The 70470-nt window shown below is 44.8% G+C and overlaps 5 protein-coding genes and 1 pseudogene across 7 annotated transcripts; 2 read left to right on the top strand and 4 right to left on the bottom strand.

The window, feature by feature from the left end:
* Window positions 1–13143: 13143 nt before the first annotated feature.
* LOC127757090 (probable receptor-like protein kinase At5g18500) lies at window positions 13144–17716 on the top strand. Of its 2 annotated transcripts, XM_052282514.1 has the most exons (10): window positions 13144–13489; window positions 13616–13683; window positions 13774–13891; window positions 14512–15188; window positions 15301–15405; window positions 15489–15611; window positions 16002–16172; window positions 16313–16442; window positions 16596–16805; window positions 17173–17716. In XM_052282514.1, exons 4-10 carry the CDS (start codon window positions 14530–14532, stop codon window positions 17314–17316), a joined length of 1542 nt encoding a protein of 513 aa, XP_052138474.1. In that variant the 5' UTR covers window positions 13144–13489; window positions 13616–13683; window positions 13774–13891; window positions 14512–14529; the 3' UTR covers window positions 17317–17716. The 2 variants fall into 2 exon arrangements, with proteins under 2 accessions (XP_052138474.1, XP_052138473.1); XM_052282513.1 differs by having other exon boundaries at window positions 13144–13683.
* Window positions 17717–18129: 413 nt separating this feature from the next.
* On the bottom strand, window positions 18130–22752 carry LOC127757089 (laccase-23). The gene is made up of 3 exons (XM_052282512.1): window positions 22497–22752; window positions 21980–22382; window positions 18130–19580 (listed from the first exon to the last, which is right to left on the bottom strand). Exons 1-3 carry the CDS (start codon window positions 22584–22586, stop codon window positions 18370–18372), a joined length of 1704 nt encoding a protein of 567 aa, XP_052138472.1. The 5' UTR covers window positions 22587–22752; the 3' UTR covers window positions 18130–18369.
* A 15123-nt stretch (window positions 22753–37875) lies between these two features.
* On the top strand, window positions 37876–40006 carry LOC127756969 (uncharacterized; annotated as a pseudogene).
* A 1651-nt stretch (window positions 40007–41657) lies between these two features.
* LOC127756434 (probable leucine-rich repeat receptor-like protein kinase IMK3) lies at window positions 41658–45465 on the bottom strand. The gene is made up of 2 exons (XM_052281765.1): window positions 43220–45465; window positions 41658–42621 (listed from the first exon to the last, which is right to left on the bottom strand). Exons 1-2 carry the CDS (start codon window positions 44994–44996, stop codon window positions 41981–41983), a joined length of 2418 nt encoding a protein of 805 aa, XP_052137725.1. The 5' UTR covers window positions 44997–45465; the 3' UTR covers window positions 41658–41980.
* Window positions 45466–47378: 1913 nt separating this feature from the next.
* On the bottom strand, window positions 47379–48428 carry LOC127756312 (PRA1 family protein B2-like). Its single transcript, XM_052281688.1, has one exon. The coding sequence runs from the start codon at window positions 48345–48347 to the stop codon at window positions 47685–47687; it is 663 nt and encodes a 220-aa protein (XP_052137648.1). The 5' UTR covers window positions 48348–48428; the 3' UTR covers window positions 47379–47684.
* Window positions 48429–50087: 1659 nt separating this feature from the next.
* LOC127756313 (uncharacterized) lies at window positions 50088–52070 on the bottom strand. Of its 2 annotated transcripts, none has more exons than XM_052281690.1 (3): window positions 51852–52070; window positions 50820–51020; window positions 50088–50524 (listed from the first exon to the last, which is right to left on the bottom strand). In XM_052281690.1, exons 1-3 carry the CDS (start codon window positions 51960–51962, stop codon window positions 50489–50491), a joined length of 348 nt encoding a protein of 115 aa, XP_052137650.1. In that variant the 5' UTR covers window positions 51963–52070; the 3' UTR covers window positions 50088–50488. The 2 variants fall into 2 exon arrangements, with proteins under 2 accessions (XP_052137650.1, XP_052137649.1); XM_052281689.1 differs by lacking the exon at window positions 50088–50524 and adding an exon at window positions 50535–50728.
* Between the last annotated feature and the right edge of the window lie 18400 nt (window positions 52071–70470).

The following is a 70470-nucleotide window of genomic DNA, read 5'->3' as shown; positions in this document are numbered from 1 at the left end:
CGCATCCGCGCGTGCCCATCGTCTCTCCGGCTCTCCGCCCACCGCTGGCCTGAAGAAGAGGAGAGAAGAGAGAAAAGAGGAGAGGAGAAGAAAAGAGAAGAAAAAATATGTGCAGCTGGCATGTGGGCCTATGTACTTTTTTTAATTTTTTTGCTGACTAGGATGCCACATCAGAGAAACCACCCATATATACTGCCTTGGGACCTTTTATGCACGGTTTGTGTGAGTTTAGGGGTATACATTTCTGGTTTTGTGGTTAAAGGACCTTAAAAATCTCGCTGTTAAGTTGAGGGACCTCTGGTGAACTTATTTCCTTTTTTTGGTCAGATAGTAGTATTTTTCTTGATGGGCTTTGGGCCCAAAACTCCGTTCCATATGCACGTTGGGCTTAGGCCTATAAAACTCACTGTCCCATAAAATTTAAAATTCTAGCTAATTTAAAACAAATTAGGAGGACAGACAAATGACTATGATAACCTTATTTAATCAACACCATACATGCATACATTTCATATATAAAATTGATTAATTAAAAGGAATTTTGAGACAATTAACCCACATTGTTGTCGAATGACAACTGCTTCACGTCGAAGGACGTGCTAACTCAGTGAATAATTGGAATGGTAAAGCAATATATTAATCGGTTAAAAATTTTGGAATCTCCTCATTACATGGCGCCCTTAGGAGGCTATTTATAATCCTAGTACAGGCCCATACCCTCTAGGGTTTGCTTATTACAGGGAATTTACATTGTTACTCTTATGATAGAGACATTATAGTGGGTATACAATGTCTTTTGCATTCATGGGCCCTGAGGTGGTCTTCCCGGGCCGGCCCATTAGGTGACGAAGGGCCTCCATGGGTTTTGCAGGTTTTGTGGGTTTTATACACCCAAGACCAAGACCGAACCGAGCCGCACCAAGCTGAGCCGAACTAGCGGGTTTTGCGGTTTTTATTTTGAGATGCATCGGTTTATGGTTTACAGATCGGTTTTTGTTGGCGTGAACCGAGCTCCCGATAAAACCGAAGACATCGTTCACAGCCGACTGGAGCGAGCACTAGTAGTAGTGCTGCACTACAACTAGGCAACGCTAGCCCAGTCGGATGATCGCAGGCCCAAAGGCCCATTGTGTGGAGCTTGAGGGATCTGATGGCCCAACAGCAACAATACAGCATCAGCACGTACGTCCTCTGCCTTTTTTTGTTTGTAGAGCGCCTGGTCGGTATCTTCGGTACAAACCGACATTGAACCCAAGTATAGATCTTTTTTTTTTTTGAGAAAAGCTACAAAACGGTATCCCGTCATTACGGGACGATTAATAAGAGCGAATCGTTATGTCGCTGATGCCTGCCTCATATGCAAGATGTCGATAGGCTCCCCACGTGATGAACTAGCTTGTTGGGCTTTTGTCGCACTGCCCTGCTGAGTGTGGACGTGACTTCTTCTTCCATTAGTTGTAGGACACGCGCAAGAGGTGCTCACATACTAGCTGGGCCTACAGGAAAGATCCGTGGCCAATTATCTAGATTTATGTTCATCTTTTTCTTAATTATCTTGCTTTATGTTCATCTTTTTCTTAATTATCTTGTTTTAAGTATCATATCTGATATATGTTATAGGTATCATGCCTGATACCAAGGTATATATGATACCCACAGTATCTATAAAATCTGATACCTGGGTATCAAGTTTAAGTATCAAGTATGATACCCAGATACCATATATGATACCTTAGGTATCAAGTATCATACCCAGGTATATGATACCCACAGTATATAAAACCTGATACCTAGTTATCATGTCTAAGTATCAAGTATGATACCCAGGTACCATATATGATACCCTAGGTATCAAGTCTAAGTATCAAGTATGATACCCAGGTACCATATATGATTCCTTCGGTATCAAGTATCATACCCAGGTATATGATACCCACAGTATCTATAAAATATGATACCTAGGTATCATGTCTAAGTATCAAGTATGATACCCAAGTACCATATATGATACCCTAGGTATCAAGTATTATACCCAGGTACCATATATGTTACCCATAGTATTTACAAAATCTAGTACCTAGGTACCAAGTCTAATTATCAAATCTGGTACCCAGATATCATATATGATACCCACGATACCTATAAAATCTGATACCTAGATACTGGCTCTAAGTATAAGTCTAATACCTAGATACCATATATGATACATATGGAGTACCAGGTCTGTTACCTTGGAGGTTCATGACATATAAGGTACTATGTAGTACCAAGTATCATGGGGTTTCATGGATGATAAGTACATGATTTCTCCATACTTTATAATGGACATGTTTGGATTGGTGCCAATTTGTGCCATGCCAATATTTTGGTAGCTCCAAATAGTACTTTGATAGCATTTGGATTATGACCAATTTTTGCCTAGCTAGTAATAAATCTACTCTATCAAATTCGGTAGTGCCAAAACTTGCCCAACATTTTGGTATGGCCTTAAACCAAATCAGCCCAATAACCAGTTGTAGATGTGTGTATCTTTATTGGTCCAACCTAATTAGCACACGACCCAAAAAAAAATATTTATTGTGAATATATGTATCAATTGTCCCAATCTCATCAGCATATGGCCTAACGAGATACTATACTATTATTAGTCCACATCAGAGTGTGTAGACTAATAAGAAAACTCTTTTCTTACTATCAGCCCAGCTGAGTCCCACCTAGGCCAACCAGTCCCGCTTCCTCACAGTGCAACCAAACTAATCCAGATAGGAGACTTGATTAGATGAGCACTACCGCCGCGTCCCTTCGGAGAAGCGGGGGGAGCAGAATGTCGTGCGCGATCAAGATCATAAACTATACTGTCAGAACGGTATTCCGTCCCCTAGCTGTCCTCGTTTTTTTTTACTTTTTCCTGATGAGATCGGTTGATTGCAGAAACCGATCTCTTAAAAAAACCGATATCTTTAAAAAAAACTGTAAAAACCAAACTAAGAAATCCGTATAAATCGGTTGGCTACATATATATACACACTAGATGAAGCATTATTAGTTGTTCCTGCATTGCTCAATAGCAGGGAGGCGAGGCCGTGGTGATATGGCCACCCACGGGTATCCGCGGTATGCACGCACGAATCCCTCCCGTACGTTCTCTGCTGCTTGCTTCAAGCCCTAGCGCGCATGGATCGATCGCCTGCTTGTTTAGATATTTGATTTCTCGCCGACTCGCTTCGATCGATCGCCTACTGCCATGCCTGCCTGCCTTGTTATTTTCTCTCGCGTTGATGCTAGTTCGGTTGTTTTAGTGTGTTTTGCTCGCGTTGCTATTAATTCAATATACTATAATCAATGCATCCACGATCGACCAACTTGCCGCTTGCACAACTAGTTAGTTGGTTGGTGTTTTATTTTGTGAATTAGCGCATTATATTCGTTTTCGTTCGATCGATAATGATCTGATTGCCTGGATAGGTTCGTTTAATGTTTCGCTAGCTCTGATTTGATTTGTTTGCATTGCGCACTGTTGATCAAAACTGCTAGTTATGGAATCTGCCGGGCCGTGCACGCTCTTAAATCACAGTGTTTTTGTTAATTGCAATTTAGTTAATTACTACCTCCATATTTTAATGTATGACGTCGTTGACTTTTTATCCAACGTTTGACCATTCGTCTTATTCAAAAACTTTACGTAATTATCATTTATTTTATTGTGACTTGATTCATCATCAAATGTTCTTTAAGTATGATATAAATATTTTCATATTTACACAAAAATTTTAAATAAAACGAATGGTCAAACATTGGTTAAAAAGTTAACGGCGTCATACATTAAAATACGATGGAGGGAGTAGTAATTACAGTTATATGCTCGCTGCTATAGGCTAAAGCTGACGTCTTTAGTTAAGTGCATTTTAGTTTAATTTGGGCGCTGATGTTTGATTGCTCCTATTCATTCGTGTTGTATACGTGCATGCTCCACCGATAGATTGGCGATCAATATGTTCCCGTCTGCCTAGTTGCAGATCCGATCCTTACGGTGCTTACATTCTTACCAGAAAGGTCTCGCGCGCTACGCCGTGCGGGTGTAATAGACGTGTCTAAAAGAGCCTAAGACACATGTTATTGGAGCTTACTGAAAGTGTTATATTTAGCTGGCAATTTAGCCTGTGTGGGACAACAGAACAAGTAACTCATTTCAAGCTGTAATGAGCTTGATTGGTTTTATGTTTAAATTTGGGCTCTTATAGACGTACTGCTATGATTTAAGGATGTACACCTCCTGTTAGATTCAGGCACTCAGTAAGTAAGCATGTTCTCATGCTTAGATTACATACAGTCTGTTGGAGGTGCATTATATCCTGACAGAGTGATGTGCCATACTGGGATATATGGCATGGAAGAATCAATGCATGTAGTAACTATATCGCAAAACATCTCCGATCACAACAGTTGCAGCTATCGCAAATAACACAAAGGGGCATTTTGTGCCATTTAGTGAAAGTAGCCTGGTTTCAGAAATGGCAAGCACCATTGACTGAATATGCACAATCCTTTGTAGGGATAATTTTTAGAAGCTCAATATTATGAATCGGCGATACGGATCATTTAGTGTTTGCCTATTAGACATGGTGAGCTAGCAATAGCTAGAACATCAGTTGGTCGATCCCCAGTCCAATACAGATGAACATATCCTTGGTCTTATCTTCCCACCACAAAACAAAGAGTGGCCGAAGCGTGAGCATTGCTATATTTGAGACAGCTTCTTGCCATGGTAGGTGGGATAATATTACATGGGAGCCCCAAATCTAAAGTGAATGGGCAGTTAGTACTTGTTTAAACAAATAACCACACAAGTAGAACATAACTGTTTAAAATAATTACTTACATTTGAGCGACTCCAGTGGCAGTGTATCTCAGAATAGCTCGCACAATACTGAAGCTCTGGGATGACCACCTTCATCAGGAGATGAGCTACAAATGCATGTCATTTGGCCCATCTGAAAACATAATTATATTATATATCATATGCAGCTAACGAAGGTTTTGTATGTTACTGCATCCTAAGCACTCTGTAGTATGTCCAATTTTCAAAACCTAAAATATTGTGAATTGCATCTTTGAAGTAACATAAAAGTAATTATGTATAGCTTAGCACCTAAAAAGGTATAGGTTTGTCTTGCCATTCCAAAGATATGACTATAATATCTGAACATAAAATGTCTACTAATTCTCCATGATACAAAGGGCAAAAATAATAATCGTGTTTTTTTTTTGCATTGATTCAATTCAAGAAGCGTCAAGATTGACCTGATAGTCCATATAACATTACTAATGCCACCATGCAAAAATTTAATAAGCACATCTCAGAAATAAATCAAATAAGAAAATTCATAAGGATTACCTCTTGCTTAGAACTCGGAGCAGAGATCAATGCAGTATGAATGTTCACTATTATCTTATCTTGTGTTTGTTCTTCAGTGGAACAATTGACAGCTTCATCCATTATGTTTTCCTGAGCTGAGGATAGTGCATTGGCCCTCTAGACAGGAATAGGTATTTTGCAAGAGGAAATTTGTTCCTTCAAACTGACCAACGATTTTTCACTTGTCTGAAGATCAAGAACAATTGAGAATAATCAGATACCATGGCTGTCCTGGACAAAAGAACAATTTGGTACAATCCTCTTCAGATATTTAAAACCGAACAATAGCTATTGCAATAGGATGTTTCATTTGTATAATTTTGAAATGGGTAATCTGGCACATAATACCAAACTGCAGTTCTCAATAGTTTAATGCCACCATATCACTTATATCGTTATGTATCATACACAGTGAAGAATATAGAGAATGCATGGCAATAATTTGTGTTGGTCCTGCATGAACTCGTGTATAATGAGGTGAAACTAATCTATACAGATAACACTTCAGCGAATAAAGTAGCACATCTAAAATTTCCCATAAGTTTTTTTTTACAACAAAACTGAAAGCCACTTACCTACAAAATTGTTGTGTACCCTTTGATGAATATCTCTTGCTTTGTACTTGTATCTTGGGTGACCTACCGATTATAAGTGTCTGGCAACTATCTCACAGGCTGAGACACATCATATATTAGAGAAATCATAATGAACTGCACATATCACTGAAATTAAATAGAACATGACTCTAGATTCGTTAATGCGACCAAGTGAGGTGCCATGTCAGTTTTCGAAAATCATTGTCATCCAGTAGCTGATATAAAAATATTGAATTGCAATATATACAGAACAAGAAAAACAGGAAACCACAACTCTGTTAATAGAAAAGCTTGATACAATAAGTAAATTAATACGCAAACACTGGATTGAGGATCACATACCTTACAACATTTAGTTATAGAGTGGCAATATTTGACCATATAGACAGGATGAAAACCCTTGCAAGTTGACAACTCGAGTTATGGTTGAACTGCAATACAACAGAGTTCAGATTGTGATAACTTCTATTCTACTTGGTAGATTTCCATGTTCTTTACCTTAATAGAGGGCTTAGGGAACCCTGTACAACTCCATAGTTATTTGCATTCTTTGATTTGGCCTCTAAAGACTGAAAAAGTTAGGTATATCCAAATTGAACAATTTTGTGAAAATAAAAACAAATAACTGAAATTAGGACAAAGCATGAACCTACCTCCTAAATATCAAGCCAATCATATCTGAATCTGAATGTACACCATACGATGAGGGATTGGAATAGGTAGCCTAAAAACGCATTAGCAAATTACTGAGGTATCCCAGTTTCCTCCTCCCTCACATTTTCCCCCTTGTTCCTTGATTCCTCCTGTTGCTGCTTGCTCAGCCTCCCAACTCAGCTCCATCTTGCAGGCTTGCAGCCACTGATGTAGTTGACCAGAGAAGGGTGAAGGAAGGGGATAAAAGAAGGCAAAGAATGCAGCAGACTCACCAGAGAAATCCAGTGAAGATGAACGGAGCAGCCGAGGAGGGAGCTTGAACATAAGAAAACCCCACTCTCGTGTACGGAGAGGAGGCACTGGTTAGTGGCCAATCCGGTCGCCACCGTACGGGGAGACGAATGCCGATGGATGCGGCTACACGGATTGTGCCGACGGAGGAGATCATGCATCCAACATCTGGGCACGGGATAGCAGATGGCAAGCCGTCGTGGGCGACGACCTACGATGGAAGATCTTGGAGGAGGCGAGGAGCATCGATGCCGCCTCTAGACGGAGAAATCAGGGAGGAAGGGGATCGCTCGATGGGGACGACGGGATGCGACGTGGGGAGATGAGCGACGACCGATTCCACGGGTAGGTAAGGACGGAGCCATCTAGATAGGAGACGAACGGTCAGATTGTGTCCACGCGTGGGGTTGAACGGCTCTGATTCAGTGGACTCGACTGGAAATACTGAAATAATGAGGGGATTTCTGCAAAAATCGATGAGTGGATCTGCAGGGCCCGCAGTTAATCTAACGCCTATTAAGGTGGTGTTTGGATCCAGGACTTAACTTTAGTCCCTATACTTAGACACTAATTTAAAGTATTAAATATAGACTATTTACAAAACTAATTACATAAATAAAAGCTAATTCGGGAGACAAATTTTTTAAGCCTAATTAATCCATAATTAAATAATGTTTACTGTAGCATCACGTAGGCTAATTATGGATTAATTAAGCTCAATAGATTCGTCCCGTGAATTAGTCCAAGATTATGGATGGGTTTTATTAATAGTCTACGTTTAATATTTATAATTGGTGTCTAAACATCCGATGTGATAGGGACTTAAAAGTTTTAGTCCCATCTAAACAGGGCCTAAATTTTTTTTTTTGCTTGTTATGACGTGTCGATGTTGCAGTGGGCGCTGGCTTCCCAAATCACTAGGAGGGCAGCTAATCCAGCACCTCTAAGATATCGATGTCGCAGTGGGCGCTGGCTTCCCAAATCGCTAGGAGGGCAGCTAATCCAGCACCTTTAAGATATCTAATATGTTAAACACATTAATTTGATTATTTTTCGATCATGCTTATGTTAGTATGCCTTAGAGGCTTAGACTAGGGACACAATTATAATTATATTAAGACTGTGTTTGTTGGAGCAAGTTGGAAACTTCCCCCATTGACACAGAAAATGAGGTAGCTCGTTAGCGTATGATTAATTATGTATTTGTTAGAAATAACATAAAAATAGATTAATATTATTTTTTAAAGTAACTTTTCTAAAAAATTTTTTTGCGAACATATATCATTTAGCCGCTCTAGAAGCATGCGCGTGAAAAGAGGGAATAAAAGATGAAAAAGTGACTTCCGAACATACTCCGAGTATGGGAGTTATATACCCGATTACTCTATCTTGTAATAGGAGTTATATACCTGAGTACTCTATCTTGCAATATAATAGCTTTACATCCATGCATATTATCTATCTAGCCAATCGAGTTGTTCCATCTATCTGCACCAATAAATTAATATAAATCTTAATTATTTATGCCTTCACCTACTGCTGGTTTAATTTGCTATGTACACCAATTTGCTAGTTAGAAAATTGTGTTCTCATCATTTTGTAACATACATTTACCTTCTTCCGTATTTGTAATGTTAGGCAGTACTTCCTTCCTAGTACCAAAATATAACAGGTTTTGAGATTAGATATAGGATGAAGAAAGTTGGTGAAATTAAATGCAGCAAGGTTGTTATTAGTTGAGAAAAGGAGGTAGTAGAGCCAAACGGAGGAATGTTGTGATTGATGAAGAAGATATAAAGATAGAGAAATTGCTACATTTTAAGATAATTTTTCAAAATTTTGCTTCGGGACAGAGGGAGTACGTAGTGGCAGAAGATTGAACAAAAAAAAATTGACAAAGTTACATATCATCTATACATGCATATCGGTGTTACATAGAGTAAAGTCCATCACCGGTCCCTAAACTTGTACCGCTATATCATCCTGGTCCCTAAACTCGCAAATCGACCGTTCATGTCCTTAAACTTGTTCGACTGTGTCATCCCGATCCCTAAACTTATAGATCACTCGTTTAGGTCCTCCAACTTGTTCAGTTGTGCCACCTCGGTCCCTAAATTTGGATTTGAATATCATCTGGGTCAAATAGGACGGTCTAAAGACTTTATATTTAAAAATAATTCATAACTTTTTCATGTGAACTCTAATGAAGATAAACTTTATATCAAACTTGTAGCCCTCGACGCGATCTACAACTTTGTAGTTGAATTTTTTTTTATTTTAAGTCATTTTTTGTCCCAAAATGTAATTTTAAAATCAAAATTTCAAAATCTATAAATATGCAACAATATTTTGGGACCCTAAACAGTTTTAATTCAAAAACTTTTCAACTACAAAGTTGTAGGTCGCGTCGAGGGCTACAATTTTAATATAAAGTTTGTCTTCATTAGAGTTCACATGAAAAAGTTATGAATTATTTTTTGAAATAAAGTTTTTAGACTGTCCTGTTTAGGGACCGGGGTGACACAACTGAACAACTTGGAGGACCTAAACGAGTGATCTGCAAGTTTAGGGACCGGGATGACACAGTCGAACAAGTTTGAGGACCTGAACGGTCGATTTGCGAGTTTAGGGACCGGGATGACACATCGGTACAAGTTTAGGGACCGGTGATGGACTTTACTCATATACTGTGTATTAGAAGATATATTATTAAGTATACGATACTTCCTACTAGCTAGCTATCTCACACACATGTATATATATACTCCCTCCATCCTAAAATAAACCAAGAATGTGACACAACCTAGTGCAAAAAATCTGAACAACCCTATTTTTAGATTTATTGGCTAATTTGTGTCACATCATTATGAAGGTTGGTTTATTTTGAAATAGGGAGATTATGCTGGACTATACTCCCTTCATCCTAAAATAAATTAAATTAATATAGGATGTGACGTATTTTGGGATGGAGGGAGTATAAATTTTAATTGATGATCGAGTACGCATTATAGGCATATAAATAGCGAGAATTTTGATGCTTGCACCATGTCGTAGGATGCATGCAAACTACACTACTTGGTTAAGAATTCGATCTTAATTATACTAGTTCTTAATTCCCTGTGTATATGATTGATTATAGGTCTCATTTGTGGGGCTTCACCGCCAAAAAGGAAGAGGCATACTCAGGAGAAAACGATGAACGGCAGCAGATCTTACAGTAAGTAATACGTACTCCCTCCATTTTATACCGTAAGACTTTCTAGCATTGTTCATATTTATATTAATGAATCTAGACACACATATGCCTAGATTCATTAACATCTATATGAATATGAACAATGCTAGAAAGTCTTACGTTATAAAACAGAGGAAGTACTAAACTACTGATATACATAAGCAGTTAACTAATTGGAGTATTATATAGTTAGTTGAAAATGCATCAATATGATATTACTTATTTATAGGTTGATAATAGAAGAGATACAACCTGAGACCTCGGAATTGCCCGATGGAAGGATACAAGTGCATCAAGAGATAGACGCTGCAGTTGCAGAGCTGATAGAACAAGAAGCCCTTGATGAATTAGAGCAACTGGTGGGAGCCCAACTAGAAGCCCCTGCAGATCAGCAAAATCCAGTTGAGCAACATCAAGATGAGGATGACAAGTGAGAATACTTAACATGCATGCAAGCAGATTCATTCATATATTTGATATTCTAGCTAGTCAACTGTACGTTGCACTAGCTGACCACAAACTTATATATAACCACTTGGTTTCTACTACATGGTGCAGGCTGAGTTTAGATAATTTGTTGGAACAACATCGTTGGGAGGGAGCTCTGCAGCGGCTGATGCGCATGGTCCGTAATGGCGAAGCCATCAATGGCCCAGTACCTGACGCGCCACCCCAAGACATTTATGTTGCTCATCCCGAGATCGTCATTTTGCTCGTGGCAGAAGAGTACCTAAGGCTTATGCGTTCTGGCAATGCTGCTGCTGCTATGCGCTATTATCATGACAAAATTGAGATCATTTATTCGGGAAATACCGGAAGTGCCTTTGTTAACGGTGGTGTTCTGAAAGAAATCCAGGATTGGGTGAATGCAAAGAGTGATACTCCATCGTAAGTGTCACTTGGCTATTAGCACTCATCTTTTCAGTTGTTGATAATCTTCCATATATAATAATATAATTGTATTACGTGTGTGTTGTGCTCATAATTGATCTGTGCTGCTGCAGGGGAAAAGATGAAGCTACGACCCATATGGAGAATACCTGCCAGGCGATCCATGACTATTTGAAGCTTTATTTTCCAGCATACAGGTAATTCAGCTTAATTTGTTGCATTGAATTAACTAACATGCTCCCCTGCCTATTGCAATATACTAGTAGTGCATGCACACAACAATTGATTGATTAATAATTATTTACTGTAGTGTCCTCACTGTCACTGTTGATCGATTTATAAACTAGTAAATACTGAATTTGCAGGCCACAGATTGGAGGAAAAGTTAGAGGTCACCAAGTAAGCAAGGTTTGGGAGTTCGGGGAGAGGCTTGGAAAAGATGACGGCCGCTGCTTAGCGTGCCACAAGAAAGTGAAGGGATTCAATGTGACCAAACTCCAGAATCACCTGCAAGGATCGGTTAAAAGGCAAGGGACACAATGCCCGGCAATCAATGAACATCCTAAGTAGGCTCGAACAGATTTTGAAAGAAATGAACGAAGATCAATAAGAACAAATTAAATTGAACTTTTATATGTTTGTAGGCTAAATTCAACTTCTACAAGTTACAACCAAAAAAATATATTAAACTGAAAATAGTTAGCATATATTCACAGTTATATTTGTTATTTTTTTATAACTCGTAGAAGTTGAATTTGAACTTGCTTTCATGTTTGTGGAGTGATATCTTTCATATTAATCTATCTTGCCAATTTTCTAAAATTTTAATGGCTATTTAGGTGACATGTAAGAAACGAGGGATGAAAAATACACTTTCTCAAATCCTTCTCCCTTTTCTTCTTCATCTTGGCATGTATATTGACATAGGTTGGACTTAAATGCAAGGCACACATGTAAGGCCACGCACCATGTTTATAGTGTTTTTTAGAGAAAAGACGGTTGCCCACCTAACTTTAACTTGAAAGCATAAGAGTCTTACAAACAAAGAAACAAAAGAAAGAACAAAAACAAAGAACTGGGGTTTCCAGCTTTCGAATTAGCTTTGAGTAAGCACGCAGGCTCTCGCAAACAACTTCTAACAGAGTGCTAAAATAGAGAGTATCAGTGCTGCTGGCACAGCTCAACATGCCAGGGAAAATGGAAGTCCTTTTTCATGAGCACCAGCAGGCAGAGTTCTCCTTCATGTCACTTCAGATTTCGACCCAAAGCAGAGGCAGAAGACTAGGCTGGGTTACAAGCCAGCCACTCCAGCGTCCAGGCCATCAGAAGACACCAGCTCAGCGTTTGCAGGGTCGGGACTCCCCTCTATCTCTTGCATACTGACAAGCAGAAATCCCCTTAATACATCCAACTCTCCCCTCCATTTCGCAGGCGCCAATCTTCTCCAATGTGATAACAGAGAAATTACTTGATGAGGCAGGTTAATCACATTAGAAAGCAGTTTATTATTAAAGACCCAATTATTTCTCACACTCCACATGCTCCAAAAATTGTTAGCAATACTGAATTCTCTCCCCCCTCCTTCAAACGAAGAAGGTGTAAAATCAGATCTACAAGTGGGAAATCCTATCCTAGTGAAAGGCATCCCTCAAGCAACACCATAGAAACTTGGCAGGAGCACACTTAAACAACAAATGATCCACATCTTCCAACTCCCTACATAGTTTACAATTTAGACTCCCCTTCTATTGCATAATTTTCAACTGTTGAGCTGTTTGAATACTTAATACTATTCTCCTTATAAATTGAGAATATCGTATTAAGTTTTCCTTTATTAGTTTGTATTAGAGCCTAATAAAAACACTATAAGCGGGTAGAGTTCTTGGGCAGGTCAAGCGGTCACCCTCACTCCACCATTGTCATCTTTACTATCGGTAATTGTTGATATCTATAAAATTAGTTGATCACGGAAAACATTATTAATCATCTAGGCTTGATAGGGCCGTTCGCTCCTTATAAATCAAGCGAAACTAATCTCACAGCGCGAGTATGTCATCTCAAAATAATAAAAAAGGAAAAAAAAAAGAGGAAACACAGACACAGACAGAGCGACTGCGCGAGCTCCAGCAGGGAAGCCGTCGGCAGAGACTCCAGCAAACGGACGGCGCCGCAGCCTCCGCCAGGCGGCAGTGGGAGCAGGCAGCAGCTGCAAGGTGGCGGCCTCAAGCGGAGGCGAGCAGTCTCAGGGAAACCAAGCTCGCCGCCGTCGTCCCCATTCTTCCGTCGCAGATTTCGCTGTGACTGGTTCCTTGTGATTGAATCCATAGGAACCGAACCCAAATCTTGGAATTGTTTTTGCAGTGCAAGTCTAATCCTCGGGAGGAAAAAAAAAGAAAGCGTAATAAGGTTGGTTTCTTCTCCATCACTCCCATCACCTACCGACCTCACATGATAACTCCTCTCCTCCTGCCGCCGCTGCTGCCACACTCCACCACTATCGTCGTCTTCTTATCACCCCTACCTCACCTGCAGTCCTGCACCAAGCAAGCAATCTCCAAAGTGCAAGCTTTCTCTTCTTCCTGCGTCTGGATCTCGCTCAGGTATGCGTCCACATTTGCTTTCTTCTTCCTCTCATTCCCATTCCCCCCTACCCTCAGATTTGCGTGGATACCCTTTCCTCTGATCTACAGGTTTCCCCTCTGCCTGCCACTCCCCATGGCTCTGGATTCAGGTCGCTCTTCAGCATTCACTACCGTATTCACTTCTTGAAGGCCAATTTCTGGTTCCTCACCATTGTATCCAATAAAGGTTGGTTACTCTTTCTTTCTTTCTTGTCATCCACTCCAAGTTGACTGCCTCTGTAAATATTCTATCTTTCCAACTGTTGCAATGGTAGCCCATATTTACTTGGTAAGATCTAGTGGCCAATTTAACTTACATCTTCAAACGCCTGTAATCATCTATCTTAAGGGCTTGTGTTTATAACTCAATTAATTATGTCAACCTGTAGCTGTTCGATTCTGAACAATAAGTGGGAACGGTAGTTGACAGGTCAGAGCTGCTTCATTGATAATTGATAGTGTCCAAATGGCGATGTGTTGTCTTGAACTCATGGTCATTATCTGGTTGCTACCATGTAGCTTTCTCATGACCACTAGTGTTGCCGACTCAACGAGTTGTAGTGTTCCTGACCATTCTGTTAAATTTCCATGCCTTTGTCTTTGTGGCAATCCTAAGAACATTTGATCGGCTAGCAAGCTTATATGTATGTAACTCTTTTTGATGATTTCTTTCTACTTTACTGTCATGGTCTATCAGAATCATATATTATGTGTTATATGCTCTTGCAGAAATGCACTCTTTTTTTATGTTTGAGGGAAATGGTGATTTGCATTTGTGAGTGACATGTTCTTATCTTCCCCATTTAGGTACTTGATGATCCGAAGATGTCGTCAAACTCCACTCTAACAGATTCTCTTCATGAGAGAACAATTGTTTTTGGCCTGAAACTTTGGGTTGTAATTGGGATATCTGTTGGAGCATCCCTACTTGGTGTTCTTCTCATCCTTATTGTATGCCTCACCATACAAACTTGGATCAAACGGTCACGTAGGACATTCAAGGAAATTCCAATTACCCAAATACCTTCTGCATCCAAAGATATCAAGGAAGTGAGGGCAGTGGAGGAATTTTTGCCCAATGATTTCGTTGTACATGATGGACTTCTACTCGCCATTCAGAATGAACCTGTTGAACCAGTGGATAAAGATGTGAATCAGTTTGCTCAAGAGGACAAGACGATACAAGGAGAAGATAACAGTCCTTCTGTTCCTCTTCATTATGTGGACAACTATGATGGAATTCAATCTGTTTCCACATGTGAACAGTCTTCCTCGCATGCTCCCGCCGACTCTGTTCCCTTGCCAGGCTTACCTGAGTTCTCTTACCTTGGCTGGGGTCATTGGTTCACTCTCAGGGATCTGGAACTTGCAACCAACTGTTTTTCAAAGGATAATGTAATTGGTGAGGGTGGGTATGGTGTTGTCTACCGTGGCAGATTATCAAATGGCACCCCAGTGGCTGTCAAAAAAATCCTTAACAATCTGTGAGTATTTTCCATTTTTTCTTATAACAATTCTTTGGTGATGCAGTGGCAGTGCATGGGTCAGTTTGTTGTCCTTCCTTTTACTTAAGCTATGACTACTTGCCCTGTGCAGAGGACAAGCTGAGAGAGAATTCAGAGTGGAAGTTGAAGCAATTGGTCATGTCCGACACAAGAATTTGGTTCGCCTTTTGGGGTACTGCGTTGAAGGCACTCAAAGGTATGGGTATTATTAGGACTCATTGCTTAGATTATGACCTGTTGTATCTTAACTGAAATTGTTTGTTGTGTGTGGATAATCAGGATGCTTGTGTATGAGTATGTCAACAATGGGAATCTTGAAAGTTGGTTACATGGAGAGTTATCCCAATATAGTTCTCTCACTTGGCTAGCGCGCATGAAAATTCTTTTGGGTACTGCAAAGGCGTGAGTAACTCCTTCACTGAGTCTAAACTATTGCTTCTTGTGGATTCAAATGCCCATTCTAGATCAATTGTTTGCTGTCAACATTGTATTTGTGATTTTGCTTGGTGCGAACTGTGAACTTATTGGGTCTCTATCTATTCCATTAAATGCCTTAGAACTAAAAATGTCGCCTTCTGATTGATTCACACAAGCACATTCAATCTTGATAGCTGCTCTATTAAAAATTGTTGTGCATGTTACAATCTTGACAGCTTTGTGATTTTAGGCTTACTAGTCACTACTATGCACAAGTAGTCGTTGTCTATACTATCATGAATATAAATCAAGTATAGATTGTATCATCTTATTGCTTGGCAAATACTAATTTGGTAAGAACCACCACATTTGCAGCCTTGCTTACTTACATGAGGCAATTGAACCAAAAGTTGTGCATCGTGATATCAAGGCCAGTAATATATTGATTGATGATGAGTTTAACGCCAAAATATCTGACTTTGGTTTGGCAAAGATGCTAGGTGCTGGTAAAAGTCATATTGCTACTCGAGTTATGGGTACTTTTGGGTAAGTTTTTCATGCCTTTGTATAATGAATTGAGGCATGTTCTCTTTGTATTATGTTCAAATCTTAGCCACTGTAATTTCAGAAAATTCTGTTGGTGCTATTCACTAATGGTACTCAACAATTGTGTTATTATTTTGCAGCTATGTTGCGCCCGAGTATGCTAACAGTGGACTTTTGAATGAAAAGAGTGATGTCTACAGTTTTGGGGTGGTTCTGCTGGAAGCTATTACAGGTAGAGATCCCATTGACTATGATCGCCCTCCAGATGAGGTAATACCTGTTGACATCGATTTCCTGTATTGTTCGGTACCAAGTTATTACATAAAAGCATGCAACTACAGTCTACAATCACTTATGAAGCAATCGAGAAGCTATGAACTTATGATTTGACAAGTACTGTAACACACTACTGATCATTTGTAGGTAAACCTAGTTGACTGGCTTAAAATGATGGTTGCCAACAGACGATCAGAAGAAGTTGTTGATCCAAACCTGGAGAGAAGACCATCGACAAAGGAGCTCAAACGTGCCCTTTTGACAGCTCTGAGGTGCATTGATTTGAATTCTGAGAAGAGACCAAGGATGGACCAGGTGGTCCGGATGTTGGACTCTAATGAACCCATTCCTCAAGAGGTTTGATTCGTGACAAAAATATACATATGATAAGTGACATATTCATATAGCTGTGTGCATATCAGATGCAAATGCTGTAGCTGTAAACTCTTCCTTTACCTAAAGAGTACGATTAGTGATTTACCTGGAAATCATGCATATCTGCTATATTGTGTTATAAGTACATCCAAAGTTCATCTCACAGTAAAATTAGTGACATATGGACAACGTGAGCAATCTTATTTGATTATATCATGTATACCTGTCTTATCAGCATTATCAGACATAGAGAGCATTGCATAACGTGGTATTAGTGTTTATCATAATGAAATCATGGATTTATTATATCATTGCCTTATGAATTAAACACTTGTCAACTGATTTGCAGGAAAGAAGACAACAACAGAACCACATCTCTAATAATTCAGAAACCGAGCCATTAAGAGGCAAGAGCAGCAGCGGCAAGAGTGATGCCCCTGAAAATGAGATGAGGCCACCTCGGTATAAGAATCGATCATTTCCCCCCAAGTGAAAAGTGAAAAGCATACTAGAGTGGAAGTTATGGAGTTACCTGCGATGCTCTCAATACATAATGAATTGGTCAATTGTTTTGTTTCTCTTTTATTATTTCTCTTCACCTGATCAATTTTTTTGTTCCCTGGGAGGCTGGGGGAGCGGCCATTGCTGTTACACATATTTGTATATTTCTTGAAACATGTACAGTGCTGGTGTGTGATACATGTACAGTAGTTTGTGTGTGATAGATAGTTGAAGGATGCACATGAGAGCATAAAAGCTATTATTTAGAAGCTAGTGGCTGGTATGGTTGCTGGTGTGAGGAAGTGCATGAAGAAACCAATGAAATAACTTTTTCATATTTTCTGTATACTCTAAGAGTATAAAGAGGCAAATGAAAGAAAAATTGACTTTCAGTTTGTGTTGTGTGCGACAAATGAATGAACTGAATCTCTCAGTGGTCGAGTTCAGTGCTGTATTTATCAGCTCTTCAGACAGGAGATGATCCATTCTCTGAGGTGAATTTGGCAGGTGTGGATTTCTATTGATACTTGCAACCTCAGCAATCTGTGTTAATGAGAATGCCGTTTCTTGATCATGAACAAATATGAAAAATGATGGTACATGCAATTCAATGCCTCCAAATAAATGATTAATCAGTTGCTAATAGCATAAGAGATGCAATTCACAATTCGCATGCAACAGAGTAGTGTTGTGTATGACAAACCGATGAAGTGAATCTGTCATTTATCAAGCTCACTTGTAGTATTGTCCTTAGCAGCTCTTTTCCAGGAGATAATTAACCCAATAATTAATCTTTCAGGTGAATTTCTTTGTCTCTCTCCGAGGTAAGGACTTTTCTTGATACATGCTTGCAACAAACTTCAATCTGTATTGTTGTTATACTTATACATGCAATTGGGCGTTGAAGAGAATGTTGTTATCTTCTTAATGAAACAAATGTGAAAAATGATACATGTAATTAATTCAGTAATGCTGATCTCCAAATGATTAATCAGCTGCTAACAGTAACACAAGAGGTGATTAATTTGATGTGTTGATGGAGGCACTAGCAGAGTGGCAGGTCAGGTGGAGGCGCCTCCAGCGACTGCAGCTCGCCGACGCCGTCGTCGACGAGGAAGGCCATGGCGAGGCCCCAGGTGATGTGCACGTCGAGATGGCAGTGCATCAGCCACACCCCCGGGTTGTCCGCCACGAACCGTATCACCGCCCACCCGTTCACCGGCACGCCCACCGTGTTCCTCATCGGCGGGTCCTCCATGTTGAACTTGGCCGTGTCGGCGCCGGCATCGAAGTTGCCCAACCCCTCGGCGAGGATGTAGAAGTCGTAGCCGTGGAGGTGGATGGGGTGGTTCTCGCCGGCGAAGATGTTGGTGCCCTGGAGCACCACCTGCACGGCGGAGCCGTACTTGAGCTTGTACACCTTGGTGCCCGGCACCGGCTGCCACAGCGCGCGGCTCACGTTCTGCGCCGTGTAGTCGAACTGCACCGGCGGGCTCGCCGGGAAGTCGGCGGTGAACACGCCGCCGGGCGCGCCGTGGTGGTGCGCCTGGAGGATGGAGGTGGAGGAGGGGAGCACGAAGGAGACGTTGTTGATGCTCGCCGCGAACCGCGTCCCGTTGGGCCCGCCGCACTGCTGCGCCGTGGCGTTGGTGCAGTTGAAGAGGCCGACGCCGACGGTGAAGAAGAGGCTCTCGTCCACGCGCGACGGGAGCTCCGCCTTGCGGAGGCCGCGCAGGTTCGTCGTGAAGGCGGTGGCGGCGGTGGTGTCGTTGTACGCCGGGAGGGTGGGCATGGCGATGGCGGCGCTGGAGGCGTTGTTGGCGGCGCCGTAGTCGAAGATGGCGGTGGTGGTGGTGTTGTCGAAGGGGACGCCCTGGGCGCTGGCGTAGGCGCGGGCGGCGAGGTAGTAGCGGCCGGGAGGTTGGTCGAAGGTGACGAGGACGTCGGTGGTCTGGCCGGGGGCGAGGAGGAGGAGGGAGGTGGTGTACGGTTTGGTGTAGGAGGCGTCGGCGGCGACGACGGTCATGTTGTGACCGGCGAGGGAGACGAAGAGCTCCGTGTTGAGCGCGGCGTTGATGAAGCGGAGGAGGTTGGTCTCGCCGGAGGTGACGGGGAAGACGGCCGTGTCGTGGGAGGAGCAGCTGTAGAGGTCGCCGGGCTGGGCGTTTACGGTGAGGGCGTCGGAGATGTTGGGCGCGGCGCCGGTGCGCGTGGCGGCGCGCACCACGTCGACGGGGTTCATGTCCCACCATTCCCCTGTAACCAATTAAACACGTTTCAGGGCTCAACTCCTCAGATTTGATCAAAAATTTAAAATTTCAAACATTAATATTTTTTTAAAAAAAATACTTAAATTTTCTTAAAAAAATATACGTGTATTTGCATTGAAAATTATAATATCTTAAACTAATTATATTTTATAAACTTATTTTAGTATAAATCAGTTTCACTGTATTTTAAAACGTTCGGAGTTGCATTTAGCCGTCATAGAAGTTTTTTCCGCTTCAACTTTTGTTTTGCATTTTCTCCCTTCTCTTGACATAAGCCGGTCTGGCTGATTACGTTGTATAACAAAAACGTTTTTCTTTTAATATATTGACGTGCAATTTTTTTACGCATTTGAAAAAAAAAAGACCGTATTTTTAACCGGAGGGAGTATGATTTTACTGATTTTAATTTATTGATAATCAAACATGTAATGAGCCTGCTGGTATAGTGACATTCCTTTCTGTTAATTGTACCAAACTGCCAGAGTAAACATGGATTTGCAACATGGAAATCCATGGCCTTAATTAGCAGTACAGTAGCACCAAACCATTTTGCTTATCAGACTTGTAGTGTGTCAACTATCAACCATTCAACCTTCAACTAATCTTTGTCTTTTTCTTGTGCTTAAGTGACCCCTCACCCCTGTAACTACCTACATGTTCTTTTGCTTAAAAATACGAATTCCTCTTATTCAACAACTAAAGATACAAAAGGGAATAGCTAAGCCTATACATTGAGCCATGTCGGCTACAAGCTCACAACGACATTCTGAATAAAATGGCTGAATTGTGCAATTTTGATTATGGCCCTGTTTAGATTTTAATTTTTTTCTTCAAATTTCCAACTTTTTCATCACATCGAATTTTTCTACACACACAGACTTCTAACTTTTCCATCACATCGTTCTAATTTCTTCAAACTTTCAATTCTGGCGTGGAATTAAACACAGCCTATGTGGTTTCCCCGGAAGTTATACTTTTGAGGACCAAGGACGAACTTTTTCAAACAATGGGACATATGCTTCTAAGAACATTTTCTTCACTTTTGACATGTTCAGACTAGTGTATGCATCTCTCTAGAAATTGATAACTTTTAACGCAACCTTCTTTTGTTAACAAATAAAAAGTATGTATTGCAACCTTGCATTGCACATTCATTGAGAATATTTTCTTAATTATTAGGGAGCAAAACTTTGAGACAAACCTCAAATGTACTTTGTAGGAGAAAGATGATATCTTAGTTCTTAAGGTTCAGGTACATGTAGGAGTATAAAAATGTTTGTAAAAGTAGCTGGCTCTGAGGAATATTGAGCATTGAGCATGCTTTCAGCATCAATTTTGCATAGGCAGCATGTGCATGTTTAAGTTTTGCGCCAGAATTCAGATTGATGAGTAAAGAAGGATCTGAGAAACATGCACAATGATGAAGTTTTTGATACATAAACATGATTGGTTAGCTAGCTTTTTCCTGAGATATATCATGTATGGCTCTTTGGAAAGCTATGATGCACTGATGCTTACTTGTTTGGTAACCCTGCCCTGACTCATGCATGTGTTTTGACTTTGAGCTAAGCAGCTTGTAGTAAGCTGGTGCCAACCAACCTAAGGGCTAGAAAGCTGTTTTTTTTTTCTGATGAAAGGAAGATGTGGTTGATAACAATGATAATGCCCGTTAACATGCGTGAAAAGCAGCTAAATTATGACAGCTTGACCCCACACTATAGCAATGGTACCGACCAACCAATCGTGGCTCTGAGATCAATTTAATTCCAATAAATTAATCTGCTATAAATATCATTAGCTAGCTGCATGCTATTCCTGATCATGAAAATAATTAGAGAAGAAGCATATACATGCATCTTCTTTTTCTTTGGCTTTATAAATCTTTTGCATTTCGGCTAGGACATACTTTTGACCTGTAAGTGATTGGCTGCGTGAAATTTCAGTGATGATGGTTGCACAATTTTTTGTCGGTTTGGTAATGTGTGTACACTATCCAGCTAGGCAATAGTGGTGAAAAAAAAATGCTCTCTCCATTTCATAATACTTTGCAATTTTGAGTTGGCATTTTTTTGTGTGAACATTTATACTTTAAAGATAAAATCATAGGTATTAACAAATAAACCATATTACTTAAGTACTACATTGCAAATGTATAAACATACAGATCGATATCATCCATAATAAATTCATGATCAAAATGTGTTAGAATAAACCGGTAGGATTTCAGTGAGGTTAAGAACATAGAAGCATGTGTGGGCGTGTATGCATCTGCTATGCAATTGCAAAAAGAAAAATACCAGAAGTCAAATTAACTAAACAAATTGGCGGCCAAAATAGTGAGACAGATAATAATTAAAAAGCATGTAGCAGAAGAAACGTACGTACCGAGCAGGATGGGGGCGAGCTCTCTGGTGGGCTGGACGTGGAAGGGGTAGCTGGTGCCATCGCGGGGGCGGATGAGGAGGGCGCCGTAGACGGTGGCGCGGAGCCAGGAGGAGTGAGCGTGCCACCAGAGGGTGCCCTCCTGCGCCGCCACCGTGAAGCGATACCGGTAGCTCTGCCCGGGCCTCACCGGGCACTGCGTCACGTACTCCGGCCCGTCCGACCACCCCGTCCTCATCTGCCGCACCCCGTGCCAGTGCAGCGTCACGTTGTACCTCCCACGGTTTATCAGGTTGATGATCAGCGAGTCCCCCTCCTTTATCTCCAGCGTCGGCCCCGGGAACTGCCCGTTCACCGTCATTATGCTTTGGCTCTTGCACAGCCTCTTCACTGTTGTCTCCCTGATCTGCAGCACAGATGATGAAATGCCAACCAAATTAAGCTAGCTGCTGCAAAAATATATGATGAGATTCAGACGAGCTAAGTAACTGCATATAAATGATCATGTATATGTACTGACCACAAACTCATGGTATTGCTCCTTGGCAGCAGCCAGGGAGCAGAGCAGTGCCAGGCTTAAGAGCCAGCATGAACACCCTCTGCTTCCCATGCTGCCTGATAGTCTGAAACTTAACTATACTGAAACTCGATCGATCAAGATGCTTGTTGTCAGCAACCAAACATATCTGGACAGCTATATGCAAGCTTACAAGACCTGAATTGATTGCGTGCAGCATACATCTGTTGCTATACACCTCGCCCTTTATATAGGAGCAGCCTGGCCGATCGACCACATCCATGAGATCAGAGTATATATATATATATGAAAGGAAAGGGGCTACAGGTAGCAGACTCCGGCCGGTTGCATGCTTTCTTGTTGGAAAGAATAGGTAGGTCTTTAGCACTTGATTCTCTCGTTAATCTACATATATACATGCCTCATGCCATCATTAATTTCACACTTGCATTTGCATTCTTCATTTCAAGCTGCCTCCCCTCAATCAATCCATGGTCCATGCGCATTGGCTAATTATTTGTTCAATGTACTTGTTGAGATTATAGGCATATAATGATTTAATCTATTCCATAAATAAATCATGACATTACAGATGAAAACTAGCATGAACGCATCATTAGATCTACACATGTAAACTACACAGTATAACATGAACAGATCAAATATGCGCAACATATTGAACACGTACCGAGGTGACGGAAAGACCGGCTGCTTGGTCGAAACTTTTCGCAGGCGTCTACGAAGGCACGAAACACGCGAGCGAAGAGGAAGACGAGCCGTCGCGAACGAACAGGGAGCAGTCGCGCGAAGCGCTTCCCAAAAACCTTATTGCCGCCTTCTCCCTGTGCAGGACGTCGAAGGCAGAGTTTCCGGAGACCTGCTCTCCCGATTGCCGGTGCACGCCGGCGAGCGAAATGGAGTAGTCTACGAGCGACGGCGCAGTACAGAGTAGGAGGCAAACCCTAGATTGATTTCGCTTGTGTTGCGTGAAGACGGCGGGTCGATTTATATAGAGAAGGGTCGCTTGATCAGGGCGCCCGCACGATCTCTACTGCGCGTAACCGAACCGGATAAGTCGCGCGTAACTTATCCGGACTCCATGCCGTTTGCACGCACCGAATTTTTCGGAACGTTTCCAAAACAAAAATGAATCCGAATTTGCAGCAAAACAAAACTGCAAAAGGAGGCTGCATCTGCGCAAGGATGAGGAGCCAAATTTTTCGGACTATTCGACGCGTACGTCGTGCACGCGCGCCACCTGCCCGGCCCGGCCCGGCCCGGCGAGGCGAGCGCGCGCGTGTGTTTCCCCTCTTCTCTCCACCACACATGCTTCAAATGGCTAGGAGTGCATCCTCCCTTTTAAGGAGGTCCCCCTCTCCTAGAATAAGCAAGGTGGTACTAAACTCCACATGCATGCCATCCCATGAGGTGGGCTTTTGTGATTTTCCAAAGAATTAATCTTCGAGTGGGCTAAGGCCCATTCATTAATTCCAACAATCCCCCACCAAATCTCAAAATCCCACTGAGATTTGCCTTTTCCAATGTACTGTTTATATACCAACGATTCGATGGAGACCGATTAAGGTTGAACATCCACCTAGAACTCCAAGCTACACTTACTCACAACTTGAACAATAGACTACGCCTTGAATTGTAAGTCTTGTGCAAGCAAGTTTCACTCAAAGTCTTATCTGGTACTAGACCGTCTGTAGACTACCCCTCGGGTGGAGCGTATAAGTCATACTCCTAGGTCTTTAGTAAGCTTCCTAGAAGATTCACCCAAAATCTTCATAGACTGCGACCAACAGTCAAGCTCACAAAGGTGAGTTCTTTCAAGAATGTTCTGCAGGACAACATCTTTGCTAATTAAAGCCAACAGAACTCATTAAGGCATAGCCAACCTGCCTTGCAGCTCACGAGAGTACATGCATCTTCACTTGGAGAGGGTATATATTGGTACTCTCCTCTAGTTTACTAATGATTTGTTCTTCCCAGGATCTAATTCACGGGATCTCCGATCACATAGACTGGGTTACCACCATAGTATAACTCATATAGGTCTCAAACCCATCTCCTTCGATGCATTGTCTATCACATTTCGTGATAGTCCCTTCGTGAAGGGATCTGCCAGGTTTCTCGCTGTTTGGATGTAATCCAACGTTATAACTCCGGAGTTTCTTAATTTCCTGACAGATTTCAATCGTCTTTTCACATGTCTAGACGATTTCATATTATCCTTAGAACTATTCACTTTGACAATTACCGTTTGATTGTCACAGTTCATAAGGATAGCCGGCACCGGTTTTTCAACAATAGGCAGATCCATTAATAGATCACGCAGCCATTCTGCCTCAACAGTAGCAGTATCCAGTGCCGTCAGCTCTGCTTCCATGGTTGACCTCGTCAAAATGGTCTGTTTGCAAGACCTCCATGAAACAGCACCACCACCCAGTGTGAAGATATATCCACTAGTGGCTTTGATCTCATCCACATCAGAGATCCAGTTAGAATCACTATAACCCTCCAGTACCGCAGGATACCCAGTATAGTGAAGCCCCAATTCCACAGTACCTTTCAGATAGCGCATTACTCGCTCAAGCGCACGCCAGTGATCATCTCCCGGATTAGAGGTAAATCGGCTCAACTTGCTCACAGCAAAGGAGATATCAGGCCTAGTTGCACTAGCTAGGTACATCAACGAGCCAATAATTTGGGAGTATTCCAGTTGATTCCTAGCAATTCTCTTGTTCTTGCGAAGCAACAAGCTAGGATCATAAGGTGTTGGAGAAGGCTTACTGTCAATGTAGCCAAAGCGATTCAAAATCTTCTCCACATAATGGGACTGCAAGAGTGTAATCCCATTCTCACCTCTAATTAGCTTAATGTTTAAGATAACATCAGCTACTCCCAAATCCTTCATATCAAAATTTTGAGACAAGAATGATTTAACCTCATTTATCACATCAAGGTTTGTCCCAAATATCAGTATGTCGTCAACATACAAGCACAAAATAACTCCCTCACCCCCACCATGGCGATAGTACACACATTTATCTGCCTCATTGACTGCAAAGCCTGCAGATGTCAATGTTTTGTCAAATTTCTCGTGCCATTGTTTAGGAGCTTGTTTCAGACCATACAAAGACTTCAACAATTTGCACACTTTGCCTTCTTGACCTTCAACTACAAACCCATCAGGTTGATCCATATAGATCTCCTCATCCAGCTCTCCATTAAGAAAAGCTGTCTTAACGTCCATTTGATGAACGAGAAGACCATGTGAGGCTGCTAGGGAAAGTAGCACACGAATTGTGGTCAATCTAGCAACAGGTGAGTAAGTGTCAAAGAAATCTTCGCCTTCTTTCTGAGTATAGCCCTTAGCAACAAGCCGAGCCTTGTACTTTTCAATAGTACCGTCAGGCCTAAGCTTCTTCTTGAACACCCACTTGCACCCCACAGGTTTACACCCATAGGGTCGCTCTGTCACCTCCCAAGTCCCGTTAGCGATAATGGAATCCATTTCACTACGGACAGCCTCCTTCCAGTAGTCTGCATCAGGAGATGCATATGCTTCTGAAATTGACTTAGGAGTGTCATCCACGAGGTACACAGTGAAATCATCACCAAAAGACTTAGCCGTCCTTTGTCTCTTACTCCTTCGAGGAGCTTCACTGACATCCTCCTCAGAGACATGTTCATGTGTATGTTCAGTTTGTTCTGGTGGTGTGATTGAACTGGGAATTATTTCAGAGGGTTGGTTCGAACCACTATGTGTATCCTTCATTGGGAAAAAGCTCTCAAAGAAGGTAGCATCACGAGACTCCATAATTGTACCAACATGCATGTCCGGTACCTCGGATTTAACTATTAAAAATCTATAGGCAATGCTATGATGAGCATATCCCAGAAAGACACAGTCCACAGTCTTAGGTCCAAGTTTGCGCTTCTTCGTTATTGGTATATTGACTTTCGCCAAGCACCCCCACGTGCGCAAATAAGAAAGTGATGGTTTTCTCCCAATCCATATCTCATATGGTGTTTTGTCCTTATTTCTGTTAGGAACTCTGTTTAACACATGATTTGAGGTCAACAATGCCTCCCCCCACCATGCCTTAGGCAGTCCCGCGGTGTCCAACATGGCATTCACCAAGTCAGTCAGTGTGCGGTTCTTCCTTTCAGCAATACCATTAGACTCGGGAGAATAGGGAGGCGACCTCTCATGTATGATGCCATGTTCCTCACAGAATAAGTCAAACTCGTTCGAGAAAAACTCTCCACCACGATCAGACCTAAGCCTTTTTATCTTTCTGTCAAGTTGATTTTCAACTTCTGCCTTATAAATTTTAAAATAGTCTAGAGCCTCGTCTTTCGTTTTCAACAAGTACACATAGCAAAATCTAGTAGCATCATCAATCAACGTCATGAAATATCGTTTTCCACCCTTCGTCAACACCCCATTCATTTCACAAAGATCTGAATGTAGGAGTTCTAGTGGTGCCAAGTTTCTCTCCTCGGCAGCCTTGTGAGGCTTGCGAGGTTGCTTTGATTGCACACAACTATGGCACTTAGAACCTTTGACAACGGAAAACTTAGGAATTAAACACATGCTGGAAAGCCGAGATATCAAGCCAAAATTAATATGACATAAACGTGAGTGCCAAACATTAGCCTCATCATCCACATTGCCACAAATATGGTTCACAGACTTATTGCAGAAATCAGAAAGGGAAAAGCGGAACAGGCCTCCGCACTCATAACCTTTACCAATAAAATATCCATGTTTAGACACGACTACTTTATTAGACTCAAAAACCAACTTAAATCCGTCTCTAGTCAGACGGGAGCCACTAACAAGATTCCTGTCGATAGAAGGGACATGCTGCACGTTCTTCAGCTGCACGATCTTTCCCGAAGTAAACTTCAGATCTACCGTGCCAACACCATGAACAGAAGCATGTGACCCATTCCCCATTAGGACGGTGGAACCCCGTGCGACCTGATAAGAAGAAAACAATGAGATGTCAGCACAAACATGTACATTGGCCCCAGTGTCAACCCACCAATTAGTAGACTGATTAACTGAAAAAACAGTAGGTAAATTACCATACCCGCTTCCATCTCCAGTGTTGCCAATAGTCACATTAGCAGACTTAGAAGTCTGCCCTGCAGGTGCCTTCATCCCCTTGCGTTGTGGACACTTCCTAGCCAGATGACCAACTTGACCACACACAAAGCAAGTCCTCTCATCCTGATTAGGATTGTTGTTGTTCTTCTTCTGCTTCTTGAAGTTGGTGGTCTGCTGAGCTTTGTATTTCCCCTTGCTCTTGTTCTGGGCCTTGTGCACAACATTGGCACTAGACTGCCCACCATCGCCCTTAGACGCGGCATCCTTTTCCCGAGCTTTCTCCTCAACATCAAGAGATGCTATCAACCCCTCAACGGAGTATTCCTGTCTCTTGTGTTTGAGTGCAGTACCGAAACTTCTCCAAGATGGAGGTAATTTCGCAATAATGCACCCGGCCACAAATTTGTCGGGTAAGACACACTTAAGGAGTTCGAGTTCCTTAGCCATGGTTTGTATCTCATGAGCCTGTTCGACTACAGAACGGTTGTCAGCCATCTTGTAGTCATGAAACTGCTCCATGATATACAGATCATTGCTAGCATCAGTAGCACCGAATTTAGTATTCAGTGCATCCCACAACTCCTTAGCGTCGGTCATATGCATATACACCTCGACCAGACGATCGCCAAGAACGCTAAGAATGCATCCCACAAAGAGAGTAGTGGCTTCCTCGAATTGCTTCTGCTGTTCAGCAGTAAGAATTCCTTCAGGTTTGCCAGTACTCACCCAGAAGCATTTCATAGCTGTCAGCCACAGAGTGACCCTGATCTGCCATCTCTTAAAATGCACACCGGTGAATTTATCCGGCCTCAGTGCATCGGCAAAACCAGCCATAGTAAAATCACAGTGCCTATAATAAGGTTTTTGGATTGTTGAGATTATAGGCATATAATGATTTAATCTATTCCATAAATAAATCATGACATTACAGATGAAAACTAGCATGAACGCATCATTAGATCTACACATGTAAACTACACAGTATAACATGAACAGATCAAATATGCGCAACATATTGAACACGTACCGAGGTGACGGAAAGACCGGCTGCTTGGTCGAAACTTTTCGCAAGCGTCTACGAAGGCACGAAACACGCGAGCGAAGAGGAAGACGAGCCGTCGCGAACGAACAGGGAGCAGTCGCGCGAAGCGCTTCCCAAAAACCTTATTGCCGCCTTCTCCCTGTGCAGGACGTCGAAGGCAGAGGTTCCGGAGACCTGCTCTCCCGATCGCCGGTGCACGCCGGCGAGCGAGATGGAGTAGTCTACGAGCGACGGCGCAGTACAGAGTAGGAGGCAAACCCTAGATTGATTTCGCTTGTGTTGCGTGAAGACGGCGGGTCGATTTATATAGAGAAGGGTCGCTTGATCAGGGCGCCCGCACGATCTCTACTGCGCGTAACCGAACCGGATAAGTCGCGCGTAACTTATCCGGACTCCATGCCGTTTGCACGCACCGGATTTTTCGGAACGTTTCCAAAACAAAAACGAATCCGAATTTGCAGCAAAACAAAACTGCAAAAGGAGGCTGCATCTGCGCAAGGATGAGGAGCCAAATTTTTCGGACCATTCGACGCGTACGTCGTGCACGCGCGCCACCTGCCCGGCGAGGCGAGGCGAGCGAGCGCGCACGTGTGTTTCCCCTCTTCTCTCCACCACACATGCTTCAAATGGCTAGGAGTGCATCCTCCCTTTTAAGGAGGTCCCCCTCTCCTAGAATAAGCAAGGTGGTACTAAACTCCACATGCATGCCATCCCATGAGGTGGGCTTTTGTGATTTTCCAAAGAATTAATCTTCGAGTGGGCTAAGGCCCATTCATTAATTCCAACAGTACTTGCCAATGAATTCATAGTTAATGTAATTCCTTCCATTTTAATTCATTCTGCAAGATTAGTACTAGTGAATATTTGCGCTTCAGGTAACTCGTGTGACACAAGTTATGTTTCCCCCCAGGACAACATGACACAATCATAAGAGTACTCCAAGACTAACGAATGTGACATTTCAAGATCTTGTCCTAGAATTACACAAACGAGATATGATCCTACTGTGATGCATGATGGATTGCAGTGTTAAAACGTACATAGTCATTCCTGCGACCTTGATTTGCACTGCAAGTGTTAAGTTAATAATGTGGTATGATGCTAATCCCATGTAAGTTCTTGATTCTATCTTCTGTCCTACAAGTACTAAAGGATCAGTGAACCAACACGCATCAACTTCACCTAGTACTATCTATAATGATTTTAAGAGATTTTCATCCTATCAAAACCTTTCCTTCACTTTCAGCAACAGAGAAAACAAATGTGTATGCAGACTATTTAGCAAGTCCATTTCTTAAGTTCAGTTCTTAAAAAAAAGGTGCTTAAATGTATAATTTTTCAGTATTTTTATGCCATGCATAAATATCATAGAGATGTTGCATCTTGCATGTGCGTGACCGGCCATTTCTATAATTATATGGTGAGGCCTCTGTATCAAGCAATTCTGATATCAAATTATACTGAGCTTTTCTCCCGTTTCAGGGGAATCATGAGGAATGAATTAACGTATCATTTCCAATGGAGCCACTAGTCCACATATGTCTCCACTGGCCAAAAAAAGTATCTTTAGTTTTTGCTTCATTTTGTTTAGAACAAAAGACTGCATTTTCCTAAGTCCAAGAAACAAAATATTGTTAACAGGATGAGACTTTTCCAAGTCCCTATGGCCCCCATGTCAACAATGGTTAAGTGCTTGGTTAACAACTTCTTTTTCTTCTTTTTGACAATAGAATCAATCCATGAATCATTCCCTTTCTTTCCATCCTTGTCGAGGATATGCATAACTAAACTCACAGCTACACTGCTTAGTCTTTGCTCTGGTATGAGTTGTTGGGCTTGTGTTGTAGATATTATTACTACTGTTTGACCACACTATTTCCATCAGCTATAGACTAAATGTACATCTCTAAATCTTCTACTTTTTGTTTTTTATAAAGATGGTCCAAGCAACCTAGTAGCTCGATGAGATGTATACTAACAAATGTAACTTGGTTATGGAGGTAGAGATCTTTCAGAATTGTGAATTTTGTTTGAAGTACTACATCGACTTATATATTAATTTCCCTTATCAAAGAAATTATCGTAAGGCGTATGCTCTTTTCAGCAACTAATAGGGTATAATTCCAGTTAATGAAGAAATGGTAAAGGAATTTTCTCTTCAGTAAAAAGGAAAAGGAAAGGGGCTACTGTTGTTGAAAATATTTCTTCAACCACACAGTTCAGATATACATAATGGTCAAATCCTTATTCCATCAAATGATTCATTTCCACAAGCTCTAATTGGCATAAGTACAGCAAGAGGTGCTAAACTGCTAACTACCACATATGCAACCACAAGGACTGTTCAGTAGGCAAACATCCAATCCCTTTAGCTTTATGTGGTTTCTTCAATTCAAGGCAATCTAAAGTCAAAATGTTAACACTAGGAACAATCTTCACATTGAAGGAACATGCTATTGGCATGAGAAGGCTGATTTTCTTGGTTGGGAAAATATTTTAGGCTGAGGCTGAGATATAGCTTGATTCCAATTTGGAGGCATTTAACAACCCTGCTGCTCCACTACTTGTCCTTTCAAAATTGAAAAGATGCTTCACATGTTGGTGCATGCACTGAATTCCTCACAATGTTCTCCAAATTGCGGTCTGCAGTACGTTACTTGACTGACTGACCAGGTGTATTCTGAATCTGAACAATTTGGCTGCATATATTGTGAAGGTACAACATGTGAGAGAAATCTCAGACAAAAAGATACAGTAAATGATTATGAATGGTTGATTGAATTGGCACGGCAGAAGTGGTGGGGAGCCAAAGGAGTGTGCAGTTATGCAACCAACAAGCACGAGTACTGACCTAGGGCATCATCGTTTGGCATATTCATATGCTTATTAGCCAAAATTTGAATTTTCAACGTTAAATTTGGAGCTGATTTTGGGGTTTTTTCATCAAAGTTTATTTTTCAGCCTTTGCTTTTAGATCGCTAAGAACACATATATAAAAGTTTTATTCACAAATTGATTTTTGTTTGCAAATATGCCATTTGGCATATTCAGAAAATATGCCAAACGATGAGGCTGCTAATGGCACACAAATTGGTCACAATAACTAATATTCTAAACCTTATTGAGCTTTTAGATGATTATATTTCATAAAAAAAAGAGTGCAGCAAACGTTTTTGAAGGAATATATTGTAGCAAAAGCAGCATTAAAAAACATTCAGATAACAGATTGTCATCCTTGTTGCACAAAGTTAGGTGCAATAATATATTTTTTTTGGAATAAAGGTGCAATAATAATTACTTTCAGATGTCAAGTTTTCATGACATATATCAACCAAACTTGAATTGGAATGCTAGGGTTGGTTCAGGGAGTTGAATATGGTAGTCAATATCATCATTGTCCTTTACAATTATCTAGACATCATAGGCTCATGGCACTTAACTGGAATCATTTTCCTAAAACTTCCAAAGAAGTGAGATGCAGTATCATTGACACTAGAAAATAATTGAATTGTCAAAACTACAAAGCTCTACACAGTTGCCATTCCCAATGAATTACTTTGCATATCCAAGTGAAATCTTTGTAGATAAGTGTAAGTAGTGAAGAGTAACATGGAGCTATGAAATGGATACTGCACACCAATTTTGATCAGTGTGTAGCTTTCAGAGTTGAGAGTAGCTTTCGTTGGCAAAATGCAGTAGTAGTAACTAGTAGGTGGGTGTTAGGAGGACGACGACGGTAACTAACAAGGAAAATATGTAGAGTCTGTCAACATCCAACATGTTTTCTTTGAAAAAATTCTTGTCTGATTGATGATGTAAAAATGTTCGGCTCAAAAGTCACGACAACAGCTATGGAACAGGTAACCAACTGAAGTGAAGGGTGTTTAGGTGAGTTGTTTTATGCAAACATGCATGAATGGCCATGCTTTTCTTGTCTCTTGAGGTAACAGTTTCAATCTTGACATATGCAGCTATAGAGGAGCTCAGTTAGAATATCAAAATGTTTGGTACTAGTGATTAATATGGCATATATATACCTGCCACATCACAGTGTATAGAAGGGTTATCATGTTGATATGTGCAACATGTACTACCAGCATACAACTGTAAAGTAGATCAGTAGCAGACTAATCAAAGGAAAACTACTGGCAGAGGGCAAATACAACAGATTGATTGATCTGCATGTATTGAATAGGTAGTTTGAGTTGATTGAAGAGTGTGTGGCAGCTCTAACGAACGAAGCAGTGCGTTTTGACAAAATGGTACAGGCATAGAGTTTTTCGGCCTACCGTGAATAAGGGCAGCAGGCACATTCAGAAAGCTTGATTGCTGCACCTTTTGCATCTTACTTCGTTTCAGAGTAACATCTTCACTTTCTTTTTTTCTGTTTGCGTACTTCTGGAGATATTCATCATCAGGCTACTAATTAAACAACTAAACAGGACTTAGTATCTTATTCTTTTGTAAACTTTTTCTCTCCTTTATAAACAGTTTTCCAGCTGTCATATTCTATCAATAAAGAACTAGGACTTCTGGAAGCAAAATTAAGGGTACCTTCAAATGACCATACTGAAATGCTAAATGTTTGCTTCTTATGAGGGAGACGTTGAATGCTGATCGAACAATGGGTTGTGTATATCTGTGATACTTGTTCTGGAAAATTAATTTTTAGGAGAAGTGTGCTGTCCACATTATGTTTGTTCAGGATTGCACTGATGATCCCCCTGCCCCCTCAAAAAAAAAAAAAAGAAGAAAAAGAAGAAAAAGAAGAAGAGGAAAATCCCCTTTGGTACTTGCAAAAACAAACATGAGTTTAGTTATGATTAGACCAAAATATGGTGTATAGATTATGAACCATCCTAGTAATAATATGTTATTCGCGTTTTACAAAGTTAAATTCTCGTCATCAGCAAAAGAACACTTTGAGGTTTCAATTCCCCGGTTGAGTTTTCAGCAGTGAGGACGGGGTGTCATGGTGGAGGAAGAATTGATAAAGGTGCTTATAAGAATTCTACCCATGAATTTTGTACATGAACGCGGCGACTGCTGTAGCTGTATTCCTTTATGTAAACCTTATTTGACGTTTACTTTCTTCTAATAGTGAACGGCAGAGTTCCTGTCAATTCCCTCGAAAAACTTTCACATAAACAGAAGTTTATATTCAGAAACTTTCTACGAAAATAAAAATCTCTATTTAGAAACTTTCAACAATAGTTAAAATTTCTACCTAGCAATTTTCTGCAAGAATATACAAGTTTCTAGCCAAAAAAAAAAATCTAAATTGGATAATTTACACCGATAAACTTTTATGAGGAACAAAAAATTTATACTTTTTGAGATGCACTTGATAGTACAGTGGTAAGGTGTGTGGTTTTAACCCTAAGGTTAACATGCTCACAATTTCTTCTTAAAAAAAATGTTTGGAGTGAAGTCTCTCCCTTCAAATCTCGTTTTCTTTTTTTTAAAAAAATACTCGGCCATATACTACCAATTCCTGCAAGTGTAGATATCTGAATTCTCTTTTTGGAATAATATCCTTGAACATTTTGTAATGATACGTTTTAACAATTTTCTTGGTGAAATGTAGGGGCGCCATGACGACATTGTAGAACATTTTTCAGCAATTCTAAAAACCAATGGCATTGCTCATTATGGGGAAAGCATTGACACCGGAAAACTTGAATGGTTTGACATCTACTGGCTTTATATATATTCAGTTCATGTTTTTGTGCATATAATTTATGCGTTGTTTTATTTGTCGGGCATGGGAGTTCCGTCTGGAGGAGGAGGAAGACGACATGTGGGCCCCCGGCAACAGTGAGAGGAGGGACTGAGGGAGGCTTTCTACACTTGCTCTGCTGCTGCTAGGCCGAAGGGGAAAGGAAGAAAGCAGAGAGGACGGAAAACAAATTTCATTGTAATTGGTCCAGGAAGGAGGGAGGATTTTAATTAATTTTCTATTTAAATTAATCACTAAAATGATCTTTGAATTTTCAAAAACACTTCCAGTGCTCAAATAATTTAAAAATATCATGAAAATAATTTAAAAAAATCATGAAAACAAATATTAATAATTACTAAAATATTCTTTGTATTATTAAAATTAATGATTGGAAAATTCCAAAGAGTATAATTAATTATGGAGAATTTAATTATGATTAAATATAGCCATGTTTTAATTAGGAAATTTTATTTCTCATATTAAACTTCACTTGTAAATTAATGAAATTTAATATAAATTTCAAAAAAAAAATTACAAATCACTGGAACGAAAATCAGGGTGTGACAAAACACAAATCCTCAAAAAAGAGCGCAACAACAAGCAGAACATGAATCGTATCCAAGACCTAACACACCCGAAATTTTTTTAAAAAAAACATCTACCATCTTCAGTGCCACCGATTGGCTGCTCTCCTTGCTCCACCTTCAGATGGATGGCGACTCGTATCCCTCTGCTCCACATGGCTGGATTCGCCAGCGAGATTTTACTTAATTTTCTTCATGTTGCAACACATAAGCACTTTTTTTAGAAAAAATCTAAACGGACGGGATCTATCGTAGGGGGGCGCTGATACGCGACTAGTCACGCGGCGCTCCGCATGCGCGATCAGCTGCCCCCTAGTCTATACTACTATATGTATATACTTTATATATGTACTTATAAACTTTGTATACACGTATATATATAATTTTTTATATGTATATATTTTTAATGTATAAAAAAATTACACATGTATATAAAGTTTTGTGTGCGTAAGTATAAAAAAACCAAAACAATGCGTGTATATAAAATTTATATATGTACGTATAAAAGCCCCAAAAATACATGTATATAAACTTTATATATGTACAAAATTGGTATACGTACGTATAAAAACAAAAAAAATACATGTATACAAAGTTTGTATTTGTATAAAATTGGTATACGTATGTATAAAAACCTAAAAAAAATACATGCATACAAATATTATATATGTGTATACAAAGTTTACATACATACGTATTAAAACCGAAAAAGCGAAAAAGATACAGAAAAAAATAAAAAAGAAAAAAACGAAACGGAAGGCAGGAAGAAAAACAGAAAAAACCAAAAAAGAAGCGAAACTGAAAAAAAAAAAAGGGAAAAAAGGGGTCCTCCGCGCAGAGCTGTCCGCCGGCCCCTCTCCGCGCGCGACTGCCTGCCTTCCGTCGCCGCCGCCGCCTACCCTCGACTACTGACCTACCTTTCTCCGTCGGCCGCGGGAGCCCAGCGCAACTGCACCATCTCCTCGTACCCTTTCCTGGGCAAGGCCGGGAGGGTTTCCGCCGCCTGTTGCCCGGACGTTGCTGCATGACGATGGAAGATGGAAGCTGTCCTTCACCAGCCACCCCCAGCCAAGCCGAAGATTACCAATCATGGACACTGAAGCAGAAGCTTGAGGATCTAATCAACTGTGATGCTATCCATGGTGTCATGCCAAAAAATCCTAAATATAAAGCATATTTCGAGGAAAAGTTCGAGGTACGTATTTTCTTCGATCCATCATCCATGGATGCAAATTAATTAATTAATTATTTTTGACCTCACCAGCATATATATATATATATATTTATTTATTTATTTATTTCATTGAATGATGCAATCGATCGATGGATCAATGTATCATAAATATTATTGCTATTGTAGGAGAAGTTAAGTAAGTACGTTCGTGTTGTATTGCCGAAACTGCGTCCAGCAATTCAGAAGGATAGCTTGAAGCAATTCTATCAAGTCTATAATTGTTGGTCTGGTTTCAATCTCCGCACAAGTTAAAATTTTACATTACTGCAGGCTTCCAACTAGCAACAATTTATGTGCCTGCCTGACATAGGAAAAAAAAAGATTAATTGGATCCATGCTACTACAACTTTGCAAAATTAAAAAAAAAATACCACTACTATTCGTCATATTGGCTACATGCCACTAAAAATTTCTAAAATTGAAACCATGCCAATGAAAATTTTTAAAATTGAAATCATGCCACTCCCATCCCTTTTTCTGTTTCCTCTCTCACGCCGTCTCCATTCCCGTCCTCATCCCCCTTCCGCGAGGAGGCGGAGGCCGCCCTGCACTCTTGTCCATCAGCGCCGGCGACGCAACGGAGCGCCACCCAGCGGCGAGCTCGGAGAAGAAGATGGTGGGCGGAGGAGGAGGGAGCAGGTCGCCGGCGCCGAGTGAGGCTGACGTACCTCACCCGCGACCACCGCTGGAGGGCTCGGGAACCGCCGCCGCCGTCCTTGACGCCATCTGCAGCGAGAGGTCTATGGAGCTGTCGCTGCCGCCGTCCTCGACACCATCCGCGCGGGAGGGCTCGGGAGTCATCCACACCGGAGGGCTCAGGAGCCGCTGCCGCCGTCCTCGACACCATCTGTGGCGGGAGGGCTCGGGAGCCGCCACCGCGGCCTTTGTCCTCGATCTATGACGGGAGGTCTCGAGAGCTACCGCCATCGCCACCGCCGTCCTCGACGCCATCTGCGGCGGGAGGTCTCTGGAGCTATCGCCGTCGCAGTCCTCGATGCCATCCACGCGGGAGGGCTTGGGAGCCGCCGCCCCTGTCCTCGATCCGCGACGGGAGGTCTCGAGAGCTGCCACCACTGCCGTCCTTGACGCCATCTACGGCAGGAGTGCTCGGGAGCCGCCGCCGCTGTCCTCTTTGCAGTCGCGCCGGATGGAGGAAAAGATGGGGAGATGAAATTGACATGTGGGACGGGAACGGAGACGGCGTGAGAGAGGAGATGGAAAAAGGGATGAGAGTGGCATAGTTCCAATTTTAGAAATTTCTAGTGGCATATAGTCAATATGACGAATAATAGTGGTATTTTTTTAATTTCACAAAGTTGCAGTGGCATGGATCCAATTAACAAAAAAAAAGTCTTTCTACTACACTTGACAAATGGCAGTAGTGGGCAATTTTAAAATGATAGATAACACATTAATTTCACGATCTCTCTCTCGATGAACACACTGGCAGCATTTTCATAATACAAATTTATGTTTTTGAAAAACAAAAACAAAAAAAAAAGATAAAATGCACAAACGGGCGTGTTTTCAATGAAAATCAATGTTTGAATAAAACCGAAACCGTATTTGATTATGCTAGATAAGCGAAAAAAAGAAATAAAAGGCAACCGAGCCGATCCCCCTTTGGAGCGGCAAACAAACCCTAGCTGAGTTGAGTCGTTCGAATTGAGGAGGGATGGAGGGCGGAAGCGGCGGCGATTCCCAGCGGTTCGGGAAGATGGTTGTCGAATCCAAATTCAGGAGGAAGAGGCGGCGAGGAGGGACGACTATGATCCTTGCAGGCACAACGGACACTGAAGGAATGATGGATCAAGAAGAAGAGGAGGAGGAGGAGGACGACCAGCCTGCTGATGTTCTTGAGGATAGGAAGCATCAACCTGCTGATGTTCTTGAGGATAGGAAGCATCAACCTGCTGATGTTCTTGAGGATAGGAAGCATCGAGATGGATCCATCTACAGGGGTACTGATTACTGGAGTATCTATTATCGTATCGCCGATACCAACGAAAGTAAGAGACTTCTCCTCCTCCTCCATTCCTACCGAATCCAATCTCCTTTCTTAGTTCTATTATCGTTCGAATCCCCTTGATTCCTCCCTAATTTTTTTTGTGTGTATATTGATTGATTGTGTGTATTTGGCTGGCTCAGCTCATTGAGCTGATATACTAAGAATAAATTTCACAAAACTACATGTTTTATGGTTCAAGTTGCAGAAAACCACACACATTTTGACACTTGGCACTTAAGAACATATATTTTGGTAGTTTAGTATCACAAAACCACACTATCGATGAATGGATTCACCTATGAGATGACGTGGTTGTTCCATCTAGGATGAGGACGTAGCATCCTATTAATTTCGTGCGATTGCTGGTAATAGGATGCCATGTCCTCGTCCTAGGTGAAACAGTCACGTCATCTCGCGGATGAATCCATTCATTGATTGTGTGGTTTTGTGAAACTACACTACCAAAATATATGTATTTAAGTGCTAAGTGTCAAAATGTGCGTGGTTTTCTGCAACTTGGACTACAAAACGTGTAGTTTTGTGAAATTTACTCATATACTAATTTGGATGCCCTATTATATTGCACAAAATTTCCCCTTCTTCCTCTTGCCCCCTCTAGCTATGGCGCACTCCCGCTACGTTGCTCCATATCTACTCTAGATTAGGAGCCAACCTAGGGTGTCATAGACAGCCGGAGCGGAAGAGAATTGGCAAAATTATCTAAACCGGTATATTAGCCTGATGTACATCATCCCGGTGCTTTTTCTTCTTCTTTAAATCCATGCGTATGCCTAAGACAACCAAATTTCCAGAAACTCAGTAATGGCTAGTGCTATCCATCACCCAATCTACTTACTGCTTCTACAAATTTAACTCGCTGATTATATTAATAATTTTTATATAGTTATTCAGTGTTTTTACATGTCGCTATCTGATTGTTGTATCAGCTCCATTGAAGCCGATGATGCTGTCTGATCCGACCACGGATTGTCGGCCCAACTGGTCTGGTTGCATCGTCCACTCAGGTTGTTCCATGTTGCAGATCTTCTCACTCAAGCTGGTCTCCATGGCTGCCCCTGCTATTGGTGATGGCCCCATTCAAGTGTACGGCTTCATGGCTGTTTGAGATTATATGGATTGCTTGCGCAACTGCGTCTTCAACCGCGGTCGTGACAAACCTTTCATTGTCAACCTCTCCGATCCCTTTATACTCTTGTCTGGCCCTAAGAGAGGCATTGGGATGGAAACTCCTGCACTGCTTGAGTACGACATAAGGATCAAGAGAGGAGATGGAGAAGATGATGATCTCCAGCTCATAAATGGAGCTGCCACCATCAGTGAGACCGAGCTACCCCCGCCATATGCCCAAGCTTACACCCGACGGATTGCCGGCGACTACGGTTCCGTGAACATTAGCTTAGCACTTCTCCACAACGCCATAGAGGCCACGATGCACATCCAGATAACCGAAGTGCGTGGCAGTGGGGGCTTCGACATGTCTATGGCTTGTCGTGTCGGTCAAATACCCGATGAAATCAAGCTCTTTGAAAGTGTTGCCATTGCCAAGCCGTGTCAGCTAAACAAGAGGTTTGTGCTTGCCATTGTCAAGCGCGGCATCTTGGTGTTAGACTTGAAGGTTAAGCGGAGTGACGCCTCAGAGGAGGAGGAGCCAGTCTGTATGCTCCGTGGCTTGAAGGCAAAAGCACATGGCCAAGTCATCCTACCTATGATATTTGATTGCGCCACCATTTTGGTCAGTGTGCATTGGTCAAATCTGCCGGCCCCCATGTTAGACTAGCCACAAGGTTCTTTTTTTTTCTTTGTTAGCTTCTTTATATATATAGCTTATGCAAATTCTTTTTTTTATTTACTTGTGTATGTTTGCTAGCCATCTATCTGTAACTTGCAAGTTAGTATGCAAATGATTTGGTTTAAAAATGCCTTATCCAGGAGTGTATTACTGAATCTGGTAATTTTGCTCAGTAACCTTAAAGAAAAAAGAAGTGGTCAAGTGTTGGAATGTTAGTAATATAAATGGTTGTTTCAGGTACCCATTCATGCTGGTGTCAACAAATAACAATATACTAGGCAAAACACTGTGCAAAATTGAATGGTGGTGCGGGAAAAAAAATACTACCTCCGTTTTTTTAATAGATGACGCTGTTGATGTTTTGTCACACGTTTGAACATTCGTTTTATTCAAAAAATTTATGTAATTATAATTTGTTTTGTTGTGAATTGTTTTATCACTCAAAGTACTATAAGCATGATTTATATCTTATACATTTGCATAAAATTTTCACATTCATTCAATAAGTGAAATCTTTCTTCTGCAGGTGTTACAAACTGCTGTTCGCCACAGATTAGCAAAAGTCCAGGGGTATCTAAAAGCAAAGAAAGGCAGCATTAGAGGAAATTTGATGGGGAAGCGTGTTGATTTCTCAGCTCGTACTGTCATCACACCGGATTCAAATATTACAATGAATTGGTAGTGCCATGGAGTATTGCTTTGAACCTTACATACCCAGAAACTGTTACTCCATATAACTTTGAAGGTAAAATGCTTTACTGTTATTGAGGCATGATCACTGTTTTTTAATGATCACTTATCCTTCCCCTGGGAAGATAGGTCCAAAGTACATTATCTGGGGAGACGCTCAAAGGCTTGATCTTTGTTATGTGAAGAAAAGAACTGATCAATATCTGGAACTGTGTTACAATGCGAGTACCAACATTGTTTCAGAATCTGATTTACTGATGGTCACATGACAATAGTGTCTTCTATATTAGTCTCCTCATCTGGTGTTTTATTTTGTCAGGTGGAAAGGCACCTTGATGATGGGGATTTTGTTCTTTTCAATCGGCAACCCAGTCTTCACAAAATGTATATCATGGGGCATCGCATTAAAATCATGCCCTATTCAACCTTCCACTTAAACTTGTCCGCCACTTCGCCGTACAATGCAGTTTTTGATGGGGATAAAATGAATATGCATGTTCCTCAGTCATTTGATGGGGATGAAATGAATATGCATTAATAAGTAGGCGATGGAGATGGGCGGTGATGATGATGGCACGTCACAGTGAACTATGTCTAGTGCTGTGTCTGCTTGGCGTGAAATGTTGTCAATTCTTCAGTAGTAGTTGGTTCTCAACAGCGATTTATCCATGTCCTGTCAAACAGTTAGTTTTCCACGATTTATATAATTGTCCAATGTTTGGAAGTTCCTGAAACAGTTTACACGATCTGTATGATTAGTTAAAAAAGCGTGTTAATTTTACACTTTTACAATCCATGCACTTCAGTTAAGCATTGGTCGGCACTTTCTGCTAATCTGAAAAGCTCATGCCAGCACGCGGCTATGCATTGTCCAGGATATACATGACATATTCAGAAACAAGCTATGATTATCACTTGTTTCCCATCATCGACATGGATCTACAACACACACAGAGAGTACTACAGTAGATCAGTAAGGAAGGCATTGTGGTATTTGTAATTGATATTCTGATAGAGCGATTCAGTTCTGTTGCAAATAATAATATTTGCCTATACAAGAAGCTTCAAAAACAACATAGACGAATAATGTCTACCACTTACTAATACTACTACTGCTAAGCTTTCAAATAAATCAAAGAATTCATAAATGAAATATAGGAGTATCTCTGTTTCTACTCTCTAGCTGCTCTGTTTCTAGTCTCTAGCTGATTGACAAGTTCATTTCCTTCGATTTCGTCTTCAAATTCTGCTCAAGAGCACAGCTGTTGCATACTACTCATTGCCTGCAGAAGCAGCAGCCACATGCCCTGCGCCACCTTCGTCGCTCGGCCCGGCGCCGCCCTCCGGCCCCGGCCTGATCTGCTCGAGCTGCCGGAGCACCTCCCGGGCATCAGGTCTCACCGACGGCGACTGGTCCACGCAGTGCAGCGCCAGCTTCAGCGTGTCCACGAGCTCGTCGCCCGCGGGCCCATTGTCGCCGTCGCGCATCAGCTCGAGGTCGAACACCTCGCTGGTCCACTCCTCCTTGACAATGGACGCCACCCACTGCGGCAGGTCCATGCCGTTGGTGGTCTCGGCGGGGGATTTGCCGGTGAGGAGCTCGAGGATGATGACGCCGAGGCTGTACACGTCGGTCTTGGCACTGGCCTTCTTGAGCTTGGACAGCTCGGGGGCGCGGTAGCCGAGGGCGCCGGCGGCGGCGAGGACGTTGGAGTTGGCAGCAGTTGTCATGAGGCGGGAGAGGCCGAAGTCGGCGATCTTGGGGTTGGAGTGGTCGTCGAGGAGGACATTGCTGGCGGTGAGGTTGCCGTGGACGATGGTCATGTCGTCGTGGAGGAAAGCCAGGCCACGGGCTGTGCCCTTGGCGATCGTCATCCGCGTCTCCCAGCTGATCGGAGTGTTGGGCGCGCGAGCTGCATATTCACGTTATGCCATCAGGACGAAATGTTAGTGTCACCGTGTCAGAGTTATGCAGATTTTCAGTTCATCAGGATGAAATTTCAGAGCCAGAAAGCTGAATAATGTTGATAAAACAGTGCTACTAAAACAAAAGCCTGTCATTTAGTTCACCAATAGTCCACATATTAGCCTCAAAACTACATAGGGAATATGTTAACTTGTTTAACTGAACAAGACACTCTTTTACTGAACTTTTTGCACTGACCATGAAGACATGTAGCGCTGTCCAAAATTTTCAGAAGGCGTGTAATGCTCAATCTCTAAATTGGCATGGGATGCTCATTGTTATGCTAAATAAAAAAGGTACTCAGCACTGTACAAAATTTTCAGATGTATCAAATCTACTTGATTTCAGCTGAATCAGTGTTAGCACTTCCAGAATTTGCAAATGTTCAGACTACAACGTTTTCTCAAATGTTCAGAGTAGTTTCAGTTGAAAGCAGAAGTAAAAGCTTTAGAATGCATACAGTTTATCAATTGCATTGTCTTCCTAATTAATAGTATCAAGATCAAATGCACAAGAAGAAGAGTAGTGAGTGAGTGAGTACTGACCGTGGAGGAACTGGGAGAGGCTGCCATTGGGCATGAAGTCGAGGACGAGGAGCTTCTCGCCCTTGGGTCCGAGGTAGTAGGCCCTGAGAGGCAGCAGGTTGGGGTGGCGGATCTTGCCGAGCACCGCCGCCTCTGACTCGAAGTCCTTGTGTCCCTTGGTGATCTTCTCCCTCAGCCGCTTCACCGCCACGAGGCTGCCGTCCTCCAGCGTCGCCTTGTACACCGTCCCGTACGTGCTCTTCCCCATTATCTCCGCCGTCGCGCACAGCAGGTCGTCCGCCGTGAACGCCATCGGCCCGTCGAAGTGCACCAGCTTCCCTCCCACCTCTCCCCCCGACTCCACCTCCGCCGCCCCCGACCCCGGCTTCTCGCCTCGCCCGCCCCCCGCCGCGCCTCCGGCGCCGCCACCGGCTGCCTTGCTGCTCGTCGTCTGCTTCCCGCCGCTTCCGGACCTCTTCTTCGTCAAGAAACAGAGCAGCAGGCAGCAGAGCGCCAGCAAGAGCAGGATGCCGACCACGATTCCGGCGATGATCAGCGCGAGCTCCTTGGTCGTGAACTTCCGGTGGCGTCCTGTGGTCTCCACCCCTTGCACTGGTGATGCTGGCGCAGATGGCGCCGGAGACGGCGACGCCGGGCAGGGCACGGATGCAGAGTAGCCGCAGAGCTGGAAGTTTCCGGCGAAGGCGGAAGGCCCGAATTTCTGCGCGAGCGAGGCTGGCACTTGGCCGGAGAGGTTGTTGTTGGAGACATTGAATGCTTGGAGAGTGGTGGTGAGGTTGGACAGGCTGGCCGGGATCTCGCCGGTGAGGGCGTTGCCGGAGAGGTCGAGCGTCTTGAGGTCGGCGAGCGAGCCGAGCCTGTCGGGGATGGTGGCGTTGAGCCTGTTGCCGGAGAGGTCCATCACCTGCAGCTTCTGGAGGCCGGCGAGTGACTGCGGTATCTGGCCATCGAGCGAATTGTGCGAGAGCTCGAGGACGGCGAGGTTGTAGGTCCCGGTGATGGATTCCTTGAGCGAGGAGGAGGGCGCCCTGGAGCCAGCGAAGGTGTCTGGGATGTGGCCGGACAGCTTGTTGTGCGAGAGGGAGAGGAAGACGAGCGAGGGCGAGGCGGCGAGCTCGGATGGGATGTCGCCGGAGATGGTGTTGTGGCTGAGGTTGAGGCGCATGAGCTTGGTGGAGTTGGCGAGGGAAGGAGGAATGGCGCCGGTGAGGAGGTTGTTGCTGGCATCAAACGCCTGGAGCGCGACGCAGTTGCCAATGGAAGCGGGAACGGCGCCGGAGAAGCGGTTGTTGAAGAGGTAGACGCCGCGGAGGTCGGGGAGGAAGCCGAGGGAGGTGGGGATGGGGCCGGAGATGGCGTTGTCGTGGAGGCTGAGGCGGCGGAGCTGGGTGAGCTGGCCGATGCGCTCGGAGAGAGTGCCGGCGAGGCCGCGCCATGGGAGGGTGATGGCGACGACCTTGCCCTGGACGCACTTGATGCCGACCCATGCGCCGGAGCAGGCGCCGAGGCCGGTGTCGTTCCAGGAGCGGAGGAAGGCATAGGGGTCGGTGAGGTCGTGCTTGATGGCCTGTAGGCCCTGGTAATCCGCCTGGCTGATGACGACGCCGTCGCCTGCGGCGTGGTCGTGGAGGTGTTGGTGGTGGGCGGCGGCGGCGGCAGCGAGCGAGGGGAGGAGTGTTACAGTAAGGAGGAGGAGAAGTGTGCAGCGATGGTGGGCGGTGGCGGGGAATGGTCTGAGCATGGCTGGTGGTGCTCGTCGGCGGCGTGGTCCTTGCATTATGTGATGGATAGGATTGAGTAGAGCGGAAGGAAAATGTTGGTGGTAGCGACTAGCGAGTCGAGTCGAGTCGAGTCGAGTCGAGTAGAGGTGGAGGAAGAAGAAGACTGAAGCGTAGTATGTGGCGAGACAGAGAGAGGAGGAGGAGATTAGCAGAGGCGAGCAACGGCTAGTAGGAGGCGGCGAGGGCGCACGGGACACGACTGAGCGCGAGGAATGCTGCCTGCTACGCCCGTAATGGGCCCCCACTATCAACCAACGGCTACTTCCCCCTCCTTTGTTTTGTTTTTTGTTTTTCCCATTCTTTAAGGACAGGATTTTTTGTTGTGTTATGTTTGGGCAGAGAGAGAAGCCGAAGCAACGGGTAGGATGGACTGACTGTGGACCCGACCTTACTAAGTTGGACCAGCTGTTGCGTTTCCTTGGGCCGACAAGCTCCCATCTTGTCCAGCTTCTTGGACTTGCACACATAAACACTCCAGGTGCTTCTGCCCCCACCAAATTACCTTCACACATGTTCAGGACATAAACCCACCTGGAAGATTTGCCATGTAGTAGTACTGTAGTAATTTAGGGTGACACCTCTAAAAACAAAATTTACTGTCAAGAACACCCAAGAGAATGAATTGAGCCTTATAATATTAGCTACTACAGTATGTTTTACATATGACCATCTAGGATGTGGATAGCAATAGCGGATCTAGTTACACGAGACAAATGGGGATGTAAGGCGTGAGAAATTCACCCAATTTGATGAATATAAGTTAGGGCAGCAGCACAGCAGAGAATTGTAGTAGTGGCGGGGAGTATATCTTGTCTCGCATAGGGGTGGCTGCAAGGCGGGACGGGGCTGAGATGGACAGGAACGCCCCCGCTCGCCACATTTTCCCCTCATTCTGGCCCTGCATTTGCCACTGGGCGAAAAACCTCACCCGTTCTCGCCCTCGCAAGGGACCTAGCGGGTGGGCGAGGCCCCGCACCACCCAGATGATTAGCAACTGCGAGAAACCTACTGTGGCGACTAGAGGCGGTGCACTACGACAAGGTGACGGTTGGGGGGTGGTGACAAGGTGTTTACGGCTGTCGGGGTGGTGGATCGTGAGGAGGCGACGCTGGCTGGGAATAGCAGCGAAGAGGCAGCACTAGCTTAAGGCAGTGATAGCTGGGGATGGCGCACGAAGAGGCAAGTTGGCTGGAGGTGACACGCTAGGAGGGAGAGACATGAGAGTCAGAGAGGAGAGAGTGGCGATTGGATAGGGATTTGGGAAAAATTAGGGTTTTGCTTATAATCCTTCACCTAATATGCCAAATGGGCTTTACAATGTGCTATCTTTTGACTTGTAACTCATACCTTCAGGGCCCCGCGAGTCAACTCCCATCCCCGCCCTCGCCCCCGCTCACCTGCGGGTGAGAATTTCCCCCTACCCCCGACCCCATAGGGGCAGGTCACCATCGGGTCCCCGGTCACAACGGTGAAATTGCCACCCCTAGTCTCACAGGCAAGGCAACGCTAAGCGTGGCATGAAGCGAGGCAATGCACGGGTTCAAGGGCGATAGCGTGGCAACAACCTTGATCGCAACGAGGGATAACTGATAGAGTTACGTGTTATTGTGCACAGACATTGACGCGATCTGAACCATCCAAAAAGTGACGAACGGATTACAAGATTTCAGGCGACCGGTGAATAGACAAAATCCCATTGGGAAACTCTTTTGATCCCTCAAAGGGATATCCCTTGTTTGTCAAAAACCTATCCAAATATTTAGTTATGAAAAATTCTCAAAAATTTTTACAACAATCATATGATATATTTTTATACCAACCTACGAAATCTTAGGTCCAAACTCAACTTACACATTGAGATATATCAGAATTTGTCTTTTTCCCCCTTAATGTATAGGTTGAAGTTGAATTTGATTTTTGGTGAAGTGCTAGATGTCTTTTGTTTAAAAAAAGATATAACTGTTTTTATAACTATTAAGGGATTAGAATCCATTCCCCAATCTTCTTTTGAAATGGGTTTGCCAACAGACCTGGCTAAAGATGTAAGCCTGTGTCTGTGTGGCTGCTGTATGCAAGGCCTCATGAGTTCCCTGAGCTATCTATCCCCTTCGTCAACAATGATTCCTGATCCCACCCAACTGAACACGCCAAATTCCTACTCCTAATTTAAAGTTTTCTGTGCAGTATCCATGAGATTAACGTTTACCGCCAGCAGGAGCTCTTAGCCGTTTAGGTTGGCATAATATCCACCGACAAGCAGGCAAACGAAATCTCATCCTTGTATAATGTTCAAATGAAGATGCAAAATATCATATCCAACAACATTTGATTAATGTATATCATCTTTACATAATGAGATGGCTTATGAATCATCCATCAGACCAAAACAAATTTGTGAATTTTATAAGAGAACCAATAACATTGTGGCAGGATTGATGACTAATATCAGCATCAATAAATACTCTTCTTGCTCTCAAGTTTCTCATATATCAAAAAATGCAAAAGGAAACAAAACTAGATCATTGACAAATTCTTATATGTATCGTATAGCAGTATCATTCTCCCCTAATTTTTTTTTGTTCTACATCGATCACCATATGAATAAATGATAGTGTTTGTTTCATAGGTATAATATAAAAAGAATCATGACCTTTGCTTGGAATGCGCAAGGAGGAAGATTGTCATCAGACGCGGCCTCCGGTGGCGCTGGTGATGAAGGAGAGCAGGTTGACGGAGGCGGCGCCGTTGGCCTGGTCTGGCTCGTCGAGGAAGAGGTCCTCCGGGATGCGGAATGCGCCGTGCGCGCAGACGATGGCGGCGCCGAGGGCGAGCGCGGAGAAGATGAGGGATCCGACGGAGGTGAGGAAGACGACGAAGGCGGATGCGACGATGAGTCCCCCGAGGGTCTCCCTGTCGGAGAAGGTGCGTCCGAAGGCGGCGAGCGGGGGCGCGTCGGAGGGGCGGAGGAGGTAGAGGAAGCACCAGGCGGCGAGGAGGGCGAGGAGCGCGGCAAGGGAGAAGGGGTGGGCGAGGAGGGACGCGGCGAGGGAGAGGGCGACGATGGCGGCGTAGTTGACGCGGAAGTAGGCGAGGTTCTTGCGGAGGCGGGCGCCGGAGTCGGAGAGGGATTCCGGGCGGGAGAGGGCGCTGCGGTCGATGAGCTCCGGCCAGGGGCGGGCCCCGGAGAGCGCGCGCTTGACGGAGTCGAGGAGGCGGACGAGGAAGGCGCGCGTGGCGGCAGGGTTGGCGTCGGCGGAGGAGACGGAGGTGGGGGCAGGGGAGACGGTGGCGGTTGTGTTGGCGGGGAGGACGGTGGTGGGAAGGAGTGGAGGGGAGGCGGCGGCCATGGCGCTGCTGGATCTGCGGGGTGCGCGGGAGAGAGAGAGAGAGAGAGAGGAAGGAAATCTCAAGGAAGAAATGGCGGGGGTGGGTGTGGGGAGGGTGTGGGTGGTGATTTCTCAACTAATAAATCGAAATCGAAGGTTAGGAGAGACGCCACGAGCCCACGAACGGCCAACCTGACAAGTCAACGGTCAGCATCACTTTACCATTTTGCCCTTTTGCTACGCTTTTAATATATTTTTTTAATGTACCATTTTGCACGCCTAAGAGCAAGTTTAATAGTATAGCTAACTACTAGCTCCAATTCATCTATAGCCAATCTAGTAGCCCATCCATACAATAGTTACATACTATACTATTAATACTTGGTCCCCTATCATACGCACACTGCGTCTTAGAGTCTGTGCTACAGCTGGCTACAAATCTGTAGCCTGCTGCCCTTCTCTCTCCTCATTTATCTCCTTAAAATATGTTTGCAGCTGGTTTATAACCTGCTATTGTACCTGCTCTAAGGTGTTGTTTAGTTCCCAAAACAAAATTTTTCACCTGTCATCGAATGTTTGAACACATGTATGGAGTATTAAATGTAGACGAAAAAAACCAATTACACATATTGCGTGTAAATTGCGAGACGAATCTTTTAAGCCTAATTGCGTCATGATTTAACAATATGGTGCTACAATAAACATTTGCTAATGACGAATTAATTAGGCTTAATAAATTCGTCTCCCAGTTTCCTGGAGGAATATGTAATTTGTTTTGTTATTAGTCTACGTTTAATACTTCAAATGTGTGTCTGTTTATCCGATGTGACACGCAGGGAAAAAATTTGCCAACTAAACAAGGCATAAACTTATCAGCTGAATACACACAACAAAGTTGGATCATTCTGATTCTTGTGTTGATTGTTTATTGTCCATACATATAAAAGCGAGTACAATAGCATACTACAAGTCAACTGTATGCACATGCGGAGGAGAGAGGAGAAGAGAGAGAAGGAAAGTGGCTACGGATTTGTAGCCAGCTGTAGCACGGACTCCAATACGTTGTGTATGTATGAGAGGTGAGATCATATATTAATGGTGTAGTATATACTTATAGATAACTATTGTATGAATGAGCTATTAAATTGGTTATTGATGAATTGGAGCCCGTATCCTATTAAACTTGCTCGCATACCTTGTATTTCCAGGCACGCACACCTCCCAAAGTACGTGTGGACCAAACAATCAGGGTGTGTGAATTTTGCATTTGCCTAGGTGAAATGGCAATGCATCAAGAGAAAATATGGAGCAGAGATTGGCTACTCTACCTGTTGAGGCACAACAAAGGAGAGGTCATAATTAGGCAGCGAAGCCACCCTACTTGGGCCAAACACAACACCAAAAACTAGACACCAGCAAAGTTTCATGCTTAAGAACCAAACCAAACAGATAGAGACCCTTGATATGCAAGTACCAAACCACTTTACCACCAATAACCACAAATTGCAAACCTTTAACTTGTGGTTTCTACTAGCCTAGCAGGCTAGCACCAAAAAGCAGCCGCGAAAGATAAACCACATTTCTCCAATGAAGATGTCTAACGCTTAACCTCCTGTGATCAAGGGAGCAATGACCTCGCATTGCAGCAAGGCTTTCTTGGTTAATTCTGTCAGCTAAAACACTGATCTTAGGCTTGTCGTCGCACCCACCACAAACATAATATATAGGGACAACCTTAATAGACAAACACACAGAGAGCTCTCAACTCAAGCATGCCAAGTTGCATTCAGAAGCATATTTCCAGGTTCACTCGAGACTAGTACACATTACACTGATACAGCTGACTGCATTGTCCTCAAATAGGCAATGAACAAGGCATTAGGAATTATTACTCCCTCTTTCCCTAAATGTTTGACACAGTTGACTTTTTTAAACATGTTTGACCATTCGTCTTATTCAAAAAATTTTATGAAATGTGTAAAACTATATGTATACATAAAAGTATATTTAACAATAAATCAAATGATAGGAAAAGAATTAATAATTACTTAAATTTTTTTGAATAAGACGAATGGTCAAACATTTTTAAAAAAGTCAACGGCGTCAAACATTTTGGGATGGAGGGAGTAGGTTCCAAGATTCTTGAAGCCATACCATTTAACCTAAAAGGTGGTGCCATTCCATCCAAAGTCCGAGCGCTACGTAAAGAAAGATTTATTAGTGCTCATAATTAGCATGGAAAAGTATATGTGTTGTGCCTAGGATATTGTCAACTACAGAGAGGAACTAAACTGCAAAAGCCAAAATGTTGGCATTAAACAAACAACAGATGGCCCATTTACACTGATCTATTCTTGATGCAAAGCATGCAAACATTGAGCATGTTCTTGTGCACGATGGGCCTAACAAACAGCAAAGATGCAATGAGAACATGACTGTGGTTTTTATGAAGACCCATGGATGAACAATCAATGAGAAATGGGGTCTGCTTACTTTGGAATCGTAGAACTTGAGATAGAAGCGGCCCTTGGGAATGGACAGCTTTGACTCCAGGATAGAGGCAATGCCAGCACTCAGCTTCTTGTTGACGTCAGGGTTCAGCCCTCCAATGGAAACCAGCTCGCCATAAGCGGCAGGCTCCTGGGTACCTCCAAATGCCATAGGCACTGAACCCTTGAGAACAACCATCACATACTGTGGAAAGAAAAATCATTAAGCACTCTGATTAGTATGTCAACAACAAAGGTGATGCAAAATAGCTTCATTTTGTGCTGTCAACAGAAGACCAAAACATAAACTGAAGTTAATTTTCAATTTTACATAAGACAAGTCTGACATTGAAGTAACAACAAATATTTGCCATTTTTCCAGCCCACTAGCAAAAAATCTAGCTATTTCTGATACATCAAACATCGAATCAACATGTTCTTTGAAAAAGTAAAATCTGGAGTAAGTGGTTGAAGATGTCACAGCTTACAAGCATTTTAGTTTCTGATGTATACATTGAGATTATGCATAAAAGATAATTTTCTATTTGCTGAATCAAATGGAAGAACTCAAAAAATTGAGTATTTGATTTATTTTTTTTTTGGGGGGTGGGGGGGGGGGGGGGCTCGCTACTCAAAATAACTAGCAAATTTGCAAAGGAAGTCCTAAATTCCAAGAAGAATAAGAACTTTGGTCTGCCCTCTCCCAGTTTCGTCGGTGGACCTATGGCTGTATTCCCATGTGAAAATCACCATATTTGACACTAGTTGAGAGGTGAGCATTTATGCACTTGGAGATGTTCTTAGTTCCTACCTAAACTAGAATCGAATTCCCAATTTCAACAGTTACACGCCAAAGATCGATGGGGGCACTTAAACTCTAATCCTCCTCGAGTAGACGGAAGAGTAATAAATCCACTATAAGGTGCCAATCCACCAAAAGATAGCTGCAAGCTAGGAATGGAGCATGAAGAACGAAGCACGCCAAAACCTAGGGTGGGTATGGGTAGAGAAGAAGAGGAAAAGGGGAGGAGCGTACGGCCTCGGGCTTGCCGATGATGGTGGCGACGGTCTTGGAGGCGTCGGCGAGGACGGCGGAGGTGTCCACCCCATCCAGGTTCACGTTGGTCGACACGTTGAGGCAAGGCATCTTCCTTCTCCGATTCCGACTCCGTCGTCGTCGTCTGAGTCGCCCTCCCTCTTCTAGTCTTCTTCCTGCTGCGCCTCTGCGGCTCTGCCTCTACTCCCCTCCGCTCTATCCAACGCACACTGTATTATTGGGCCTGGCTTGGAGCTTATTGGGCCTCCAGCTATGATTCGCGTTGTGTCGCTGACGTAGCCCGCCGTCCCCGGTCACAGGTCCTCCACGCACGCGCCACCCCGGCGCCGGCAGCAGGCAGGCCACGCGCCAGCGACGCCGCCCGGTCGTCTGAGTCCGACGAAGCTAACTCTTCCCTAGTTCCCTTCATCCCCTGCCCTGCACGTAGTCTGTAGATGTCATGCCTAGATGGAATACTATCAGGGAACTAATAACTAAATAAAGAGAAAAGTTTTTCATGAAAGTTAAACAATATTTTTAAAGGTAAATTGGAACCATGCCATTATAATTTTATAAAGTTTAAGATATGCCATCGGTATCTCAATGACATGTAGAACCCACATGAGTCAATGACATGTGGGTCAGAATGGTATATCTCAAATTTTGCAAAATTATAATGGCATGGTTCCAATTTTCCCCCTTTTTTATTTTTTTGAAACGGCAATTTTTTTTTTGAGAATTACACAGTACAGACACTCACAACGCACGCGCACAAACACGTCGCCTACCACTAAAAGATACCACTGACGCCGCCTACCACTAAAAGATACCACTGAAAAAGATACCACTGACGTCGCCTACCACTAAAAGATACCACTGAAAGCTAGCGCCGATACCACTGACGTCGCCTACCACTAAAAGATACCACTGAAAGCTAGCGCCTATGAGCATCACAGTACAGGCGCCTCGCTGTCGACAGGTACGTCGCCTCCCACAGACGTCTCGCTGTTGATGGATACGTCGCCTACCACTGAAAGCACGACGCCGATAAATCCTGAAAAATTCGCTCCCATGAGGAGTCGAACCCAAGATCTCAGGTGCTACTGAGGCTCTTGTAACCACTAGGCAACATGCCATTTCGCTTTTAAACGGTAATTGGTACTCTCTCCGTTTCAAAATATTTGACACCGTTGACTTTTTAGTATATGTTTGATCATTCGTTTTATTTAAAAAATTTAAGTAATTATTTATTCTTTTCATATCATTTGATTTATCGTTAAATATACTTTCATATACACATATAGTTTTACATATTTCACAAATTTTTTTTGAATAAGACGAACGGTCAAACATGTGCTAAAAAGTCAACGGTGTCAAACATTTTGAAACGGAGGGAGTATTTACATGCATTATATAGAGCAAAAATTGCCAGCCATATTGGCTAGCTGTAGTACACATGTAACACAACAAGATGCCATATGCAGCCAGTACACTTGTCAAGATTAGACAAAACCATACGGCGCAACAAAATATGCCACAAAAATATAGCGGCCGATTAGATGGCATAGCATAATAGCATGTTCAATATATAGAGCAGGGCATAGTGGCTGATTGCGTTTTTCTTTAACACCATTTAAAAAGATTGGACTGCTACCACTGCATATAATGCACCCTTGAGTTGATTCTGTAGAGCTGAATGAAGAAAGTCAATTGCTTACCATATATATGAATAACATGCTTCACACTATGGATGACACTAAATATTGCCCTCATTATCACATAACCACAAAATCAGCACAGCTGTTCAAAATCACAAGCAGAGTAGAACATGAAGCACTGTTATGTTTTAAAGATTATCATTGATAACAATCATAAATTCATAAATGGAGAAACAAAATATCTCTCATTTCCGACGCAAATAGTTTTTTTTTTGAATTTCGAAATAAAGGTTCTTGTCTTGTGGGTAACGGTGCACAAATTTTTGGAATCCGGTACCAACAGGTATAATCCCCCCCAGAACTACGTATTCTTTCAGGCCTTTCAACCAATCAATACGACCTCGTAAGGCAGCTTTTGCTAAAACTCGAGCAGTTTCTTGAAAACTTGCTTCAGATATGAAACTTTGGGTATTCAGGGAAACCCTTGTTATTCCCAATAAGATTGCTCACAATAAACTTTTGGTAAAAGTTCTGTCTTGGTCGGAGTGGGGATAGCATTTCTCTTCTGCATATCTATGGAGTTTTGCAAAACCCAAACACCTCATAGATAGATATAGAGGTAGGAATTTGTCGAACGAACAAATAACATTATATTGCAGTATAAACAAAATGACCAAAATAGTTTCAAAGCATATACTATACATCCCAGTTTATGCTTGTAAGACAACTTTTTGGGTGATCAGCAATGTTTCAAACAGCACAGCAAATATATAGCTTCTCCAACGAAGTTCAGCAAATTGATATAGCCATATATACACTGACAATTCATTGCATTATCTCTACTCATAAAGAACCTGTTGTGTACAACCATATATATATACGGTATATAAAGTGCATGTCCAATAATATACGATGCCCACCACCAGTCTCGCCCCTGTTGGTCTCGTTGCCGCATCTTCGCTGCTGCTTTGCCACTGGTCATGAGAACCAATCCAAGCAACAGTGTAACATAATGGCGATTACTTACCCAATATAGTTGCAACAATAAAACTAATAATGCAAAATTGCAAAGTCGGTCATAGTTGGGTTATTAAAATTAGGCCTTAAGCTAAAATGCTCAATGAATAGCAAAACACAAAACATCACGGTCTTGAGAAATCTAATGATATAAGTTTGTTTTGAACAAAAGGTTTCCTTCCCTATGCATAACTCATTTTCTTTCTGAAATTAAACTACATTGCTACCATCCACTAATCATCAGCTAGCACGAAATTGCTTATATTGCCCTTTAAAGCTTATATTGCAATGAATGAATCTGATTCAGAAAAATGTCGCTCATCCCCTGATTAGCTACAAATCTGACTGCACCACAACTTAATACCTGTCCATAGAGGGTGGCAAACCATATTAGTTTTGCCTGGATCGGTAGTTAAAAATAAAAATTTGTATCCATGAACACCCACCTCCCAAATTTGCATCCTATAGAAAGAAGTCATCACAGTTTACCTTAGGTATTTGCTAGTGACAAATTTCATCTTTTTCCCAGCAGGTCATACCACCTAAACCCTTTGAAGCTAATGAACCAATCATTGCCAAAAGGAAACTAAGGTTAGTGCATCAACAACAGAAAGAATAAAAAGCCGTGCAGTCATTCATGCAATCCTTAACATGAATGGCAAGGCACGAAAGAAAAAAATCTACAGCACTCATTCGTGCAATCCATAACACGAATGGCAAGGAAGAAAAGCCACAGCTACAATTTAGTTTCAAGAGAAGATGTTAACCACAATTTGCATACCATGCAAATCTATGATTAACATCTAGCAAAAACAAATGCTATCCCTATTTGCAGCTCTAAAGAGACATATATATTCAGTACAAGGTCAGATAATGGGAGTCTCTATCACTTGACAGTAAATCGTAAAAAGCCACTAAATTTGATTGCTAGATAGTTTCAAGTTGTGCAACCTAAAGTTACCACTGGGTTATACAGAACTGCAAGAAATATAGCAAGCCAGTCAATTGATAGTCCAGCAGCCACCACCTTTTCCCATTCTAATTTGAGCCAGAGGTGCTAAGTTTTCTGCGTTGCCGAGCATGTCAACAGGTTTCCAATCTACATGCACTAAGAAAGAAGGCAACACGCCGAGCATGCCGAGCATGACGATGGCAACATGCTACAAAGAATGAAGTAACCCAGGGTGGAGATGGCAATGGACTGCTTGGTGATGGATCTGCTGTTCTGCAACAAATTGATCCATCCTAACCATGCTGAAACCCAGTGTTATCAGCAGAATGATCATTACAGGGGGTAAAACATTTTTGACCAGATCGATTGCTCCATTTCAGGCACAAACCATAACAGGTAGGGGAAAAGGAAGACAGTATACATGTCTTTTTTTTCACTAAATACCAGCAGAGTGGCGTCAAAGCACAAATGAATGCAAGCAAAGCTCCACTCGCTGGATGCATTGCTCTCAGAATGCCATCAAGAACAAAAAGGTTCCAGGCAGATCCACTCGCTAGATCCATTGCTCTTGAGGATGGCAGCAAGAACAATCAGGTGGCTGGGACTTGAGGGGAGGTTTACTTTGGAGAATTACCACTACACATCCGTCCGGACCGCCCAATTTCCTCAGCCGGGATCAACCACCTCGCCGTCAACCTCGAGCTCTGATCTCACAAATGGGTGTTGCGCTGCGACCAGATTAGTGCGTCCCATCGATTTCCAGCCCTAGCTCATGCCACCGCACTGCTTTCGGCCGCCGCCGGCGTTTCCCCAGGCTCCTTCTCCCTTCCCCCGATGAGCTCGCCAGATCCAGCGAGAGGCATCGGTGGGCGGACAGTTGCGGCGCGGCGAGGCTCGGGCCGCGAGCCATCATAGCAGGGGAGGGAGGGGGAGGAGGCAGCGGCAGGGAGAGCAAGGGAGGACGGCATGGGAGCAGTGGCTGGCTAGGGTTTCGGTGGGGAGGAGGATTGACCGATTGAGGTGTTCATTTTTTTCAAAAGTGCCCCTTTCTGTTCGATTTTTCGAGCGCAGTTCTATTTTGGGGTTTTTCTCTTCTTCGTATAAAGTTTTCATGCTTGTGAAGGGCCTAAAAGTAAGAACGAAAACTTAGGACCGTATTGTATTGGGACCTAAAACAAATTACCAACAAATTGAAGGGTCTTTTTGCAAATTATCCACCCTTATCATCCTGCCGTTCAATCAAGCCGATCGGACAGCGCGCGGGGCCGACGTGGATAGCGCCGCGTGCGAACACGCCGCCCGGAATCGCTCTCCGCTCGCCAATTCAGGGCAGGTTTTAATTTAACCGAGACATTTTGGCGCACGTTGTGCGTCCTATCAATATTAAACCCAAATGTATCAATTCATTTAGATTGAAATCATGTGTCAAAACAAAAATATATAAAAAAATTATTACAAAATTCTCCAGCAGTGAATAAAATTACTTATCATATTACTGTAACAGCAAGTTGTGCATAGACACTGTCAAGGGAAGTCCCCTGGTAGCGGGAGGCCGTGAGACCCCCCTTTCGTGAGTTCGGTCGGGGGAAGAAGCTCGCCTCTTAGAAATCATGTATCCGCCCCTAAGGCTCTTGGCTAAACTTGCACACAATCAAATTATACAGGTTCGGACCGCTGTGGAGCGTAATACCCTACTCCTGTGTTTGGGATTATGAATGAGTATTAAAAAGGTTCCTTTTCTCCGGAGAGCACTCTCGCCCTTCTTCTCCTAGAGTTCAGGGCTTCTCAGCTTCTCAGCTTCTCAGCTTGGAGATGCGCGCGAGCTTCTCAGCTTCTGCGCGGTCCTCAGGAAGAGCATTGCTTTCGAGATACGCCCGGTTATTGGTCATCCAAACGACCTGACGAGGGGGGTCGGGATCGACCCCCTCGGGCCCCTCGGGCCGAGGGTCGCCAAGGGTCGGGGCGGAGGGTGTGTCGTCGGGGTCCCTCGAGGGGTTCGGTCACGCCGATGGCTGCGCGAGTCTTTCTTCGAATGTCCCCGGGGGGAGTGGGGCTCGCGCCGATGCAACACGCGACAACTCATCAGCGACTGTGTTGTCGCGTCGGGGCACGTGCCGGAGCTCGACTCCGTTGAAGTGACGTTCCATGCGCTGCACTTCGCGGACATATGCATCCATTTGTGGGTCGGTGCACTGGTAGTCTTTGGATACTTGATTCACGACCATCTGGGAGTCACCTAGGACCAGGAGACGACGGATGCCCATTCCGGCCGCCGCCCTCAATCCCGCGAGGAGTCCTTCGTATTCCGCCATGTTGTTCGTGGCTCGGAAGTCGAGCCGAACGACGTATTTGAGGATGTCCCCGCTTGGCGAAGTCAGCATGACTCCGGCGCCTGCACCTTGAAGGTTGAGGGAGCCGTCGAAATGCATAACCTAGTGCCCGCCACGGATGTCGCCGTTTGGGTCCTCTCCATCTCCGGGGAGGGAGGGAACGTTGGGTGGAACAGGTTCGTCCACTGGGGTCCACTCTGCGATGAAGTCAGCCAGGACCTGGCTTTTGATCGCATGCCGTGGTTCGAAGAGCAGATCGAACTCAGCCAGCTCGATGGCCCACTTTACAACCCGTCCAGTGCCCTCTCGGTTGTGCAAAATTTGGCCGAGAGGGTACGACGTCACTACGGAAACCCGATGCGCTTGGAAATAGTGGCGCAATTTCCTTGAGGCCATTAAAACTGCATAAAGCATTTTCTGGGCCTACGGGTACCGGGTCTTCGCATCCCGAAGTGCCTCGCTGACAAAGTAGATGGGCCGCTGCACCTTTTAGCTGGGCCGGTTCGTGTTGTCAGGGGTAGATGATCTAGGCCGCCCTTGCTCGGGGGCCCTGGGGGGGTCTCAAGTCATCTCGGGATCATAGGCCTCGGGGCCACTCGCCAAAACCTCCCCTCCTCCCACGGGGGCCTCGGGGTCCCCCCGGGGGCTGGGGGCTTATGGCACTAGGCCTTTGGGGGACGGAGGGCCATCGCGAGTTAAAGGGGCCTCCGGTTTGTTTTCTTCGCGCTCGACTACTAGGGCGGCACTCACCACGTGGGGGATCGCGGCCAAGTAGAGTAGCAACGGTTCCTCCGGCCCCGGGGCTACCAAGATGGGGGGAGGTGAGGTAAGCTTTCAGTTGGTTGAGAGCTTGCTCAGCTTCCTCCGTCCACACGAACGGCCCAGAGCGCTTGAGTAGCTTGAATAGGGGTAGCGCCCTCTCGCCCAGCCTCGATATGAATCGACTTAGGGCGGCCATGCATCCAGTGACGCACTGCACATGTCTAAGCTTGCTGGGGGGGCGCATCCTCTCTATCGCGCGTATTTTCTCGGGATTTGCTTCTATGCCTCGGGAGGAGACTAGAAAACTGAGAAGTTTGCCCGCCGGCACACCGAACACACACTTATCGGGGTTCAGTTTCACGCATGTGGACCTAAGACTATCGAAAGTCTCGGCCAAGTCCTGCAGCAACGTGCCCTGGCGGCGCGTCTTTACGACCAGGTCATCGATATACGCCTCTACATTGCGCCCTATCTGATTACTCAAAGTAATACGAGTCATGCGCTGAAAAGTAGGGCCTGCATTTTTCAACCCAAAAGACATAGTTGTATAACAAAAGATGCCCACAGGAGTAATGAAGGCATTTTTTTCCTCATCTTCCCTAGCCATGCGAATCTGGTGATACCCAGAGTAGGCATCTAGAAAGCACAAAAGGTCGCACCCCGCAGTGGAGTCAACTATCTGATCTATGCGTGGTAGAGGGAATGGATCTTTAGGGCATGCCTTGTTGAGGTCCGTGTAGTCGATGCACATCCGGAGCTTGCTGTTGGCCTTCGGGACGACCACCGGGTTCGCTAGCCACTCCGGATGGATAACCTCGCGGATGAAGTTAGCCTCCAGGAGCCGCGCCACTTCCTCTCGGATGAAGGCCTGTCGCTCTGGGGCTTGAGGCCACACTTTTTGCCGGACGGGTCGCGCATCCAGCCACACGGCAAGGCGGTGCTCGATCACCTCCCTGGGGACCCCGGGCATATCCGACGATTTCCAGGCGAAGACGTTAGAATTTGCCCGCAGGAAGGAGACGAGCGCGCTTTCCTATTTGGCGTCCAGGGTTCCGCCAATTTTGGCGGTCTTGGACGGATCATCGCCAAGGGGGATCTCCTTGACGGGCACCTCGTCAGCCGAAGTGAGGCGCTTCTTGGAGGTGCGGGACGCGGTGGCCTCTGGGGCCTGTGGCTCCGTGGCCACCGCCAGGTTGTCGGCGCGTTGCTACGCGCAGGCGAGGGCGACTTTGACATTGCCAAAAACGGTGATGGGACCAGTAGGGCCTGGCATCTTCATCTGGAGGTAGGCGTAGTGGGTGGCGGCCATAAACTTCACCAATGCGGGTCTGCCCAGGACCGCGTTGTAGGGCAGATTGAGGTCCGCCACATCGAAGTCGATTCGCTCGGTGCGGAAGTTGGTGGAGTCGCCGAAGGTCACCGGGAGCTCGACGTGGCCAAGCGGCCACGTATGTCCCGGAGTCACGCCGATGATCGGCAGCGACGGTTGGAGCTTCATCCCCGGGGCCTTGAGCACGTCGAAGGCAGCTGGGGAGATGATGCTCAGGCTGGCCCCCTATCGACCAGGACACGCTTCATCCTGACGTTGTGAATGGTCGGGGAGACTACAGGGGCCAACTTCCCTCCTCGAGCGAGCACCGTCGGATGGTTGCTCTGGTCAAAAGTGAGCTTCACCTCCGACCAGCGTGCCTTCCGAGCTGCCTCGTGTGTCGGAACAGCGGCCAGAAGCTCTCGTCTCATGGCCTTGAAGCCTCGGCGAGAGGTATGAGCGCAAGCCCCCCCGTGGAGCGTGGCGACGGTTCCCTGAGGTATTTGGAAATCCAGATCCTCACTGTTACCGCCATCATCGGCGGGGGCCTTGTTCTTACTCATTCATAATCTCAAGCACAGGAGTAGGGTATTACGCTTCTCAGTGGCCCGAACCTGTATAAACCCCTTTTGTTTCATCGTCTTTGAGGGATTGAATCCCCTCAAGATCACATAGCTTCGCTCACCAAGCCCTCGAATTTCACCCGCTGCCCCCGGCCAAACTCATAAAGAAGGGCCTCACGGTTCCCTGGTGGAGGAGTTTATTCTCCGACATCTGGCGCGCCAGGTAGGGGGCACGTTCGTGATTTTTGAGGTTCTTTTGAGCGCTGGCGTGATTAGCGTCGTGTCGCCGATGCGGGGGAAGGCGCAGCCTTCTCAGGAGTGCCGCGCCACCCTAGGCAGGGGGCTAGGCCCCCCACATCCCCACCGAGTGAGGCTGGCGGCCTGGTCTTTGTGGCGAGTCTTCGGAATATCCGATGGCCCCCAAAGTTCCGGCCCAGCCTCACGGCCAGATCTTTGTGGCGAGTCTGCGGAATGTTCGATGGCCCCCAAAGTTCCGGCCCAGCTTCACCAAGATGTGCAACGGCAGCGTCAACCCCTCCGAGTCCCTCCAGATCTACACGATGATCATAGAGGCAGTGGGGGGTGATGACCGGGTCAAGGCGAACCTCTTCCCCATGGCCCTCCAGGGCCAAGCGCAGGGTACGCTTATAGACCTGCCGCCTGCCTCGGTCTACTCCTAGGAGGACTCTTGCAGTTGAGCTCCGGGTGCCATCGAAGCCCGAGACCTCTTGTGTTGGCTCTTCCGTAGCGGCCAGCTTTGGTCCCGTCAGCTGGCTACGGCGCCCGGCCCGGCTCAACTGATCGTCCTTTCAAGTTTCAAGTATTTTCAGTTTTTCAATTCATCAGCTTAATACAGCATGAAATCTTATATTTTCCCCTCATTTTATTCTCATGGCCCTGCTTGGCTCGCGTGTTGCATATTTGTTTGCTCCCTCGGTGATAAGAGCCCAACCTCTCTCCCATCTACATGAACGGATCTTCGCTAAGTGTGGGGGCTAAGTTTTCTAGCCCTATCCCAGCCTTAAGTTGAGCTCCGGGTGCCGTCGAAGCCCGGGACTCCCTGTGCTGGCTCTTCCGTAGCGGCTAGCTTTGGTCCCGCCGGCTGGCTACGGTGCCCGACCGGCTCAACTATGGAAAGGGATCGCTGGCTCTAGAGTTTTTCGGCTCTCACACTCGTGCGAAGGTAGTCGTCCGTGTAGAAGGGAGAGATATTGGAAGGAGGCCACCGAAAGGAAAGAGCAAACAGAATGTGTAGCGTGGGGCCACAGGCTCGTGGGAACCTGACCTTGTTTGCTAAGTGGTCGCAGACTACCCAAAATAGTTCGGAGCCCATGGTGGGAGGCCTTCTTTGAGCTAAAGGTTTGAAAGATCGCGACGTGCAAACAAGGATAAACAAAGGTAACAAAGGAAGTATTACAATATCTGGACCAAAGCAGACCTCTTTGGGAAAGCTCAGCGTTGGCTAGGGGCTCTTTTTGAGCATAGCATTTGTAATACTTCCTTTAAATTTATATCTTCTTTGTTCATGCTTATCAGCAAAGTTATTATTTATCTCTCGCCCATCTCTTCCTCGCGGTCCCGCGGTACCCATGTGTCGCGCGCCGACTTGCCTCCCTTGGTAACAAAAAGTTTGTATTCGCTTCATCCATTCAAACGATTCTTTGCTTAAAATGCGGGGGCTACGATTCCTAGCTCTATCCTAGCCCTGCGTCGAGCTCTGGGTACCGTCGACGCCCGGGGCCCCCTGTGCTAGCTCTTCCGTAGCGGCTGGCTACGGTGCCCAGCTTAGCTTGATCGCGGGTGAAGATTGTTGGTTATGGAAAGTTCAGTCCTCACGCTCGCGAAAATAATCGTTTGAATAGATGAAGTAGAACATGAACAGAGGTTAACAAATGGCAGGGGCAAGCGAGGTACGCGGCGTAAGGTCACGGGCCCGAGAGAATCTAACAACGTTTGCTGAATATATATATAGAAAATAAGTTCACAGCCTAAGGTACGGGCTAGCGAGTCGTTCTCAGGCTAGGACGAAAAAGGCGCATGGGTCCTAGTGCCAGCAAAGAAAGAAGAAGAGATCGGGCCCACATATCATCAGACTAGGAATGTGGCATCAACCCTGACCACCTGGGGAAGATATTGGTCAGGGCTAACGCCGGGGGCTACCGTCGGTGATATGGGCCCGGGGGTATCAGGTTTAGAGGGAGGAGGCTGCCCCCCGATGCCACGTGGCCCTCCCCCGAGGGGAGTTAGGCCCGAGGTAGGGCGGCGGCCACTCCTTCCCAAAGACTAGTCGGAGGAGGCTGCCCCCCGATGCCACGTGGCCCTCCCCCGAGGGGAGTCAGGCCCGAGGTGGGGTGGCGGCCACTCCTTCCCAGAGACTGGATGGAGGAGGCTGCCCTCCAACGCCACGTGGCCCTCCCACAAGGGGGGTCGGGCCCGTACCATTATAATAGTAAGCAATGTCAATGTCACTTAGGACCATTATAATAGTAAGCAATACCAGGATACAAATTTTGGTGCGAAATATATAACATGAATTGATTCTCAGCAATGCTTTGCTAATTACACTAATTTCCAATGAATCTTGAGTAGCAAGTTGAATTTGAAGTCAAAAGCATAGAAATATGCCTGATTGGTCGCATCGATGAAATACTTCCCTCATTGAATTTTTGAAATACGAATTTGGCATCATGAAAGTGGACGACTTATTCTTGACTATATACTGCAAGAGGCGTAGTTTGTAACTTGATGTAGCTTCAGATCTAATCTAGAATCTTTAAAATAAAGGCATCATTGTTGACCTGGCAACTACCTGTTAAACAGGTATGTCTTTCCAACGTAATCATAATGTTAATTAATAAGAGATGAAAGTTAGAAATGGTAGGAGCTAGTTGGGCCAAAATTTTAAAATAAGAAAATACTCCAAAAACATGTTAACTTACCAAAATTTGGGAACAGAAAAAAATTCCAGGTTATGTTCTAGAAGTAAACCAAATCAAAGTATCAACAGTTGCAAATATACGTTATGGGTTGTCATCTGCATTCTAAGCCTGCAGGGAAATATGTTTCAGCCTAAGACTCCAGATTAATTGTCACTTTGTCAGCATAATGTTCCTGAGACATCAAAGTAAGCAGAGAGCACAAGTCAGGGCACCAGCTAAATGATTATACGGAGCAGGTTAGATGTAGCAAGGCAAAAATGTGACATAAGTAAGGTCCACAAAATGCTTGCCAAATCAGTTCTTGTGAACAATGACATACAATTTTCTGCTTGGCTGTTGTATACATGCTTATCAGGTCATTACCTCGTTACTGCCTCATCTGGAGAAAGAACCAAATTTCTCCTAGCCATCCTAATCATTTCATGTGAAACATATTATTCGAAATCTGGGAACACATTATGATATATGAAGGGTGCACGGTTGCCTAGATTTATATTGCAGGAGTTGCAATGCCAGCTTCATTTTTTTCTCATTGCAGAAGAAGATGATCAGATAGCATTAGAACATCAACCAACACATCCTCCCATCTTTGACAGTTCCAATTGTGCAACCCAAAAAACAATAGGATAGATAATAGGAGTTCCTGTCATTTAACATAAGATAAATCAGTAGATTATTAGTACTTGTTTGGTGATTAAATGTTGCAGCACACAACAGAGCAGTGGTAGGCAGCCAACCTCTGCTCCAGCAGCACAAGGCCAAGCCTTGTAGCTTGCACTGACTGACATTTTTTACCAAATCGATTGCTCCATTACAGCCACAAACCATAAGAAAATCATTTGAGGTAAGGGAAAGGGAAGAAAGTAGACCTGGCATTTTTTTAACCAAAGACCATCAGACCAGCGTCAAAGCACAAGCGGATCCAAGCAAAATCCACTGGCTAGATGCAGTGCTCTTGAGAATGACATCAAGAATTCCAGGCAGATTCACTCCACCGCAGTGACCGCCAGCTATCTCCTCCTTGATCTGCAACAAAGCATCAGAACCTAATAGCTCAGTCCCAAGCCCATCCCACCAACACACACGCGCCGAAAAGACAAAAAAAAATCGCCACCTCTCTTGGCCGCTGACGCATCCTCGCACGAACCGGCGCTCTTCGCGGGCGCGGCCGCCGCCTGCTTCATATCGGTTGAACCAGAGGTCAAATCGGGATGAGGAGAAATCATTTCCGATCCGCGGGAGAGGGGCGACGGAGGAGGAAGGGGGCGGGGATGACTGCTTGGAGGCGGCTGTGGCGGTGCTCCGGTGAGTCTCCACCATGGCGCCGGTCAGGACAGCGACGGAGTGGCAGGGTCGGGAGTGGGAGATAGCGGAGAGCACCGGAGGGCGCGGGAGAGGCCGTCGCCGGCAGGGAAAAACAGAGCGAGGGCCGGCCGCCACAGGAGAGTGGGGAGGGGAAGCGCGTGGGCTGGCGGCTAGGGCTTGGGAGTTGGGAGACGGGGAGGGGGATGTTCGTTTTTACAAAATGATCCCTCACTTTTATGTTTTTCAGTGCGCAGTCCTATTTTCCGAATTTTGTCTCCTTAGCATAAGATATGTCATATTTTCAAGGGGTTTTGGACAAGACACGTAACTTAAAAATGTATGATTGGGAGCATGCATCAAATTATCAATAATACTAAGGAGTTTTTTGCAAAACGACCAGAGTCGATACGGAGCCACGAACGCTCGCGAAATCCGACTGCTTGGACGTTCGGGGGCGACGTGGATAGGACGGGAAATGACCACGCCGCCCCAAATCGCTGTGGAGACTCTATTCGGGGCAGGTTTTAATTTAACCGATAGGATATTAGGATTTACTTCATAGTTGAAACCATCGATCCAGGATGGTTTATTTGATTTAGGATTTATTAGTTCATTTGAATCCAGGATTGGTTCATGATTGAATTAATATAGTATAGTATTGTTTTTTAGGTTTGAAAGATCAAGAGAAAAAAATAATGCTCGTTTAAGTGTTAATTGGATACTTGCCATTATAAATTCGCAAGTTCTGAAATATACCTATTATAGTTCATGAAATTGGAAACAGACCATTACAATTTAACACCTATTTAAGATATACCATTATTTACGGTTTCATTGTGTTCTACAATTTTTGAAGACCAAATTGCCCATTCTTCTCCCTTTGTCCCCTTTTTCATTCCCCCTCTCTTATCTTCCAGCCGATGAACTCCGACGAGCTGCTGTGGAGATTAATGGGTACCCCATACCCACACGGCATGGTTATCTGACTAGTTATAGGGGATAACTTATATCTATGGAATATGTAACAGATCATGACTTGGGTATTACGTTTCTTTGTATATTACGTACGGAACGGCCTAAAGTCCTGGTTTAGCAATATTGTAAAGTAGATTTAGGAAACTGATACCGTATTGGTTAAGATTTCTATCTTGTAATTCTGCCCTCCATCCTATATAAGGTGGGAAGGAGGTCCTCTAGAGGGCATGAGCACATATTATCGTCAAATCTATACTATACCCGGCGGATTCAAATCCCCAAACAGGAGTAGGGTATTACCTCTCATTGAGAGGGCCTGAACCTGTCTAAATCCTTTGTCTCCGCATCCATCCACTTCTACGTCTCGTGCACTACCCCCTTTTATTATTGCCGAATTCTTGTTTCGACAGTTGGCACGCCAGGTAGGGGATGCATCGAATTACCCGTCGAAAAGTGCGATGGAATCAACTTCATGAGTCGCCGGCTTCGTCTTCACTTCGGGATTTTCGCTTTCTCGTCATCGACAACTTCAACAAGCTCTCGATCTCTGACTTGGATTCAAACCAGTCGGGAGAGATTCAATCTAACTAAGGAGGAGATGGCACTTCAAGGAGTTATCTCCCCAACGAGGCCTCATCGGTTGCGCCCGACCGGAGAACATCGCCGCCGCCGACACGCGAGTAGGGAGATCGTATGCTGCATGTGCCTGCAGTGGTGTCCGCGGTGGCCTCGCACCGCGCTCGCGATAGTGCTCGTGGTGACCTCGCGCTGGTGTCGCGAGGCAGCAAGACCGATCTCTCCCTGATGGCGTCCTCGGATACTCCAATCTATCATCATTAGATTGATTTCTAATCAGATTAATTTGCCCTGTTGTGCTTTCTCTGTTTTTGCATATACTGGTGACGAGATAGGCGGCATCCAACTGAGATCCCACATGCCTAGGGGCTGCGGGCCAGCGCCGCCTTTGCACGCCTAACATGGCCCGACTGCTCCTAGAGCACGCACGACCTAGATGCGATGCCGCACGTCGGGGGCTTTGGTCTTCGCCCGGCCAACACAGCCCGACTACGCCGCTTCCGCCGCGGGCTCGGGGGTTTCACCTTTGTGCGCCGCCGCCATTGGTATAGCGTCTACGTCTTCACCGACCGGCCGCCTCGTCCGCCGTCGACTGGTTTTTCCGCCTGCACGGCTGGCCTATTATGCCGCCGTTGTTGGGCGTCAACGTCTTCACCGACCGACCGCCTCGTCCGCTGCCGACTGGTGTTTCCGCCTGCACTGTTGGCCTATTATGCCGCCGTTGTTTGGCGTCTACGACTTCACCACCGGCCTTCCTTCGTCGCCGCCAACTGGTGTCTCTACCTGCACGGCTGGCCTATTACGCCACCGTTGTTGGGCATCTACGGCTTCACCGCCGGCTTGCCTTCGCCGTCGCCGACTGGTTTCTCTGCCTGCACGGCTGGCCTATTATGCCACCGTTAATGTGCATCTTCATCTTCACTGTCGGCATGCCTCTACCGCTGCCGACTGGTGTTTCCACCTGCACAGCTGGCCTATTATGCCGCCGTTGTTGGGCGTCTACGACTTCACCGCTGGCCCGCCTCCGTCGTCGCCGACTGTTGTCCTCGCCTATACGGTTGGTTGGTCACACCACCGTTCATGGGCGTCCACGTCTTCACCGACCGGCCGCCTTGTCCGTCGCCAACTGGTGTTTCCGCCTACACGGTTGGTTGGTCACACCACTATTGATGGGCGTCTATGTCTTCACTGACCGTCTGGCCTTCACCGCCGCCAACTGGTGTTTTCGCCTGCATGGCTGGCCTCTTATGCCACCGTTGATGGGCGTCTACGTCTTCACCGACCGGCCGCCTTGTCCGTCGCCGACTGGTGTTTCCGCCTACACGGTTGGTTGGTCACACTACCGTTGATGGGCGTCTATGTCTTCACCGACCGGCTGCCTCGTCCGCCGTCGACTGGTGTTTCTGCCTGCACGGCTGGCCTGTTATGCCGCCGTTGATGGGCGTCTACGTCTTCACCGACCGGCCGCCTTGTCCGTCGCCGACTGGTGTTTCCGCCTATACGGTTGGTTGGTCACACCACCGTTGATGGGCATCTATGTCTTCAGCGTCCACGTCTTGACCGACCGGCTGGCCTTCGTCACCGCTGACTGGTGTCCTCGCCTATACGGTTGGTTGGTCACACCACCGTTCATGGGCGTCCACGTCCTCACCGACCGGCTGGCCTTCGTCGCCGCCGACTGGTGTCCTCGCCTATACGATTGGTTGGTCACACCACCGTTCATGGGCGTCCACGTCTTGACCGACCGGCTGGCCTTCGTCGCCGCTGACTGGTGACCTCGCCTATACGGTTGGTTGGTCACACCACCGTTCATGGGCGTCCATGTCTTCACCGACCGGCTGGCCTTTATCGCCGCCGACTGGTGTCCTCGCCTATACGGTTGGTTGGTCACACCACCGTTCATGGGCGTCCACGTCCTCACCGACCGGCTGGCCTTCGTCGCCGCCAACTGGTCTCCTCGCCTATACGGTTGGTTGGTCACACCACCGTTCATGGGCGTCCACGTCTTCACCGACCGGCTGGCCTTCGTCGCCGCTGACTGGTGTTTCCACCTGCACGACTGGCCTATTATGCCGCCGTTGTTGGGCGTCTACGACTTCACCTCCAGCTTGCTTCCACTGCCGATTGGTGTTTTCGCCTATACGGTTGGCGGACTCCGCCGCCGTTGATGGGCCTCGTCATCTACACCGGCTTGCCTTCGCCGCCGCTGCCCATTGTTTTCATTGTTATTGATGGACGACTTTGTTCCTACATTGGTCACCTCTGCCATCACCAAGGGGAATATTACAAAGCTAAGTCATCATTAATTTTCTTTATATGATATTTTCCTTTTCCTCTGCCTCACTATGTCAACTGGTTTGCCGTTGACTAGTGAGTCGGGGGCTACAGATGTTATATCATATTTTTTAAACAAATTTCATCATATTTATCTTGATTGCTTGCGAAATAATCCGAGTAACAATAAAGTGCCTATCGAGTTATGGAGTTCTATCTTCCTATGCTTTCCGTTTGGTTTGTCGATGGATAGTTGCCTTCGGGCCGATTCCTAGCACCCGGGGGCTCGTTGAATGGACCGAGTAACACATGGTGCTAAGTATTACTCGGAATAAATCAAAAGCATAGAGATAAGATAATTTATTTTCTGCTCTTAATAATTGTAAAAGTACCCTAAACTCTGATCCGTGAAACTTTGTTCCATTAATGACGAACTCATGTCACTCATATGCATGTTTGGGAAGTGCCTAGGCTGACTCCCGATGCTTGGGGACTATGACTAGTCAGGCAGAGTGTTTAAACGTAAGGAGTCATCTGCGCGGGGAAATCAAAATTGACAAGAGGAGAAATACATATTTATAAACATTTTAAACTACTTGAACTTTTCTTCAAGTACTGTATTTATATCAAATACTACTCATTCTATATGTTTGTTCTACAGGATCCAGATCCATATATACATAAAAGGGATTCATGGCTTTAAGCTTATCTATTACGCTCCAGGAATGGATCAGTCAGAACGTCACTACCGGCTTGCCGTCGCCGCCGCCGACTGGTGTCCTCGCCTATACGGTTGGGTGGTCACGCCGTTATTGGGCGTCTATGCCTTCACCGACCGGCCGCCTCGTCCATCGCCGACTGGTGTTTTCGCCTATACGGTTGGTTGGTTATACCACCGTTGTTGGGTGTCTACGTCTTCACCGCCGGCTTGCCTTCGCCACCGCGGACTGGTGTCTCTACCTGCACGGCTGGCCTATTATGACGCCGATGTTGGGCGTCTATGTCTTCACCGACCGGCCACCTCGTCCACCGTCGACTAGTGTTTTCGCCTATACATTTGGTTGGTTACACCACCGTTATTGGGCGTCTACGTCTTCACCGCCGACTTGCCTTCGCTGCCGCCGACTGGTGTCTCTGCCTGCACGGCTGGCCTATTATGCCGCCGATGTTGGGCGTCTACATCTTCACCAACCGGCCGCCTCGTATGACGCCTACTGGTGCTATCGTCTTCACGGTTGGCCACGTCGCGCCACCGCTAATAGGCGTCATCATCTTCAACGCAAGCTGTCTACGTCTGCTGCCGACTGGTTTCTCCACCTCCATGGCTGCATGATTCTGCCACTGTTGATTGGCCTTATCATCTTCATCGCCGGTCATCTCGTCTACTGCTGACTGGTGCCCTCGCCTCTACGGCTGGTTTATACCGCTACCACTACTGATGGACGTCATCGTTTTCATGGCTGGCCGCCTTGTTTGACGTCGACTGGCTTGTTCACCTCCACAGTTGCGTGTCTTTGTCATCATTGACTAGCGTCATCGTCATCGTCGGTTTGCCTTCGTCGCCGCCCATGGTGTCTTCACTTTCACGGCTGGCCTATCTTGCCACCGTTCAAGGACGACTTTATTTTCGTTATCATTCTACTTCTTCCGTCGCCGACTGGTTATGCCGCCGTTGACTAGTGTTTTTATCTTAACAACTACGCGTCTTCGCTACCGGTTTGCCTCTGTTGCCACCGACTTGTGTTCACTTCATCGCGGCTATGCAACTTTGTTACCATGGTGGAGCGACTTCATCTTTATTATCTTCTTCACCGGCAAACTTTATTGCCGCTACTTCGCAAGTTTTGCTGCTTCACCAACCACGACGTCAACAAGAGCCTCGACATCTCGGCATGCACTTCCAGATTCGATGCCGTGTTATTATACTACAACAAGTGGTGTTCCAATACTCAAGGTTTC

Source organism: Oryza glaberrima, chromosome 12 (genome assembly GCF_000147395.1).
Source record: "Oryza glaberrima chromosome 12, OglaRS2, whole genome shotgun sequence".
Lineage (NCBI taxonomy): Eukaryota > Viridiplantae > Streptophyta > Magnoliopsida > Poales > Poaceae > Oryza > Oryza glaberrima.
This window is presented reverse-complemented; position numbering and strand designations above follow the sequence as displayed.

Bases quoted from the DNA above. Each gene is read 5' to 3' on its own strand.
- LOC127757090 (XM_052282514.1), top strand. From the start codon at position 14,530: ATGTCGTCAAACTCCACTCTAACAGATTCTCTTCATGAGAGAACAATT. The intron at 15,189-15,300 runs GTGAGTATTTTC...TGCCCTGTGCAG, and splicing joins AAAAAAATCCTTAACAATCT to AGGACAAGCTGAGAGAGAAT. The intron at 16,806-17,172 runs GTTTGATTCGTG...ACTGATTTGCAG, and splicing joins ATGAACCCATTCCTCAAGAG to GAAAGAAGACAACAACAGAA.
- LOC127756434 (XM_052281765.1), bottom strand. From the start codon at position 44,996: ATGCAAGGACCACGCCGCCGACGAGCACCACCAGCCATGCTCAGACCA. The intron at 42,622-43,219 runs GTCAGTACTCAC...GTGAATATGCAG, and splicing joins CCTCTCCCAGTTCCTCCACG to CTCGCGCGCCCAACACTCCG.
- LOC127756312 (XM_052281688.1), bottom strand. From the start codon at position 48,347: ATGGCCGCCGCCTCCCCTCCACTCCTTCCCACCACCGTCCTCCCCGCC.
- LOC127756313 (XM_052281689.1), bottom strand. From the start codon at position 51,962: ATGCCTTGCCTCAACGTGTCGACCAACGTGAACCTGGATGGGGTGGAC. The intron at 51,021-51,851 runs GTACGCTCCTCC...TTCTTTCCACAG, and splicing joins TCATCGGCAAGCCCGAGGCC to TATGTGATGGTTGTTCTCAA. The intron at 50,729-50,819 runs GTAAGCAGACCC...GCTGTTTGTTAG, and splicing joins TCAAGTTCTACGATTCCAAA to GCCCATCGTGCACAAGAACA.
- LOC127757089 (XM_052282512.1), bottom strand. From the start codon at position 22,586: ATGGGAAGCAGAGGGTGTTCATGCTGGCTCTTAAGCCTGGCACTGCTC. The intron at 22,383-22,496 runs GTCAGTACATAT...TCTGTGCTGCAG, and splicing joins AGCAATACCATGAGTTTGTG to ATCAGGGAGACAACAGTGAA. The intron at 19,581-21,979 runs GTACGTACGTTT...AATTGGTTACAG, and splicing joins GCTCGCCCCCATCCTGCTCG to GGGAATGGTGGGACATGAAC.